The sequence below is a fragment of the Oncorhynchus masou genome, chromosome 6, assembly GCF_036934945.1.
Source record: "Oncorhynchus masou masou isolate Uvic2021 chromosome 6, UVic_Omas_1.1, whole genome shotgun sequence".
NCBI classification, from domain to species: domain Eukaryota; kingdom Metazoa; phylum Chordata; class Actinopteri; order Salmoniformes; family Salmonidae; genus Oncorhynchus; species Oncorhynchus masou.
Genome location: NC_088217.1, coordinates 47872835 through 47934178, shown reverse-complemented (window position 1 = coordinate 47934178; position 61344 = coordinate 47872835). Strand labels below are relative to the sequence as shown.

At 44.8% G+C, this 61344-nt stretch overlaps 1 protein-coding gene across 1 annotated transcript; it reads left to right on the top strand.

The window, feature by feature from the left end:
- The first annotated feature begins 4287 nt into the window (after positions 1-4287).
- shq1 (SHQ1, H/ACA ribonucleoprotein assembly factor) lies at positions 4288-47090 on the top strand. Its single transcript, XM_064968890.1, has 12 exons — positions 4288-4374; positions 7322-7501; positions 7814-7878; positions 9531-9653; positions 10651-10814; positions 11050-11162; positions 11286-11383; positions 19391-19548; positions 20695-20748; positions 31368-31491; positions 34834-34954; positions 46093-47090. The coding sequence occupies exons 2-12, from the start codon at positions 7359-7361 to the stop codon at positions 46760-46762; spliced, it is 1833 nt and encodes a 610-aa protein (XP_064824962.1). The 5' UTR covers positions 4288-4374; positions 7322-7358; the 3' UTR covers positions 46763-47090.
- The last annotated feature ends 14254 nt before the right edge of the window (positions 47091-61344 follow it).

Genomic DNA, 61344 nt, shown 5'->3' with positions numbered 1-61344 from the left:
CCCAAAGACACTGCGGTTGAAACCAAAAATGTCAAATTTGGACCCATCAGACCAAAGGACAGATTTCCACCGGTCTAATGTCCATTGCTCGTGTTTCTTGGCCCAAGCAAATCTCTTCTTCTAATTGGTGTCCTTTAGTAGTGGTTTCTTTGCATCAATCCGACCATAAAGGCCTGATTCACACAGTCTCCTCTGAACAGTTGATGTTGAGATGTGTCTGTTACTTGAACTCCGTGAAGCATTTATATGGGCTGCAATATCTGTGGTTGGTAACTCCAATTAACATATCCTCTGCAGTAAAGGTAACTCTGAGTCTTCCTTTCCTGTGGCGGTCCTCATGAGAGCCTGTTTCATCATATCGCTTGTTGGTTTTTGCGACTGCACCTGAAGAAACGATCAAAGTTCTTGAAATGTTCCAGATTGACTGACCTTCATGTCTAAAAGTAATGGACTGTCGTTTCTCTTTGCTTATTTGAGCTGTTCTTGCCATAGTTCTGGGACACTGTAAAGTCCATGGAGAACAAGAGCACCTCCTCCCAGCTGCCCACTGCACTGAGGCTAGGTAACACGGTCACCACCGATAAATCCATGATTATCAAAAACTTCACATGCAGAGATCCTCCGTTCACCTACTCTGTGTCTCACAAAGACAAGGCGGTTGGAACCAAAAATCTCAAATTTGGACCCATCAGACCAAAGGACAGATTTCCACCGGTCTAATGTCCATTGCTTGTGTTTCTTGGCCCAAGAAAGTATCTTCTTCTAATTGGTGTCCTTTAGTAGTGGTTTCTTTGCAGCAATTCGACCATGAAGGCCTGATTCACGCAGTCTCCTCTGAACAGTTGATGTTGAGATGTGTCTGTTACTTGAACTCTGTGAAGCATTTATTTGTGCTGCAAGAAATTCCACAAATTATCTTTTAACAAGGCACACCTGTTAATTGAAATGCATTCCAGGTGACAACCTCATGAAGCTTGTTGAGAGAATGCCAAGAGGTTGCAAAGCTGTCATCAAGGCAAAGAGTGGCTATTTCGAAGAATCTCAAATATAAAATATATGTTGATTTGTTTAACACTTTTTTGGTTACTACATGATTCCATGTGTTATTTCATAGTTTTCATGTCTTCACTATTATTCTACAAAATATAGTACAAATAAAGAAAACCATTGAATGAGTAGGTGTGTCAACTTTTGACTGGTACTGTATATGTATATGAATAAATTACAAATGGCATTACACTTACAACATGTCTATAAGCACAGCATCAATGTAAACTTAAACATTCACCTCTTGGAGAGTGATAAACTAATTACTTGTATTGACAAAGGGTCAAGATTTATGGCACCCTCTCGCCCCAGCCTTGTGTGAGAGAGAATCTGCCAGGCTAAGACCTTATCAGATCTGCCCTGGCGCCACAGGGTCGTAAGTTACTCTGCGCATGATCAAGCTCCAAGAGCTGTCTGGGAGGACTCCAGAAACTCGCCCATAAAGGCCACTATGGAAACGCTGTGTTAGCATGTGCATGCAAAATACCATGTTAATCAATACAACAATTAAACCACTTCTGTAAAAAGTACTTGTGCAACCAATGCAATAATAGCACTTATGGCAGTATGGAATAAAATGACATATGATAAACAATATGCAAAGCAGTATTGGAAACTCTAACATTAAAGAATACTAACAGCGATACAGTAGAACATATGGCTGAAACTTATCAAAGTAAGATGAAGTAATTAGTGGTAATTACCTATTATTTTACAGCATGTAAAATCCCAAATAAATCCCCCCTGCAATTTACATTTTGATCCGCGCACAACATTCAGACATTCGCGTTTCTGTCGACAATAAAAAGTCCTCCGGAAAATGCGTCTTCTCCCCTCGGATGACGATAATACTCTGACCCGAGTCGGCTGGTGCAATGTCCAGATGCGCATTTCCAAGCTTTCTGATTAGTTGTGAATGGCAAGGCTATGATGGTTGAGGGTTAATTTATGTAGCCTGAGCAGCCAATCTAATGAGATTTAAGGGAAACTACAGGACAGGGACTTTGATGGGAAATTTGGTAAGGAGGAGAGGAGCAGGATGGCCTTTTTCTTGCAGGGGTACCTGGATACTACATGGTACAATTATAGCACTGTACAGGAAAAACGATTCTAGGTGCAGATGTAAAAGTAGAGTAAGGAATACTAAGTTAGGTCTGTAGAATCTAAATGTGGTGTCATTTCAAAGGGCTCTGAATAATATAGGATGTTGCTGGCCTTTTACTCTGCCCATTCCATTGGCCACAATGCGACTCAATATATATGGAATACATATTGGCTTATAGAGAAAAAACTATTCTGGGTGTCGCAGTAAAGGTATTGTAGGAAATACTCAGTAGGCTCTGTAAATTATATAAGGTGTCATTTCATGGGCCTCTGACTAATACTGAGTGTTGCTGGCAAACAGCTTAAAATGGGGTGCCTGGACACTATACAAAAAAATATAGCACTGTACAGGGAAAAGTATTATTTGTGCCAATGTAAAAGTGGAGTTAGGAATACGTAGTAGGGTCTGTAGAATGTAGACATGGTGTTATTTCATCAGTGGCTGAGGTCTATATGCCCAGCAGCACTTTCTACTCCACCCACTCCATTGGACCCAATGCAATACACTATAGGCCTATAAATTACGTATTGGCTAACTTCAAATGACCAGGTGATATCCATGGTAATGAAGACAATGACTGTATACACACTAAACTATCAACACTCAAAAAACAAACATAGAAGGCAAACCTTCTAGTCAAAACAAAAATCATATTTATTTACAATTTAAACGTAAATAATATCAACCAGGCAAAAGTCAACACAGTCACCAATTTTTTGAAAAATGTATCAGTTAAAATGCATGGGCAAACACCCTAGAATACATTCATTTATTACAGTACCTCATTTCATAAAATGTTTCTTAAAAAAAAAAAGAATGGTCGAACACACTTTATGATACATTAATTTGATGCAATCCCTTATCTAATAAATCCAGAGGGTGGCAGGTAGCCTGGCTGGTAGGAGCATTGGACCAGTAACCGGAAGGTTGCTGGATCGAATCTTGGAGTCAACAAGGACGACAGGTAAATCTCTGTCGTTCTGCTCTTGAGCACGACAGTTAACCCCCAACCACAACTGCTCCCTGGGCATTGATGATGTGATGTTGATTAAGGCAGCCCCCCGCACCTCTCTGATTCATTGGGGTATGTTAAATGAGAAAGACAAATTTCTGTTCAATGTGTTCAGTTGTGCAGCTGTCTAACCCCCCCCCCACACACACACACATTAAATTAGTGATCGATATCAGTTGCATTCTTTTATTTGATTTTACTGTATATCTGTTCATAGAAAATACATTGCAATTGTGTGAATGATCAATTTTCTGTGAAGTCCAGACATCTGCTTGCGGATTGCCCATTGGGACAGGTGTTTTTCGGTAGGTACAGTATAAACCTACCTAAACCGTTTTAATACAATTGAAGCCAATTGATGGCCCTTCACAATTGATGGCCCTTCAGCAGGCACCTTAGTTTGCTAAAAAGCCTGTTTTTGTTTTTTACCTGTAAGAAGGTCTGTGAGAGGGCTTTGTTTATGCAGGGATAGTGACACAGGCTTTTTAACAGAATAGTATAGGTTAACAGGAGGAATAAACCAATATCATTATATGCCTTGCTCATATCGATATCAAACGGTATTGATATCATATCAAATGATCGATAATGGCCCCCATAACTATGTGAAATAAATAACACATTTATAATTAAATATATTTCATTATTAAGCATATAACTTAATTTCATCAGTCTGCTCTATCATTCAAGCTTCAAGTCTAAACTTCTTTCAAGTGATTTCCTTACCAATAACTTGTGTAAAACATAGTCTTGCATGCCATTGTGGTGGCAGGTAGCCTGGTGGTTAGAGCATTAGGTCAGTATCTGAAAGATTGCTGGATCGAATCTCTGTGCTAACAAAGTAAAAATATGTCATTCTACAGACCCTACTCAGTATTCCCTACAATACTTTTACTAAAGCATCCAGAATATTTTTTGCTCTATAAGCCAATATGTGATTCACATTGTGGTCGTCAATGGAATATGAACAAATATTAATAATTGTTAATGTTTAGACAACTACCTTTCATCTATCAGGAATAAATACAGGTTATTGAAACGTTTCGACAATTACGTGGGGGACTTTAATTTTAAACGTTTTCGAAATTCCTTGACCCGGAAGTCCATTTTTTAGTGTTGCTGACGAGCCGCTGATGATGATGCCACGCTAAAGTGCTGTTCACATCACACAAGTTTGCCATGGTGATTTCTAATGAGACGAGTTCATAAGGTAATTTCGTGTTCTTTTAAATATTTGAGTTCACTGACTGTAAATTGTTAATGCATGTTAACTGCCTATATTGCTATCGTGTCAGTACTGTAGAAAGCTACAGGCTAACATCTTATCTGGCCAGACATTAAATTAGCCTGCCGTTAGCTTGCTAGCTAATTTATAACAGTATATTGGATAAATGTAGCTAGATAACTAGCTAAGCTACTCGGTTTTAAACACACTTACCTATATACTATTCAAAGTCGTATTTGACCATTCATTTGAAATGTTTAAGTGGGTGCTACTTAAACAGTTCAACGTGATCTTTTTAATACGTTAGGCTACTGACCGTGTGTCAGTGGCACGTGGAGGGTAAACAACACAGTACACTTTGCTACAAAACCAACCACAAGGTGGAGGAGTTTGCCACTTTTCCAACGTGGTCTTGTGGACTCAGGCGTTTTTGGCGCAGGTTTTTGTTCCAGCCCAGTACTGACTGTTAAAGAGGACCCTGCAGCTTATTTAGGAGGTTCTGGAGAAGCAGTTGAGACAAGTCAGTAGATCAGGTCCAAACTGGTCTGCCTGTGTAACCAGAGTGCTCCCTCTTTTACGCTGCTGCTTCTCTCTGGTTACAATCTATGCATAGGTGCTATAACTATACCTACATATTACCTCAATTAGCCGACTAACCGGTGACCCGCACATTGACTCTGTACCGGTACCACCTGTATATAGACTCGCTACTGTCATTCTACCTTTTAAAAATGTTTTTTTTTTCTACGTATCTATTGTTTACCTAATACCTATTTTTTTTTTCTTAAAATTGCACTGTTGGTTAGGGCTTGTAAGTAAGCATTTCATTGTATTCGGAGCACATGACAGACAAACGTTACTCTCAGAGCTATAAACTCTGTTACTTTGACAAGATGCTTTTTCTCCTGGACCTAGGACCATGGGCATCCTAAAACTACCTGCCCGGCCTAACCTGGCATAAACCACTAAATAAATTATTAATAAGCACTAATGCACATTTCGTATGTAAGACGTAATTTACATGAACGTTTCCAATAAACAATGAAAACACTGCCTAAAATGCAGAAATCTAGTACTTCTAGGCGCACAACCCGTGACTAAAGCTGTGAACTTAATGGAGCAGTGGTGAGTGCAGACAGATTGGCATTATGATGCGTACATAACATGTTGGAAACTGAAAGTCCTTCTTGTAAACTGGGAGCAATGAGTTGTGTACATTCACATGCTTTGAATTTGTTGAGAATGCTGATTGGCAATTTTTTTTATTTTACCTTTATTTTACCTTTATTTAACTAAGCAAGTCAGTTAAGAACAAATTCTTATTTTCAATGACGACCTAGGAACAGTGGGTTAACTGCCTGTTCAGGGGCAGAACGACAGATTTGTACCTTGTCATCTTGGGGGTTTGAACTTTCAACCTTCCGGTTACTAGCTGTGTCAACCATCTAACAGTAGAGCTTTCATGCTGGTAAACAAATAGTAGGGTTCTTAAACCAAATTAAGAGGTTAAAAAAACTTTTTTAACTGCAGAAATTGCTAATATTGAGGTAATTTCCTTAGTATGTGACATTAGAGTTCAGCATGTGGGAGAACTTGTATCTCAGAGATGATAGCTTAGTGACTGTAGATGAGCTTCACACTAGTAATTACCAGTGGATTTTTCCCTGTCATATTCTGGTACTAGATGTTATGAATGCAGCATTCAATTTTTTTCATTTAATTTTATTATAATGATAACAAGACTCTGGTGTGTTTCTTTTACATGTAGTGAATCACAATTTTGGATGGGACTAGCGATAGCATAGTTAGGTCAGCAAACATATTAGCAACAAACTTTGTAGAAACAGAGTTCATGTGGGGAGAAATGGGGGGAAATGTCTGTCGGTTACATGACAATAGTTCTCAGGTACTTCACACACCTGGTGTGCGTTCAGTTCGCCTCAACATTTGCTACGTTGTGTGAATGTTTGCACTGAATGACACTTTTCCTCACAACGGGGCACACTGTTCTTCAACAGTCTGATGTACATTTGCTCTCGTTTTGTGGTGTTGAGATGTGTGGTCCTGATCAATATGGGTGTGACCAAACTCGTGCAACACACCATACGGTAATAATTAGAGGTCGACCGACTGATTTTTCAACATCAATACCGATTATTGGAGGACCAAAAAAAGCCGATACCGATTAATCAGATGGGTTTTTTTTGTATTTATTTATTTGTAATAATGACAATTACAACAATACTGAATGAACACTTTATTTTAACTTAGTACATCAATAAAATCAATTTATGATTGAGAAATTAATAGGCACTGCATTGATTATATGCAACGCAGGACAAGCTAGATAAACTAGTAATATCATCAACCACGTGTAGTTTGATTGTTTTTTATGAGACACGTTTAATGCTAGCTAGCAACTTACCATGGCTTCTTGCTGCACTTGCGTAGTCAGTCTGTCACGCATGCTCCTCGTGGAGTGCAATGTAATCGGCCACAATCGGTGTCCAAAAATGCCGATTACCGATTGTTATGAACTTGAAATCGGCCCTAATTAATTGGCCATTCCGATGAATCGGTTCACCTCTAGTAATAATCACACTCTGAGCCGCCAAAATCTTTTTTTTCAACTGGTCGTTCAGTACAGTACAGTTTCCGTTGGATTCAACGTTGAACACCGTTCTGTCATACTGAACGCATCCCTGATTTAATCAGGTTCATGGTAGTTGATTAGTTGGATGATCAGATCTGTTAGTGGCTGCTGGTACAGAAGTATCAACACCGTAACTTCCCAATTCTAGGAGTAAAGAAGAAATAAGTGGGCTCAGGAGAAGATCAGTTTGTCAAGCAGTGCTACTGCTAAATATTATAAAATGTGTATGATACCTTGTGGGCTAATCAAACTCCCCCACTCTTTCCACACCTCTCACAGACCCCTGTAGATCCTCACCTGCGGTGTTCTGTTCATCATGATTACTCCAGCGTTTGAGTTGAGCCAGGACCCAACTTTCCTAATCCTGACCATCCGTGTGCCCTACACGAGAACATCAGAGTTTGATCTCTACATCGATGGAGATGATTTCAAATTCTATGCCAAGCCTTACTTCCTCAGGTTAATTTGTGCTGCCATTATTGAAGTCACTTCATTCATGTTTTTTTTAAATTTATATATATGTATATGTGTGTGTGTGTGTGTGTGTGTGTATATATATATATATATGTATGTGTATATATATGTGTATATGTGTGTGTAATGAAATGTAAAAAAAAAAAACATGAATGAAGTGACTTCAATATATTTTAAAATATATATACATATGTAGTAATTAAATGCACACAGTTGCACCATGATATGCTGTAATTGGGTCAACAGGCTGATAGGCTACCTTCTTGTTTAGTTCTAACACTTGTATCTCTTATCAAGACTGACCTTACCTGGAAAGATAGTGGAGGATGGGAGGGAAAAGGCCACTTTCGACATTGATAAAGGTAATGTTTGGTATTTAAACTTTGTTCATGTTTTTATTGATAAGGAGTCATTCATTTGTCGTTTTGCCGTTGGCTCTTTGCATTTTAGAATGGATGCGTGTGGTTGAAAGATAATGCAGGCTTTCATATTCTGATGAAAACAGACCCCCTAATGCATTGTTGATAGTGCTTTATTGACCCGTTCATTGAAACGAAATGTGACCCTATCTTTGTCAGTGCTTGTGTCCTCTTGACCTCCCAGTAATCAAATCAGCATTACTGGTTGTTAGGCGGATCCTCTCACTAGACTCCACAGTGTGTGGTTAGTACTTCAGCTAGCCAGAGAGTAGCAGGACCCTGAGTGATGGGGCTGATGGCAGAGTCAGTGGGATTGATCCCTGGTGCCTCTTTAGCACTCACTACAGAGACGTCGACACAGACTTAATTACTGGTTATGCTGTTAGATATGGAGGGCCATTTGACCCGTCCGTGATGTAATGAGTGCCTCCTGCAGCCCTACTTTTATTTCTGCTCATTTCTAGTGACTTTTTTTGTTTTATTCATGTATTTATTCTATTTACCAACTCATTCTCATGCGGCTACGTTGATTCAAAGCAATTTATTTTCAGTTAGGAGTGGAATACTCGGATCATTCTTTTTAATGAATTTAATTTCCAATTATCCCTCTTGATTATGTTGGGTTGGTGAAGCGTTCGCTTTATGCACGCTGACACATCTTTGGCCCTCGGATCAGCGACGCCTGTTTGACATACTGTGTCTAAATAAGCCGCTAACTGCTGCTAATTTAGCTTCTCTAATGGGAGTCCCGGTTTATACTCTCAATTAGAAATTATTACGATGCATCTTTTTTTGGGCTGGGCAATATAGCCAAAATATCATATCACCATATTTGTCTCATGTACGGCGGTATTTGACACTATTTAATGCTTCTGAATAATACAAGTTAGAAATTTTGTTTTATTAGTAGTGCATCACCCTTGAATGGCAACATACATTTTATGGGCTTTCTCCATTCTGATTTGTTTTATACACATTCAAGTAGTACCATTTGGATAAATTTGTATGTTTATCCAGCACTGTGTCAACATATCATTATTGACGGTATTGTAAAAATCCATATACCAGTTTTTGCGTTATATCAGCCAGCCCTACTGCCTTTGGACTCTCCAAGGCAGCCAGCCTCCTCTTAAGGGGCTCAGAGCCAAGGCAATTAGCCAACTAGCATAAAGCGTTTTTAAGTTAAATACTCCAACAAAGCGTTGAAAGTTTTATGAGGTCTTTAAAAGGGATTAAGACTAGGAAATTATCTCCTTGGCTAGAGGTGGAATGGTCATATATTTTATAGGTTTTGTCGTCTTTCTCTTTTAATTGCTGTTTTGAGAGAAGTAAACCTCTGCTTTTGACTGAATACGTGTCTGCAGAGACAGTCATGCATTCATTGTTCTACATGTGACGAGCCATGTCATCTTGATGAAAAATGTCCAGGACTGTTTAAAGGCAGACAATGCTATCCGATTTGCTTCCACATTGTCTACGCCTCTACTCTTTGTACAGCTACACATTCAGTTGTTGCGTTTCTCAAACCGCAGATCTCTGCCGCAGCGCTGCCAATTGTTTCACCTGCTCCCTGATGTTCTCTCTGTGTGTCCCAGGTCTTTTTACCCTGCACGTCCCCAAGGAGACAGCAGGGGAACACTTTGAAGGGCTCCAGATGCTGACCAGTCTCCTGGCTCCCAAAGGCTCCCGCTCAGCCAAGCCTCTGGTGGAAGACATGGGTATATACTGAAGTGCCATAACATTTACATTGTAGTCATTTAGCAGATGCTCTTATCCAAAGCAACTTGCAATTAGTGCATTCATCTTAAGATGCCTAGGTGAGACAACCACATATCACAGTCGTAGCGAGTACATTTTCCCTTAAAGTAGATGCCATCAAAGTCGTTGCTCGTAGGAAAATATGTGTGTGTGTGTGTGTGTGGACACTTGCTTGTCTTACATCTCATTCCAAAATCATTATATGGAGTTGGTGTCCCTTTTGCTGCTATAACAGCCTCCAATCTTCTGGGAATGCTAGATGTTGGAACATGGCTGCGGGGACTTGCTTCCATTTAGCCACAAGCATTCGTGAGGTTGGGCACTGTTGATGGGCGATTAGGCCTGGCTCGCAGTCAGCGTTCCAATTCATCCCAAATGTAATCGTTTGTGCTCTACGCAGGCCAGTGAAGTTCTTCCACACCGTTTTCGACAAACCATTTCTGTATGGACCTCGCTTTGTGCATGGGGGCATTGTCAAGCTGAAACAGGAAAGGGCCTTCCCCAAACTGTTGGCACAAAGTTGGAAGCAAAGAATCATCTAGAATGTCATTGTATGCTGTAGCGTTAATATTTCCAGGTCCAAGCCCAAACCATGAAAAACAGCAAGAGAACATTATTCCTCCACCACCAAACTTTTTAGTTGGCACTATGCGTTGGGGCAGGTAGCGTTCTCCTGGTACCTGCCAAATCCAGATTAGTCCGTTGGACTGCCAGATGTGAAGCTTGATTCATCACTCCAGAGAAGGCGTTTCCACTGCTCCAGAGTCTAGTATATTGCTGGAAGACATATTGATGTTCATGTTAAGCTCAAATATATGTCTCGTAAACGAAACCACTGAAGTAAGGTCTGAGAACAGAAAAACCCCCACTGGATTTAGTCATCGATGATGTTGTAATACGATTTGGCTGAATGGTTTTGTTTCTCATTAAGACATTGATGCTTGCTTTACATTACAGGAGCGTGCAGTGGTATTATGGACGGTGAGGAAGAGGATGACGAAGAGGAGTTTGACTGGCAGGTTGAGCAGGAGGTGTACATGGACACCTCAGAGGAGCAGCTGAAGGAACTGCAGAAGTATGGCTTTGGGAGTCAGAGGTCCGGAGTGTTCACTCGACTGCAGGTAAGGTCATTCATTGGCTTTGGCAGTACTGCACAGAGTCACACTGCTTCTTGAAGACGGTTCCTAGAAATTAGTAGTGGAATGGTATCCTTTGAAAGCATTGCTAGGTTTTATAATGCGATTGGTATCGTTCCCGTAAGTAGGGCCAGGAGTTCTTCCTGACCATATGACCTGACCAGGAAAACATAACATCAAGTAGAGCATGTGAAGATCTAATGGAGTATTGTCCAATCAGGAGGAGCTGAGTGATGTCATCGACATCCAAAACCCAGATAGAACCACAGTGTCAGAGAGGAGAAGGAAACGACTGGACGCTGAGACGTCCATATTCTGCCCTGACCATTACCTGTGAGTTATCCAAAGAATAGTACCCACTAATTAAATCATTGTTCAATATTAACAAATGTACAGATGTCACAGATGTATTGTGTGCTATCACTTTCATTGTTATGACACTGTTTGTGTCTGTAGTGCTGACTTGTTTGAGGACGAGGAGATCCAGGGTCTGCTGAAGTTCCGCCCTTGGTGGTCTGATCTGTGCCCAGACTCCATCCGGCAGGGAGAGGCAGGTGAGCTGGAGTCCTCCCTATCTATCCCATCACTACCACACATGAAGGGATTGTTCATCTTCAAATCATGTACTAAAATTTGATATTAAGTTGCTCTTATGTCTGTTGAATGATGCTGTATTTCATGTAGTAGCATTGTATTACAGAATAATGATAACCTGTAGTTTTAAGCTCAGATCACACAAAGAGCAGTAAGAGATTTCCACCAGCAGGTGGTGTATAAATACTGACAACAAAAAATGAACTTAACTTTGGTGTCAAACAAGTGACCCCCCCCCCCCCCCAGAAAACCCCATTTGTGTTAATATATAAATAATTACTGTTTTAATGTGTGTGTATATATATCCAGTATTGTTGAATTGTTTTGTGGAGTGCTGTCAGTTGTGCGTTTGTGGCGTGGAGTTAGTTTAACATTTCACTGGATTGAGTTTGACATTAAGCCTACAGTGTTAGTTTTGTAATGGTCATTAAAGAACATATTCAGTCTAGATGATTTCTTCGGGCTTTCCTTAAAATGCAGAATTGAACCCAATTTCCCTTTTCTCCAAGCCACCCCCCCATCCAGACTTGTATCGCCATTACCTCACTCTCCCTCAAATCCTATTTCTTTTCTTTATCTCTCATCAATCCATGACATAAGAGATCAACGAGTCATTTAAAAGGTGTGATCCACGGCTGGCTGGGCTCTACAGGTTTGTTTTCCTCTCTTTCTCAGATGAGAGCGATAAGGGCTTATGGAACAATTCAATTGTGCCATCCAGCTCTCCTAACAGCCTGCTAATTCCTCTGCTCCCACCGCATCAACGAACACATGGCTCGTAGCCACAGCTTATGTTAGTACAGGATGTCGTACTGTACGCTCAGGAAAGGATTTAGATGAAACATTATCACAGGAGGATATGCTGGGTTGACAGTGCCAGGAACGCCATCTCTGTCCTAGCACAGGAGAGATCGCACACTGCCGAACAGCCATCAGTCAATACTGCGCGGCACTCATACACGGCCCATTAGCCGTAGGCAGGAGGAATCCAGCATGAAGTTTTCCTGCAACTCTGTGAACTCCCTTTTCTCATTCGGTATTCTGAGTATTTGGCCAGAGCCCCGGCGCAGATAAAGGGGACAAATTTAAACTAATGACTTAACTGACAGCTGGATGCACGTTAGCCTTCCCCTGCCCGCCGGAAGAGTATTGGTCAGCAAATGTAGCCGTTAGTAGTAAAATCTTGATAGCATGCTTATGATTTTAACACATTTTATATATGTACCATCAAAAGTTTGGACACAACCATTGAAAGAGTAGGTTTAATTTACTGTTACTGTTTTCTACATTGTAGAATAATAGTGAAGACATCAACTATGAAATAACACATATGGAATCATGCAGTAACCAAAAAAGTGTTTTAAAAATCGATTAAAAAAAATGTATATTTGAGATTTGTCGAAGTAGCCACCCCTTGCCTTGATGACCGTTTTGCACACTCTTGGCATTCTCTCAACCAGCTTCATGAGGTAGTCACCTGGAATGCATTTGAATTAACAGGTGTGCCTTGTTAAAAGTTAATTTGTGGAATTTCTTTCCTTAATGCATTTGAGCCAATCAGTTATGTTGTGACAAGGTCGGGCTGGTATACAGAAGATAGCCCTATTTGGTAAAAGACCATTTCCATATTATTATTATTATTATTATTATTTTTTCACCTTTATTTAACCAGGTAGGCTAGTTGAGAACAAGTTCTCATTTGCAACTGCGACCTGGCCAAGATAAAGCATAGCAGTGTGAACAGACAACACAGAGTTACACATGGAGTAAACAATTAACAAGTCAATAACACAGTAGAAAGAAAAGAGAGTCTATATACATTGTGTGCAAAAGGCATGAGGAGGTAGGCGAATAATTACAATTTTGCAGATTAACACTGGAGTGATAAATGATCAGATGGTCATGTACAGGTAGAGATATTGGTGTGCAAAAGAGCAGAAAAGTAAATAAATAAAAACAGTATGGGGATGAGGTAGGTAAAATTGGGTGGGCTATGTACCGATAGACTATGTACAGCTGCAGCGATCGGTTAGCTGCTCAGATAGCACATGTTTGAAGTTGGTGAGGGAGATAAAAGTCTCCAACTTCAGCGATTTTTGCAATTCGTTCCAGTCACAGGCAGCAGAGAACTGGAACGAAAGGCGGCCAAATGAGGTGTTGGCTTTGGGGATGATCCGTGAGATACACCTGCTGGAGCGCATGCTTCGGGTGGGTGTTGCCATCGTGGCCAGTGAACTGAGATAAGGCGGAGCTTTACCGAGCATGGACTTGTAGATGACCTGGAGCCAGTGGGACTGGCGACGAATATGTAGCGAGGGCCGACTAGAGCATACAGGTCGCAGTGGTGGGTGGTATAGGGTGCTTTAGTAACAAAACGGATGGCACTGTGATAAACTGCATCCAGTTTGATGAGTAGAGTTATGGAAGCTATTATGTAGTTGACTTTGCTGATGTCGAGGATCGGTAGGATAGTCAGTTTTCCTAGGGTAAGTTTGGCGGCATGAGTGGAGGCTTTTTGCGGAATAGAAAGCCGACTCTAGATTTGATTTTAGATTGGAGATGTTTGATATGAGTCTGGAAGGAGAGTTTACAGTCTAGCCAGACACCTAGGTACTTATAGATGTCCACATATTCTAGGTCGGAACCATCCAGGGTGGTGATGCTAGTCGGGCGTGCGGGTGCAGGCAGCGAATGGTTGAAAAGCATGCATTTGGTTTTACTAGCGTTTTAAGAGCAGTTGGAGGCCACGGAAGGAGTGTTGTATGGCATTGAAGCTCGTTTGGAGGTTAGATAGCACAGTGTCCAAGGATGGGCCGGAAGTATACAGAATGGTGTCGTCTGCATAGAGGTGGATCAGGGAATCGCCCGCAGCAAGAGCAACCTCATTGATATATACAGAGAAAAGTGTCGGCCCGAGAATTGAACCCTGTGGCGCCCCCATAGAGACTGCCAGAGGACCGGACAACATGCCCTCTGATTTGACACACTGCTCTGTCTGCAAAGTAGTTGGTGAACCAGGCAAGGCAGTCATTAGAAAAACCGAGGCTACTGAGTCTGCCGATAAGAATATGGTGATTGACAGTCGAAAGCCTTGGCCAGGTCGATGAAGACGGCTGCACAGTACTGTCTTTTCCTGATGGCGGTTATGATATCGTTTAGTACCTTGAGTGTGGCTGAGGTGCACCGGTGACCGGCTCGGAAACCAGATTGCACAGCGGAGAAGGTACGGTGGGATTCGAGATGGTCAGTGACCTGTTTGTTGACTTGGCTTTCGAAGACCTTAGATAGGCAGGGCAGGATGGATTCTGTAACAGTTTGGGTCCAGGGTGCCTCCCCCTTTGAAGAGGGGGACGACTGCGGCAGCTTTCCAATCCTTGGGGATCTCAGACGATATGAGAGGTTGAACAGGCTGGTAATAGGGGTTGCGACAATGCAACGGATAGTTTCAGAAATAGAGGGTCCAGATTGTCACGCCCAGCTGATTTGTACGGGTCCAGGTTTTGCAGCTCTTTCAGAACATCTGCTATCTGGATTTGGGTAAAGGAGAACCTGGAGAGGCTTGGGCGAGTAGCTGCGAGGGAGGGGGGGCTGTTGGCCGAGGTTGGAGTAACCAGGAGGAAGGCATGGCCAGCCGTTGAGAAATGGTTGTTGAAGTTTTCGATAATCATGGATTTATCGGTGGTGACCGTGTTACCGAGCCTCAGTGCAGTGGGCAGCTGGGAGGAGGTGCCCTTGTTCTCCATGGACTTTACAGTGTCCCAGAACTATGGCAAGAACGGCTCATATAAGCAAAGAGAAACGACAGTCCATTATTTTTAGACATGTAGGTCAGTCAATCTGGAACATTTCAAGAACTTTGATCGTTTCTTCAGGTGCAGTCGCAAAATCCAACAAGCGATATGATGAAACAGGCTCTCATGAGGACCGCCACGGGAAAGGAAGACTCAGAGTTACCTTTACTGCAGAGGATATGTTAATTGGAGTTACCAGCCTCAGATATTGCAGCCCATATAAATGCTTCACGGAGTTCAAGTAACAGACACATCTCAACATCAACTGTTCAGAGGAGACTGTGTGAATCAGGCCTTTATGGTCGGATTGCTGCAAAGAAACCACTACTAAAGGACACCAATTAGAAGAAGAGACTTGCTTGGGCCAAGAAACACGAGCAATGGACATTAGACCGGTGGAAATCTGTCCTTTGGTCTGATGGGTCCAAATTTGACATTTTTGGTTTCAACCGCAGTGTCTTTGGGAGACGCAGAGTAGGTGAACGGATGATCTCTGCGTGTGTAGTTCCCACTGTGAAGCCTGGAGGAGGAGGTGTGATGGTGCGGGGGTGCTTTGCTGGTGACACTGTCAGTGATTTATTTAGAATTCAAGGCACACTTAACCAGCATGGCTACCACAGAATTCTGCAGCGATACACCATCCCATCTGGTTTGCACTTAGGGGGGGGAGTTATCATTTGTTTTTCATCAGGACAATGACCCAAAACACACCTCCAGCTGTGTAAGGGCTATTTGACCAAGAAGGAGAGGGATGGAGTGCTGCATCAGATGACCTGGTCTCCACAATCACACGACCTCAATCCAAATTGAGATGGTTTGGGATGAGTTGGAACGCAGAGTAAAGGAAAAGCAGTCAAGTGCTCAGCATATGTGGTAACTCCTTCAAGACTGTTGGAAAAGCACTCCTCATGAAGCTGGTTGAGAGAATGCTACGAGTGTGTAAAGCTGTCATCAAGGCAAGCGGTGGCTACTTTGAAGAATCTGAAATATAACATTTTTATTTAATACTTTTGGTTACTACATGATTCCATACGTGTTATTTAATAGTTTTGTACAATGTGGAAAACAGTCCAAATTAAGAACCTTTTTGAATGAGTCGGTGTGTCCAAACGTTTGACTAGTACTGTATATAATGTGTGGGAGCAAATTTCTTAAGCTTCCCTATTTTGGCCTCTTTCTGTTTTTTTTCTCCTTCCCTTGCCTCCCATAAGACAGAGATATACAGTATATGTCAGCTGACAGATGGGTGTAGACACTAGTGGTAATTAAGTCGAAACCTCACCCTGGACCTTTGTGCCCCCTCTGTGTTCCCCGGGTCGAGGCCAGAGCACTGACAAGGCCACAAGCTGTCCACTGGGTCCACATGAACTGAGTGGGCGGTGTTAATCCAACATGACAGCCCGTTCTCTGCCTGCGGCTCTTCTTATGGCTGGTTTGACCTGCCAGCGGCAGTCTGATTCATCACTACATTCATTGCATTGACTCGCAGGTTCTTTAACGTCAGAAAATGTCAATCTTAAACAGTTGCGCTTTAGTATTGAGTGTTGACGACCTTGTTCTGTACTACCAAGGTTATACGTCAGAAGCCTCTGAGTGAAGTAGAGTTGTAGGTAATTTCCAGCCTCGTGCACGTTGAGCAGAGGTATATTTGCTCCATGTCACTGGTGCCATCTGTACCTGGGGTAGGGCCATACAATGGGGGCAGACTGCTCAGAAGACTGGAGGAACTAAGTGACAAATGAATCTCCATTCATCTGACCCCCCCCCCCCACACACACACACACACTCGATTGGCTAGGATCAAAGCTGAGATCAGTGAGTGCCTTTCAGATTGTCCCATTAGATCTTCTAATCTCATCCAGATGTCTCTTGGATGAATGGAGTGCTGCGGCTGCATTATGCAGGCCCAGTTAGCTTGTTATTGGCAGTAATCCCATGTTCATCCTGTTTTAAAATGTATTTTTAGATCCATTACGTGTGGACAAAAACAGGAGTTACAGCAACTGATGCTCTCGCTAGATGTCACTGAATGGCAGCGCTTGTATACACTTTTTGGAACATCTTGATGAGTGCTGGACTGCTGTTCTAATAAATAAACAAAGGAACCTGTTTGCCAGCAGCCCTATCACTTTTCCCTGATCCCCAATGCAAATAGTCTGGGTAGTCATTTGATTAGCTGTTCAGGAGTCTTATGGCTTTGGGGGTAGAAGCTGTTAAGAAACCTTTTGGACTTAGACTAGACCTGGCGCTCCGGAACTGCTTGCCGTGAGACGATGGTGGCTGGAGTCTTTGACAATGTTTAGGGCCTTCCTCTGACACCATCTGGTATAGAGGTCCAGGATCGCAGGAAGCTTGACCCCAGTGATGTACTGGACCTACAAGATTTCGGAATATTGCTGCAGGGAATTGCTTCCATTCAGCCACGAGCATTAGTGAGGTCGGGCACTGATTTTGAGTGATTAGGCCTGGCTCTCAGTCGACGTTCCAATTCATCCCAAAAGGTGTTCCCAAAGATGTTCGACGGGATTGAGGTCAAGGCTCTGTGCAGGCCAGTCAAGTTCTTCCACACCGACCTCGACAAACCATTTCTGTATGAACCTCTCTTTGCACGGGGGCATTGTCATGTTGAAAAAGGACAGGGCCTTCCCCAAACTGTTGCTGCCAAGTTGGAAGCACAGACTCGTCTAGAATGTCACTGTATGCTGTAGCATTAATATTTCCCTTCACTGGAACTAATGGTCCAACCCCGAACCATGAAAAACAGCCCCAGACCATTATTCCTCCACCACCAAACTTTACAGTTGGCACTACTGTATGCCTTATGTGTGTTCTCCTGGCATCCGCCAAACCCAGATTCATCCGTCGGCTTGTCAGATGGTGAAGCGTGATTCATCACTGCTCCAGACTCCAATGGCGGCGAGCTTTCTACCACTCCAGCCGGCGCTTGGCATCGCGCATGGTGATCTGAGGCTTGTGTGCAACTGCTCAACCATGGTAGTTTTAACTGAGGACAGATGATTTTTACGCGCTTCAGCATGAACTGACTTGTTGGAAAGGTGGCATGCTATGAGGGTGCCACGTAAGGGCATTCTACTGCCAATGTTTGTTTATGGAGATTGCATGGCTGTGTGCTCAATTTTATACATGTTGAAATAGGTGAATCCACTAATTTGAAGGGGTGTCCACACACCTTTTCATATATAGTGTATGTCTGCTGCAGAGGGACAAAGGGGAGCCATGAGAACACGTTTTGATCTGTTTCTGGAGAACAAATTGGTTCCCTATTTACAAAGATGGAGAACAAGCTATAATGGGAGAACAAGCTATAATGGAAAAATACTGGAGTTTTTGTGCAAGTATAGCCAACTAGCACAAAAAGATTCTTGCGACATTTTCAAAACAATACGATATCTTTAAAAATAATATCCCGCTATGTAACAAACTCCCCCCTTCTCAATAGTCTGTGTGTGTTTCCTACACTCGGCAGACTGCTGGATGTAGGCCAGTGGGGCGCTGAGTTTCTCCCCAGCGTCCTGGCTGATCTCCTGGGGAGGTGCGGTAAGGGGGAGGTGTGCGTGTGTGCTCCGCTTGGCCAGGCTGGGCTGCTGCAGCTGCACTGGCAAGGGAATCGGGGTACCGTCTGCAGGGATCTAAGCCCTGATGTAATGGAGCAGGAATCCAGTTCCCAGCAGAGCCAAGAGGATCATTTGAAACTGCTGCTGTAGTGTGTGCACGCACAGTCAAGCCCACACACTCAGGGGCTCAGTATAGGGGCTGTCCTCGATAGGCAAAGGGAAGGATTGCTTTCAGCTGTTCCATTTGCTGCAGAGAAAGTGCTGACTTGGAGTCTGTTCTTGCAGACCTTTTAGCTTTGTTTTCAGCACTGTGCAATGTTCATGAAACTTTACCAATTGAGTTTGGGTGGAGGGTATCTTGATCAGTAACTGAGGAAGAAACTCAGGGACTTTTGATTCTTTCCAAAAGAACTGATAACCTAGTGTTTTCCTCACACAATTCAAGCCGTGGGCCATCTCTGCAACATAATAGAAATGATGGATCCCTCTTTTGCTTCATAGTAGAATATGTGCATGAACTGTTAGAAATGAATGTGTTTACAGGCATGATTAGGCCCATGTAGAAACCCAGTGAGTCTAAGGGTGGATTGTTGTTTTTCAGCGGTGTCCTTCACTGATGATGAGAAGGAGCAGCTAAGAAAGTTTACCAACCGTTCCTACATCCTGGACAAGAAGTCCCGTTTCCAGGTGTGGCTCAGCCTGGTGGACATCATCCTGGCATACTGCTACGAATTGCGCACTACAGAGGGAGAGCACAACGTGAGTTAGCGACCGTCAGTTAGCCTCTACATCTCCCTCCAGGTCAAAGCTTTAACATGGACTTCCACTAAGTTCCTACAGGGATCTTGAGGTTTTTTTTTATGTTGTCTTACTGTCACTAAACCGTAATACATGGAACTCAGTCTGTTGTTGCACTGCTGGAATAGATGTTGAAGTGATAATGCCCAAGAAGCTGGTGTTTTGGAGGATGCATTGGCATGAGTGTTGTTCCCAAACCGTGCCAGTATATCCTCCAAACAATTCCTTTGAGGACATAATCACTTTTACACAACCGTTTACCAACATATTCAAATAATGACAGACATGCTTTTATATAAAAAAAATGTTTTTTTTAAATGAATTAATTCATACTATTTCATCCTTCCGCGAGATGTAGTCCCGGCACAAATCTATGGTGCTACCCATGCTGCCTATCGGTTAGGTTGCCAGAGACGCGACCCAGTCTTAGTCTTTTTGTTCTATATCTATGGGCTCGACCCAGTTACTCGTTCTAAAATAGATTATAGACTGGGTCGTTTGAACCCTGAATATCAGATTGTAAACCACAGCTATGACAAAAAAAATTACATTTTTACTGCTCTAATTACGTTGGTAACCAGTTAATAATAGCATTCAAACACCTCGGGTTTGTGGTGTGTGTAGCCAATATACCACGGCTAAGGGCTGTATCCAGGCACTCCACGTCACGCCGTGGTATATTGGCCATATACTACACCTCCTTGTGCCCTATTGCTTAAATTAAGGTCTACAATGGGAGATGGTGAGGTTAGACATGGTCACACATTCATGTGTTTATATACATCATTGGGTCAGATCCGGAGCTGGAGTTCTTAGTACTGCCGTAAACACATACTTTAGACAGCAACCTGTGAAGTCATCTGTGAACGTTCTATGAACATCTGGGGTGTTACGGCCTTATACACCTTAGAGCCAGGAGCAGGCTGCTTTTCCAGAGAACGTGTTGTAAGGTATCTGTAATGGACGCTAGGGATGGAATGTTAAAGAGAGTGTGGCCTGAGTTTGCCTGTTATTGGTATCATTGCTTTCTCATGTGTTGTAGGCCCACCTTGATTCTCTAAAGCGCGTGTAGAAGTTGACCTCTGTCCTCTCGTTATATGACTGCAGGTTGAATCACCGTGGACCATCAGAAAACTAAGTGGGACTCTCTGCTGGCTTGAGGTAAGTAATGGGAAGGCAGTCCCTTATTTAAGTCAATTAAGTCAAATTATCATGGAATAATAAATCCCTTAGTATGACCTTGGGCACGGCTTCCCTATTCTGGCTGTTTTCAGCTTCTGGCCCCATCTTGAGCTAAAGGCTTTTATTGATCTAAATGTGTCTGCTCCAGCCGCTGACGGAGGAAAGCTCTCAACCAGCCCTAGGAAATTACCATTTGATTGAGTTTGCTGCAGCTGGGTGGAGAGCTTGTATAAAAAAAATATATATATTAACACAACATGTAAAATGTTGGTCCATGAGCTGAAATAGGAAAATCCCAGAAACTGTTAGTAAGAATTTCTCCTTTGCCAAGATAATTCATCCACCCGACAGGTGAACAGCATGATCATTACACAGGCGCACCTTGTGCTGGGGACAATAAAAGGCCACTTTAAAATGTGCCTATTTGTCTCACGACACAATGCCACAGATGTCTCAAGTTTTGAGGAAGCGTGCAATTGGTATACATTTACATTACATTTAAGTCATTTAGCAGACGCTCTTATCCAGAGCGACTTACAAATTGGTGAATTCACCTTCTGACATCCAGTGGAACAGCCACTTTACAATAGTGCATCTAAATCATTTAAGGGGGGGTGAGAAGGATTACTTTATCCTATCCTAGGTATTCCTTGAAGAGGTGGGGTTTCAGGTGTCTCCGGAAGGTGGTGATTGACTCCGCTGTCCTGGCGTCGTGAGGGAGTTTGTTCCACCATTGGGGGGCCAGAGCAGCGAACAGTTTTGACTGGGCTGAGCGGGAACTGTACTTCCTCAGTGGTAGGGAGGCGAGCAGGCCAGAGGTGGATGAACGCAGTGCCCTTGTTTGGGTGTAGGGCCTGATCAGAGCCTGGAGGTACTGCGGTGCCGTTCCCCTCACAGCTCCGTAGGCAAGCACCATGGTCTTGTAGCGGATGCGAGCTTCAACTGGAAGCCAGTGGAGAGAGCGGAGGAGCGGGGTGACGTGAGAGAACTTGGGAAGGTTGAACACCAGACGGGCTGCGGCGTTCTGGATGAGTTGTAGGGGTTTAATGGCACAGGCAGGGAGCCCAGCCAACAGCGAGTTGCAGTAATCCAGACGGGAGATGACAAGTGCCTGGATTAGGACCTGCGCCGCTTCCTGTGTGAGGCAGGGTCGTACTCTGCGGATGTTGTAGAGCATGAACCTACAGGAACGGGCCACCGCCTTGATGTTAGTTGAGAACGACAGGGTGTTGTCCAGGATCACGCCAAGGTTCTTAGCGCTCTGGGAGGAGGACACAATGGAGTTGTCAACCGTGATGGCGAGATCATGGAACGGGCAGTCCTTCCCCGGGAGGAAGAGCAGCTCCGTCTTGCCGAGGTTCAGCTTGAGGTGGTGATCCGTCATCCACACTGATATGTCTGCCAGACATGCAGAGATGCGATTCGCCACCTGGTCATCAGAAGGGGGAAAGGAGAAGATTAATTGTGTGTCGTCTGCATAGCAATGATAGGAGAGACCATGTGTGGTTATGACAGAGCCAAGTGACTTGGTGTATAGCGAGAATAGGAGAGGGCCTAGAACAGAGCCCTGGGGGACACCAGTGGTGAGAGCGCGTGGCGAGCGCGTGGCGAGGAGACAGATTCTCGCCACGCCACCTGATATGCTGACTGCAGGAATGTCCACCAGAGCTGTTGCCAGATCATTTAATGTTCATTTCTCTACCATAATCTGCCTCAAGTCATTTTAGAGAATTTGACAGTACGTCCAACCAGCCTCACAACTGCAGACCACATCTGGCTTCTTCACCTGCGGTATTGTCTGAGGTGGGGTAGGGGGAGTGCTGAGGAGTAGTTCTGTCAGTAATAAAGCCCTTTTGGAGATAACCAAATTATGATTGGCTGGGCCTGGTTCCCCAGTGGGGGTGGGTGGCTGGCAGCCAAGTGGGTGGTTCAATACCCACCCATGGCTGCACCCCTGCCCAGTCATGTGAAATCTGTAGATTAGGGCCTAATTTATTTACATTGACTGCTTTCCTTACATGAACTGTAACTCATTAACATCTTTGGAATTGTTGCATTTTGTGTGTTTTATATTTTCAGTGTGTTATATATATATATATATCACACACACAGTACCAGTCAAAGGTTCGGACACACCTACTCATTCAAGGGTTTTTCTTTATTTGTACTGTTTTCTTCATTGTAGAATAATAGTGAAGACATCAAAACTATGAAATAATACTATGGCAAGAACAGCTCAAATAAGCAAAGAGAAACTACTATAAGACATGAACGTCAGTAAATCCGGTTCAAGAACTTTGAAAGTTTCTTCAGGTGCAGTCGCAAAAACCATCAAGTGTAATGATGAAACAGGAAAGGAAGAACCAAAATTCAAATCAAATTTTATTTGTCACATACACATGGTTAGCAGATATTAATGCGAGTTTAGCCAAATGCTTGTGCTTCTAGTTCCGACAATGCAGTAATAACCAACAAGTAATCTAGCTAACAATTCCAAAACTACTACCTTATAGACACAAGTGTAAGGGGATAAAGAATACATACATAAAGATATATGAATGAGTGATGGTACAGAGCGGCATAGGCAAGATACAGTAGATGGTATTGAGTACAGTATATACATATGAGATGAGTATGTAAATAAAGTGGCATAGTTAAAGTGGCTAGTGATACATGTATTACATAAAGATGCATTAGATGATATAGAGTACAGTATATACGTATACATATGAGATGAATAATGTTGGGTATGTAAACATTTATATTAGGTAGCATTGTTTAAAGTGGCTAGTGATATATTTTACATCATTTCCCATCAATTCCCATTATTAAAGTGGCTGGAGTTGAGTCAGTGTGTTGGCAGCAGCCACTCAATGTTAGTGATGGCTGTTTAACAGTCTGATGGCCTTGAGATAGAAGCTGTTTTTCAGTCTCTCGGTCCCAGCTTTGATGCACCTGTACTGACCTCGCCTTCTGGATGATAGCGGGGTGAACAGGCAGTGGCTCGGGTGGTTGTTGTCCTTAATGATCTTTATGGCCTTCCTGTGACATCGGGTGGTGTTGGTGTCCTGGAGGGCGGGTAGTTTGCCCCCGGTGATGCGTTGTGCAGACCTCACTACCCTCTGGAGAGCCTTACGGTTGTGGGCGGAGCAGTTGCCGTACCAGGCGGCGATACAGCCCGACAGGATGCTCTCGATTGTGCATCTGTAGAAGTTTGTGAGTGCTTTTGGTGACAAGCCGAATTTCTTCAGCCTCCTGAGGTTGAAGAGGCGCTGCTGAGCCGCCTTCACGATGCTGTCTGTGTGGGTGGACCAATTCAGTTTGTCTGTGATGTGTGCGCCGAGGAACTTAAAACTTACTACCCTCTCCACTACTGTTCCATCGATGTGGATAGGGGGGTGTTCCCTCATCTCCTTAGTTTTGTTGACGTTGAGTGTGAGTGTGATTTTCCTGACACCACACTACGAGGGCCCTCACCTCCTCCCTGTAGGCCGTCTCGTCGTTGTTGGTAATCAAGCAGTCGTGGGTGAACAGGGAGTACAGGAGAGGGCTCAGAACGCACCCTTGTGGGGCCCCAGTGTTGAGGATCAGCGGGGTGGAGATGTTGTTGCCTACCCTCACCACCTGGGGGCAGCCCGTCAGGAAGTCCAGTACCCAGTTGCACAGGGCGGGGTCGAGACCCAGGGTCTCGAGCTTGATGACGAGCTTGGAGGGCACTATGGTGTTAAATGCCGAGCTGTAGTCGATGTACAGCATTCTCACATAGGTATTCCTCTTGTCCAGATGGGTTAGGGCAGTGTGCAGTGTGGTTGAGATTGCATCGTCTGTGGACCTATTTGGGCGGTAAGCAAATTGGAGTGGGTCTAGGGTGTCAGGTAGGGTGGAGGTGATATGGTCCTTGACTAGTCTCTCAAAGCACTTCATGATGACGGAAGTGAGTGCTACGGGGCGGTAGTCGTTTAGCTCAGTTACCTTAGCTTTCTTGGGAACAGGAACAATGGTGGCCCTCTTGAAGCATGTGGGAACAACAGACTGGGATAGGGATTGATTGAATATGTCCGTAAACACACCAGCCAGCTGGTCTGCGCATGTTCTGAGTGCGCGGCTGGGGATGCCGTCTGGGCCTGCAGCCTTGCGAGGGTTGACACGTTTAAATGTTTTCCTCACGTCGGCTGCAGTGAAGGAGAGTCCGCATGTTTTGGTTGCGGACCGTGTCAGTGGCACTGTATTGTCCTCAAAGCGGGCAAAAAAGTTATTTAGTCTGCCTGGGAGCAAGACATCCTGGTCTGTGACGGGGCTGGTTTTCTTTTTGTAATCCGTGATTGACTGTAGACCCTGCCACATACCCCTTGTGTCTGAGTCGTTGAATTGAGATTATACTTTGTCTCTACACTGACGCTGAGCTTGTTTGATTGCCTTGCGGAGGGAATAGCTACACTGTTTGTATTCGGTCATGTTTCTGGTCACCTTGCCCTGATTAAAAGCAGTGGTTTGCGCTTTCAGTTTCACACGAATGCTGCCATCAATCCACGGTTTCTGGTTTGGAAATGTTTTAATCGTTGCTATGGGAACGACATCTTCAACTCACATTCTAATGAACTCGCTCACCGAATCAGCATATTCGTCAATGTTGTTGTTTGATGCAATATGAAACATATCCCAGTCCACGTGATGGAAGCAGTCTTGGAGTGTGGAATCAGATTGGTCGGACCAGCGTTGAACAGACCTCAGCGCGGGAGCTTCTTGTTTTAGTTTCTGTCTGTAGACAGGGTTCAACAAAATGGAGTCGTGGTCAGCTTTTCCGAAAGAAGAGCGGGGCAGGGCCTTATATGCGTCGCGGAAGTTAGAATAGCAATGATCCACGGTTTTTCCAGCCCTGGTTGCGCAATCGATATGCTGATACAATTTAGGGAGTCTTGTTTTCAGATTAGCCTTGTTAAAATCCCCAGCTACAATGAATGCAGCCTTAGGATATATGGATTCCAGTTTGCAAAGAGTCAAATAAAGTTTGTTCAGAGCCATCGATGTGTCTGCTTGGGGGGGAATATATACGGCTGTGATTTATAATCAAAGAGAATTCCCTTGGTAGATAATGCGGTTGACATTTGATTGTGAGGAATTCTAAATCGGGTGAAAAGAAGGACTTGAGTTCCTGTATGTTGTTGTCGCCACACCACGTCTCGTTAACCATGAAGCATACGCCCCCGCCCCTCTTCTTACCAGAAAGATGTTTGTTTCTGTCGGCGCGATGCGTGGAGAAACCAGCTGGCTGCACCGACTCCGATAGCGTCTCTCTAGTGAGCCATGTTTCCGTGAAGCAAAGAACGTTACAGTCTCTGATGTCCCTCTGGAATGCTACCCTTGCTCTTGACAACCTTGTTGTCAAGAGACTGGACATTGGCGAGAAGAATGCTAGGGAGTGGTGCACGATGTGCCCGTCTCCGGAGTCTGACCAAAAGACCGCTTCGTTTCCCCCTTTTACGAAGTCGTTTTTTTGGGTCGCCGGCTGGGATCCATTCCGTTGTCCTGGGTGAAATGCAGAACACCGGATCCGCTTCGCGAAAGGCATATTCTTGGTTGTACTGATGAGTGAGTTGTGAGTTGACGCTGCTCTTATATTCAGTAGTTCTTCTCGACTGTATGTAATGAAACCTAAGATGACCTGGGGTACCAATGTAAGAAATAACACGTAAAAAAAATCAAAAAGGAACGCGAAGCGAGGCGGCCATCTCTGTCGGCGCCGGAAGTACTATCTACTGAATTACCTCTACTGATAAGTTCATTGGCGTTACCAGCCTCAGAAATTACAGTCCAAATAAAGTAGAGTTCAAGTAACAGACGCATCTCAACATCAACTGTTCAGAGGAGACTACGTGAATCAGGCCTTCATGGTCGATTTGCTGCAAAGAAACCACTACTAAAGGAAACCAATTAGAAGAAGAGACTTGCTTGGGCCAAGAAATACATGCAATGGACATTAGACTGGTGGAAATCTGTCCTTTGATCTGATGGGTCCAAATTTGAGATTTTTGTTTCCAACCTCTGTGTCTTTGTGAGATGCAGATTAGGTGAACGGAGGATCTCTGCTTGTGTAGTTTCCAAAGTGAAGCATGGAGGAGGATATGTGATGGTGTGGGGGAGGTTTGTTGGTGATACTGTCAGTGATTTATTTAGAATTCAAGGCACACTTAACCAGCATGGCTACCACAGCATTCTGCAGCGATACGCCATCCCATCTGGTTTGCGCTTAGTGGGGCAATGATTTGTTTTTCAACACGACAATTACCCAACACACCTCCAGGCTGTGTAAGTGCTATTTGTCCAAGAAGGAGAGTGGTGGAGTGCTCCATCAGATGACCTGGCCTCCACAATCACCTGACCTCAACCCAATTGAGATGGTTTGGGATGAGTTGGACCGCAGAGTGAAGGAGAAGCAGCCATCAGGTGCTCAGATTATGTGGGAACTCTTTCAAAACTGTTGGAAAAGCATTCCATATGAAGCTGGTTGAGAAATGCCAAGAGTGTGCAAAGCAGTCATCAAGGTAAAGGGTGGCTACTTTGTAGAATCTAAAATATATTTTGATTTAATACTTTTTGGGGGGTTACTAAATGTGTTATTTAATAGTTTTGATATCTTCATTATTCTACAATGTAGAAAATAGTAAAAGTAAAGAAAAACCCTGGAAGGAGTAGGTGGAAACTTTTGACTGGTACTGTATATACAGCGCATTCGCAAAGTATTCAGACCCCTTGAACTTTTCCAAATTTTGTTACGTTACATCCTTATTCTAAAATGGATTAAATAAAACATTTTCCTCATCAAAGTGAAAATAGCTTAAATTTTTTTCACATTTACTTAAGTATTCAAACCCTTTGCTATGAGGCTCGAAATTGAGCTCGGGTGCATCCTGTTTCCATTGATCATCCTTGAGATGTTTCTAAACTTGATTGGAGTCCACATCAAATAAAAGTTTTTGTCACATGCGCTGAATACAACAGGTGTAGACCTTACAGTGAAATGTTTACTTACAGGCTCTAACCAATAGTGTGAAAAAAAGGTTGTGTGTGGCAAGGGAGGTAAGTGGGTAGGTAAGTGAAGAAATAAAACAACAGTAAAAAGACATTTGAAAATAACAGTAGCAAGGCTATATACAGACACCAGTTTGTCAGGCTTATTGAGGTAGTATGTACATGTTGGTATGGTTAAAGTGACTATGCATATATGATGAACAGAGAGTAGCAGTCGCATAAAAATAGGTGGTGGTGGGATACAATGCCGATGACCCGGTTAGCCAATGTGCGGGAGCAATGGTTGGTCGAGCCAATTGAGGTAGTATGTACATGTTGGTATGGTAAAAGAGGGGTTGGGGGGAGGCAGACGATGCACATAGTCCCGGTAACCATTTGGTTACCTGTTCAGGAGTCTTATTGCTTGGGGGTAAAAACTGTTGAGAAGCCTTTTTGTCCTAGATTTGGCACTCCAAGTTTGTTGTTGATGTGGATACCAAGGAACTTGAAGCTCTCAAGCTGCTCCACTACAGCCCCGTCGATGAGAATGGGGGCGTGCTCGGTGCTCCTTTTCCTGTAGTCCACAATCATCTCCTTAGCTTAGGGATAGGTTGTTATTCTGGCACCACCCGGCCAGGTCTCTGACCACCTCCCTATAGGCTGTCTCATCGTTGTCTGTGATCAGGCCTACCACTGTTGTGTCGTCTGCAAACTTAATGATGGTGTTGGAGTCGTGCCTGGCCATGCAGTCGTGGGTGAACAGGGAGCAGGAGGGAACTGAGCATGCACCCCTGGGGGCTCCAGTGTTGAGGATCTGTGTGGCAGATTTTGCTACCTACCCTCACCACCTGGGGGTGGCCCGTCAGGAAGTCCAGGATCCAGTTTCAGGGGGAGGTGTTTAGTCCCAGGTTCCTTAGCTTAGTGATGAGCTTTGAGGGTACTATGGTGTTGCATGCTGAGCTGTAGTCAATGAATAGAATTCTCACATAGGCGTTCCTTTTGTCCAGGTGGGAAAGGGCAGTGTGGAATGCAATAGAGATTGCATCATCTGTGGATCTGTTTGGGCAGTATGCAAATTGGAGTGTGTCTAGGGTTTCTGGGATGATGGTGTTGATGTGAGCCATTGCCAGCCTTTCAAAGCACTTCATGGCTACGGACGTGAGTGCTACGGGTCTGTATACCTGTGGTATATTTAATTAATTGGGCATGATTTGGTAAGGCACACAACTACCTATGTAAGGTTCCACAGTTGGCAGTGCATGTCAGAGCAAAAACCAAGTCATGAGGTAGAAGGAATTTCCCCTAGAGCTCTGAGGGAAAAGTACAAAAAGATACGTTTGGAACCACCAAGACTTTTCCTAGAGCTGGCCGCCCTTCCAAACTGAGCAGAGAGAGAAGGGCCTTTGTCAGGGAGGTGACCAAGAACCCGATGGTCACTCTGACAGGTTCCAGAGTTCCTCTGTGGCAATGGGTGAGCCTTCCAGAAGGACAACCATCTCTGCAGCACTCTGCCAATCAGGCCTTTATGGTAGAGTGTCCAGACGGAAGCCACTCCTCAGTAAAAGGCACATGACCGCCCGCTTGGAGTTTGCCAAAAGGCACCTAAAGGACTCAGACCATGAGAAACAAGATTCTCTGGTCTGATTGAACTATTTGGCCTCAATGACAAGCATCAAGTCTGGAGGAAACCTGGGACAATCCCTATGGTGAAGCATGGTAATGGCAGCATCATGCTTTGAGGATGTTTTTCCGCGGCAGGGACTGGGAGTCTTGTCAAGATCGTTGGAAAGATGAACGGAGCAAAGAACACAGCCAAGACAACGCAGGAGTGCCTTCGGGACAAGTCTCTGAATGTCCTTAAGTGGCCCAGCCAGAGCCTGGACTTGAACCCGATCGAAGATCACTGGAGAAACCTGAAAATGGCTGTGCAATGATGCTCCCCATCCAACCTGACAGCGCTTGAGAGGATCTGCAGAGAAGAATGGGAGAAACTCCACAGATGCAGATGTGGCGTCATACCCAAGAAGACTAGAGACTGTAATCGCTGCCAAAGGTGCTTCAACAAAGTACTGAGTATAGGGTCTGAATACTTATGTAAATGTAATATTTCAGTGTAAACTTTAAAAAAATATATATTTGTAACATTTTCTAAACACTTTTTGCTTTGTCATTATGGGGTGTTGTGGGTAGATTGATGGAAAAATCAATTTAATCCATTGTAGAATAAGTCTGTAACAAAATGTGGAAAAAGTCAACGGGTATGAATTCTTTCTGAATGCACTGTATATAAACAAACTCATTGTCATCTCCATCTGGTGCACTGGTAGTGCATTGTTTTGTAGAAGAAGAGATGGCCAGGTTATATCTATGACAATTGGTTCCTCTTAGGTTTGTGTGTGTGAGTTTGTGTGTCAGAGGTAGGAGTATTAAGGTGTGCCCCAAGGCTGTGAACAGGCCCAGGTGTGTGTGTGTGCTCCCAACTGACAGACAGGCGGAGAGGGAGTGAGATGGCCATCTGCTCGCCGATCGATAGTGTGTGTGTGTGCACTAGAAGACCGTGCAGCAGGGCGTGTGTGCCGCTCGTCTTATACCTTGGGATGTGCGAGCCCCTTAATCAGTAGCATTTTCCCTCTGAACCTGACAATAAGGGCTGGTAATCGGATGCCGCAGTCTGAGCGGTAGCAGTTTGGCCATGATGGTGATAATGGAGGAGGTAGTAATGACATCCTGCAGCTGCCTGAAAGCCCTCGTCAGTAGAGCTATCTGTCTGGGAGAGACTGACGGGACGCGCCCTCTCAGTCGCTCTCTCGCTCTCATCCGCCCACCCACTCACTTTCTCTCGTCTGCTCTGTCTCACTCGCTCTCATCCACTCTTTTGCTCATTATCGCTTTTGCTCTCATTCTCTCTCTAACCCTCTCCCTTACTAGGTATCTTTTCCCCCATCTCTCTCTTTCCATGTTTTTTTTCTCTCCTGTTTTTGTCTTTCTCTTTTCTTCCTCTCCCTCGTCTCACTCTCACCCTTATCTCCCTCTTTTCCCCTCCCCCTCCATCTGCTCGCTGTTAACCAGCCTCCTAACCAGACAGACCAGGTTGGTGGTTGTTCTGCGGCTGAGTGTTATTTACAGGCAGGCTGCTAAACAGCCCCGGGGGAGAGGGGATGAGCCCTGATGACATGCAACGAGTCACACTGAGCGCACTTTTAACAAGCTAGGGTGAATTAATAAAAAGAGAAAGCAGAGGGCTCTCTCTCAGCTCTTTTGTCCACTGGTGCGGAGAAAAGCCTTGAGTTTACACAGTGATTAAGGACCAGCAACAATTAAAAGGCGGCGACTGCAGAAGGTGTTTAAGAGTTCCTCGCCAGTTTCCCCCTCTATGAAAGGGAAGTCGTTAGGAGTAATTAGTTTACCAATGACTGCAATTAGGAGTGGGCTAGCCTAGCCTGCTTCGTGCTGGAGGGAAGGAGAAAAACAAGAGGCTGCCAAACATTTTAAGAGGAAGTGAAGTCCCTTTTCTTTTTTGTAAGATTAGTCTTTTTATAGTGAATGGCCATGAGGAAAATGCAGCATGTCTTTTTGTTGTTGCCTTTCAGACATACAGCTCGCTGCAGGAGGTCTTGGTGTCCTTTGGGAGGAGGGTGTTGTGTTACCCGCTCTACAGGCACTTTTCTCTGGTCTCTGCAGCCGTGCAGGATGCGGCTCGGGTCTTCCAGTCAGGTGAGTCTAGACGATGCTCTCTGTGACCTCTCGCCCTGACCTGAGGCAGCTCCACACCTCAATGGCCACTTTGTGAATGCTGGTTAGAGCAGTATTGGCAGCCTCCGTGTCATGCCCAGATTATAAAGCCCTCAGTATGGCCTAGTTTCCCTTCCAATTAATGTGTCTCTGGACTCTGGCCAATGTTTTCTGAGACTCCTGAGGGACCGTATGTGGTTTGATGCATTTCGGTTGAAGGCAAAGCTTGCATGGTAGCTGTGGGCTGCAGCTTGCCTGTTCAGTGCTTTGGAGACTGACAGAAAGACTGCTTTACAGCCAGCATGCATCCACAGTCATACATCACTATACCACCACAAGCAGAGCAACCTCTCCAAGCAGGAAGTGTGGATTTGTTCTTTATGGACTGTTGACTTTATCTCCTAGCAAAGAGTCATCTTTAAATCAAAGCCCCGCGGGTAGCTAGATGAAGGCTCTGCCATGTAAACACATTTAGGATGTGTGTGGGGTGCGATTAGCTGGTTTGTGGGGATTTGAATGCTTGTAAATGACAGCAAATTAAGTATTTTTAAACTCCAGATTACATCAGACTGGCTGAGGGAATCTGAGAATCCCAGGTTGTCACTGTGAAGGGGGCTTCCCTGTAATACACTACACCATCTACCTGCATCCTCTAGAAACAACTTCACCTGTTGTAGCCTAATGACACTTTTCATTCTCTCTCCTGACGCTGGACATTTGTGTTCAACAGTCACATACCCATTTTGTTTCTGTGCTGGAAAATGCCAACTAACCTAATTGGTGATAGTTTGCCTGGTTAGACTAACGATAGCAAGTGCCTCTTCATTTCAATGAGTTTGCCTCTGCAAATGTCTTTATTTACGTGAGTGAGAGTGAGTAATGGGGCTCTCGTTAATGAACTGTAAAGCTACAGTAATGCAGTCTGGCTGGCGTACGTCTTGAGAGGGCACGACACGTTTCCTCCCAGCTTTACTCCACACAGCTAATTCATTTGTCAGGATAAGGCTAATGGAATGTGTGCTCTAATTTGAAGGCACTTGACTTAAATGGCTGTGAAAGCAAACATTGGCAGGTATTAGGAAAACAAACCCATTTAATGCCTTGCGGGAGCCACATGTTAAGGCCTTAAAGGGAATGTTATCCGGGGTAAATATTTGAACAGCCCTCTGGCATCACGGACGGTCCTTCTCAAGGCGCTCATCCAGCTGCCTGCTAAGTGGCTGGAACCAATTGGCCGCCAGGCAGGGAGAGCAGAGCAGGGCCTCCTAGGTAGGGAGGCTTTAGCATGGCCGCTGTCGTGTAGCTGACCGAAGGACCCACTGGAGTTCGGTAGCCTATACCGAGCCGGAAATGTTCCGGAATTGCGGTTCCTCAGTGTAGCTTAACTCGCATTTCCCTGTGTCCATGTTTTTACATGTCCCTTGGCTTTGTAACATTTTAGCTGGCTATAATTGAGCAGTTACTCTACTTAAATATGACACTGGAACGGGTTTGGGTCTCCACTGTAATGAGCTAGTACTGTTGGGGTGCACATGGCCCTCCCAGTAGTTGAAACACTTGAAGTGTTTTGTTTCCAAGTCCAGTGTGGTAGTGATGCCAATGGAATGTTTTCTGCGCAGCATTAGGAATGCACATGGAGTGTTTGGAACGTGTGTGTAAATGTGTTGCTTATGCTGTCTTGTCACCTTGCCATGATGGATGTTAGTGGCCAGTGCCCGTGTGGCAGCTGTGTCGCTGTGCCCCTCCCCCCATCCGGGCCAGACTCTGCCTGCCTGTCTCCAGGGATCAGCCACGGCTCGCCACCAACGTGTTTAACTGGCTCAACTTGTCATCGGTGGGGAAAAACAGACGAGTGCAGGATTCATAACGTGGCACGGTTGGAGGTGAAACAACTGCACTATCCCCAATCGCTCCCAGGGAGGGAGAGGGAGAAATGTAAAACCTCCAGGGATGTGGTGGGGTTGAGTTTGGAAGCAGGGAGGGCTTAGTGTCTGCAGTGAGTTTGGAAGCAGGGAGGGCTTAGTGTCTGCAGTGAGTTTGGAAGCAGGGAGGGCTTAGTGTCTGCAGTGAGTTTGGAAGCAGGGAGGGCTTAGTGTCTGCAGTGAGTTTGGAAGCAGGGAGGGCTTAGTGTCTGCAGTGAGTTTGGAAGCAGGGAGGGCTTAGTGTCTGCAGTGAGTTTGGAAGCAGGGAGGGCTTAGTGTCTGCAGTGAGTTTGGAAGCAGGGGGGCTTAGTGTCTGCAGTGAGTTTGGAAGCAGGGGGGCTTAGTGTCTGCAGTGGGTTTGGAAGCAGGGGGGCTTAGTGTCTGCAGTGAGTTTGGAAGCAGGGGGGGCTTAGTGTCTGCAGTGAGTTTGGAAGCAGGGAGGACTTAGTGTCTGCAGTGAGTTTGGAAGCAGGGAGAGTTTTGTGTCTGCAGTGAGTTTGGAAGCAGGGAGGACTTAGTGTCTGCAGTGAGTTTGGAAGCAGGGAGGACTTAGTGTCTGCAGTGAGTTTGGAAGCAGGGAGGGCTTAGTGTCTGCAGTGAGTTTGGAAGCAGGGAGGGCTTAGTGTCTGCAGTGAGTTTGGAAGCAGGGAGGGCTTAGTGTCTGCAGTGAGTTTGGAAGCAGGGAGGACTTAGTGTCTGCAGTGAGTTTGGAAGCAGGGAGAGTTGAGGGTCCTGGTCCTCTCTGAGCGCTCATGCTCTAAATGAGAACCAAATGTTTGTGCAAGGTTTTCCTCTGAGCGAGTGTGCTGTTTGTTTTGAATGGACTGGAATGTCTGTCTGCTGCCAGCCAATCCTGAAGTTGCATACCGGACAAAAGGATTGTCTGTAGACCTCCGTGCTCTGCAATGGGCCGGCTCTGTCCCATAAAGGGGCTATTTATACGACCTGGGGTTTGTGACAGCAAATGTGATGGATCAAACGTGGCTCCCTCCAGGTGTGTCCCATTTTGTAATGGTAATCTTTGGCTTTACTTTCGAGGAAAATCAGGCCCAATTTCTTTTCACATAAACCGGTATGAAATGAACCCTTTGCATTATCTTGGCCCACTTGAGTTAAAATTCTGGACTATATAAACTAGATAAAGGAGGCCTGAAAGTTGATAAATTGCTCTCTCTGTCATGAGTGTAAATGACTGTCAGTAGTCTGCAATAGGATAGTCTTGCAATGCTCACATGATCTTCCATAGCCTGTTCAGCCTATAATTTGAAGGAAGGCTGTATGGAACAATGAGATTTTTGGAACCTCAGTCCCTGCAAGCAACACTGCTATATTTACCATTCTTCACATTGCCATAAAATAACAACATTTTTCAATTTCTACTCCTTCTGTTTTTCCTGTCCAGGGAAAGCCTGCGTCCTGAAGTGCTTGTTGGATATTCACAAAGTCTTCCGGGAGAATGAACCGGCCTACATATTGAACGACCTCTACATCACAGACTACTGCGTCTGGCTCCAGAGGGTCAAGTAAGTTCACTACCCCCCCATCCTCTCTCTCCCTCTGCATGGACCTTCAGCCCTAGAGCATAATTACCTCCCATGTCCAGGGGCCAAGCAAAGTGGCTTTCATGCTGCTTCAGTGCGCTGCACTGGAGGAGAGGATTAGATGAGTCATTTGTCACAGCACGGCCACTTGACTGACAGAGACGCTGTGAGACGTATCCTTTCTCCCATGTCAAAGGTGCCGTTGGAGAGCGTGTGGACTGTACTGTCTCCCTCAGTGCTGCAGTGGAGTCCCAGTGACTGAGACTGAAGCATCTGTGACAGTACACACAGATTAGAAGAAGCAGATGGACAGTGCACTGTGCAGTACAAGATGCGTGTCAACTCGCGAGAGATCTGTGTATTTTCTTCCCTAATTGATATAGCATGCATGGCTCTTTCCTCACCCGTGTACATATTTTACAATTACTTACACGTTGTAAGCCTGCAAGGGCATTATTCGGTAATGAGCTCTGTTTTATTCTTGGCAGGGGTTCAGCCGAGTGGTGTGCTAGTCTGGAAAAAGCTTGAATTTTGAAAAATGTGCGCCGGTGATGATGTAGGCCCAGTGCCCAGATGCAGACATGATAAAAGCTCTGCCGGTGTTTGATGGAGCTTTTCTCTCTGGAAAAGAAAATGCCTCGATGGCCAATTAATAATAGATGTATAAAAATCAATGGTGGAGATCGGAGCTGCAGTCCCGGTCGGTCTGTCTGTTTCGCTGCAGCAGACGAAGAGAACAGAGAGTCTTGGACTTGAGTGCTCTCTCAGCTCAGCGTACGCTTTGAGCAGAAGCAGCATCACTGTCAAGCCACTGGAAAACTCAATCAGTCTCATTTCAGTCAGTCAAGGAGATGAAACGGCAGGAAGGCATCTGCGGTTGAGTGCTTTCCAATCCGCCTCCCTCTCTTCCCTTCCACCGCTGTACATTGGAGCCAAATGTCAACTTGACCTATCAACAAGCTGGCTTCCACTGGCTGCAACCCTGCATCGATCATTAAATGGATTAGACCTTGTGCTCGCCACCTTTACCTATGATTGAATTGTTACATTTCCCTTTTCTGTTTACGTTTTTCAGTCGATAAGCAAAGCTTGTTTTCTTTCTGCCCTGAGACCTGGCTCATATCAGCTGTGGTGTCAGCAGAGGCAGAGAGATGGAGAGAGAGAGACAGAGGCTGTCCAGCATCCAGGAAGTTACTAACCCTCTCCTGTTGAAGATGCTGCCTCAGGGCACCTGGCTGGGAAAACCTCTAGAGCCCAGGCATTCCATTCCATTGTTTTGCTGTGAATCAATTCCCAGATTGACATTTCATACCTATCCTATATTGTTGTGCTGCACAGACTACATTTCTTTCCCTTCTGAATGTGGAATAAAAGCGAGCAGTCCACTTAACATTCAAAGCAGCAGAGAGGAGAGCTGTCTTTCTATGAGCTAGCAGGCATTTACATAAGTCATTTAGCACACACTTTTTTTTTCCAGAGCGACTTACATCAGTGCATTCACGATGAAACAACAACATATCCCAATCGTTGCAAGAGATAGGGTTCAGACGTCTTTGGAAGATGGGCAGGGACTCCTCTGTCTTGACATTAGAGGGAAGCTTGTTCCACAATTGGTGTGCCAGGACAAAGAAGAGTTTTGACTGGGCTGAGCGGGAACTGCCCTCCTGTAGGGGTGGCAGGGCCAAGAGACCAGAGGTGGCAGAACAGAGGGCTTGGGTTGGGTGTAGGGTTTGATCATAGTCTGAATGTAGGGATGGGCAGTTCCCTTCACTGCTCCGTAGGCAAGCACCAGGGTCTTGAAGATGATGTGAGCTTAGACTGGAAGCCAGTGGTGTGTGCGGAGGACCAGGGTGACATGGGAGAGCTTTGGAAGATTGAACACCAGGCGTGCTACGTCGTTCTGGATAAGTTGAAGGGGTTTGCTGTCACAAGCGGGGAGCCCAGCCAACAGAGTTGCAGTAGTCTAGATCGGAGATGACAAGGCTGGCAGGCAGCACTCAAGCAGCAGCCAGCTGTGGTTTGCATAGACAGTGCTCTTATCACTTGTGGTTTGTTGTGGCAGATGTTTGTGCATGTGACCGGTTTGATGACAGATTGTATAAGCATTGCTCTCCTCCCTGCTAGATATCCCCCATTTGTCATTCCTGCTAAGTGACTGTGCCGTCTCTTCCTGTGAGTCCTGTGGTAAGATAAGATGTAATCTATATCCTGTATCTTGTCAGTCGTCCCCACAGTCGACTCCCAGACACGATCAGTTGCTCATGATGGACACGCCGATTTAATGAATGCGTTGCTCAGTGGGTTGATTTATACTGTCTGGCTCTCTCTGGGCTGTCCCACATGTGTTCATGCTCTTAAAGTCCCTCTGACTGCTGAGACCAGAGTCAAATTTACAGCATCATAAAGACTTCACAGTGATTTAAACTCCAGCGAACCCCTCTCCCTCCACAGACTCCTGCACACAGACAAACAAGTGGACAGTCCACTCTCCGGTCAACAGGAGGAGTATGAGGGTGGAGAAAATCCTTCTGACACCATTTTGTATTTGTCCTGATAAAGGGTGTTGACCAAAGAGGATTATTAACGCGCTTACAACCGTTTCCACATCACCCAGGGAATTTTGTGCAATTTGCAGATATCTTTGTACCATCAGATGCATTGCCACTATCAAATAAAAAAAACTTCTCTACCATTCGTTTCGATGGGTGGTTTTGATGATCATCCGATGCCGAACCCCTGCAGTGGTGCTAGACTGAAATGAAAACCCACTCCTCGTTTTCTTTCTCAGTCTTTCCTCTTCTCTCATCAAAAGGCTTGGAAGGAGACCAATGTAGATTGACTGTGACCAGTCCAAAAAATCCCACCAGATCTGTGTTACTTTATCTCAGCGAAATCAGCAGGCCTCTAACTTCCCCTTCCTCTTTCAGCTCTCACACATTCCTCCCCCTCTACCCGTTGTCTGCCGCACAATCAATTAATTGGGTCGATTAAATTCCAGAGCAAAAAACCATGGCAACCTGTGAGTGTCGAGCTCAAGGGTTCGCTAGTCTTGGAGGAGGAAACAAGGATCTTTTTCTCTCTCGCTCACACCAATCCATTCAGCCTCTACACACATTGTGTGCATGATAATGCCCAGAGGAGAGTTCTCTTCTCCACAGTCCCAGGAGGCCCCCAGGGGACACGGGCTCCCTACAGGCTGACCCCCCCCCACCCCCCCGGCAAGGTCAGTGGTCAGATAAGTGAGTCGGTTAAGCCTCGTGGGGGCTTGCTGGTGGTTTTAATGCTCCAGGGAGTGGCAACTCTGTGTCTAGTGCGTGTGCAGGAATGGTAAGTTGATCGTCGTACAGTTTTCTCTCTTTTATTCTTAGAAAGGGTGGAATGCAGGTGAAAAAGCTTCGGATACATTTTCTCTGGTATTAATCCTTTTCATGTACCTGCTAGTGTATTTCTACCCACACTCATCTGTCTGGAGCCGGTCCTGTCCTGGGTCCTGTGATGTAGTAGATGGTGTATACTAAACATTAGGAATACCTTCCTAATATGGCATTTCTTTTGCCCTCACAGCAGCCTCAACTCATTGGGGAATGGGCTCTTCAAGGTGTCAACAGCGTTCCACATTGATGCTGGCCCATGTTGACTCTAATGCTTTCCATATTTGTGTCACATTGGCTGAATTTCCTTTGGGTGGTAGACCATTCTTGATACACACAGGAAACTGTTGAGCATGACAAATCCAGCAGCGTTGCAGTTCTTGACACAAGCTGGTGATCCTGGGACCTACTACCACACCCTGTTCAAAGGCGCTTAAATATTTTGTCTCACCCATTCATCCTCTGAATGGCACACACACACAATCCATGTCTCAACTGTCTCGAGGTTTAAACAGTATTCTTTAACCTGTCTCCTCCTCTTTATCTACACTGATTTGAAGTGGATTTAACAAGTGACCTCAATTAGGGATCACAGTTTTCACCTGGTCCTGTCACCAGTGACTGTTACCTTGCACCTTAGAGGCTGCTGCCCTATGTACATAGACATGGAATCACTGGCCATGTGTACTCCGTGTATATGGTCTGTGTGTTTTGAGCCTTCCCCACCACAGAGACAGTAGATAGTCTTTGTGTCCCGCTGGGCTCGACAAAGCCAAGACGGTCTCACAGCTAATGGGGAGAAGTACTACAGATTTCCTCTCTGCATGACGTCCAGATTTTGTGTACTTACACAGGCAGCTCACCACACGCGCAGAGAGAGAGAGAAATACTGACAGTGTTGCATTCGTGCTACACTAATAATGAGTGATGCAGCTTTGCTTTGTGTGAGGTAACTTCCTCTCCTTGCGTCCTTGTTTTGATTAGGAGGGTCGGTAAACAACAAGCTCTGCAGGCAGTTCTACCAGCTCTCTTCATGTTGCACATTAACTAATGGCCTCTCTATACAGCAAGAAAGCACTTCCTTAGATTACAGTCCCTACTCTGTTATATAGCCTAATGCAGCGGTGTCAAACATACAGCCTGCGGGTGGGGTGAAATATTTTTTTGGGGGAGGGGGAAATCAAACTCAATATATTTTAAAATAACTAAAACCAAAACTAAAACCAGAAATGTACTGTGTCCAGCTCGTTAATAATCATCTAAATGGAAGCTAGACAGTCGGGGAGCATTGAAAAATCCCAAAACGATGGATGGAGAGCTAATCTTTTCCAGAACCTTGTTGAAGACCGATTGCAACACCCCTGGCCTAATGCCTCGGACACAGGTCTTCAGTGTTACTCACACACACTCCATAACACATTTCATCACACACTCCCTCAAACCATCAAACTCAGGAAGACAGGAAATCCAAGCATCCATTTATAAGTCTTTCAGCCTTATAAAACAAGCCAACTTTGTCACAAACAACTACCGCCTACGTTTTGTTCCCTGAATGAGATGTTGGACAATTCAAATGGCATACAGTTAGCAAACAGTGTCTGTCTGTCCGTCCACTATATCCATTGAATAATGTACATACACTCCCTTGACAAATCTTGTGAAATTAATTTGTACATTTAAGATTAACTAAGAAGTATGAGTAGGAACATGTGTCGAATGTCTTCTGGCATCATTGAACATGAGGCTGCTGGTAGAAATGGAAGGCTGTAATTGACTGTCTAGTTGTCCTTCTCCCCCACCACCCTCCTGCTCCCTGTCCTCATCCAAGGACTCTTGTTTGTTGTCTGAAAGATGGTAAGCGTCTTTGTGGCGACAGAAGTTTTCCAACCCTGAAAAGCTGCCCCTCAGTTAATGAAGAGAGCCCACGACATTAGTAATGACTGAACTGTGTACAATGTTATTTATTCCCTCCAAAAGCAGCCTTTGTGCTCACCGCAAGCTGAGCTTCTCGCACTGCAGCGCAGGGAGAGGGGGAGCGAGGGGAGAGAACAAGCACGTAGCCTCTCCAATGCTAACTCAATAATGACTTCCCACGGGGGAAAGAGAATGCGGGAGGTGGGGGATGGAGGAGGGTCTCTGCTTTGAAGTTGCAGTGCTACAGGAGGCTCTCCAGCCAGAGCTAGTCAGCCAGCCTGCTCAACTCCAGCAAGGGCTTAAGCCCTGTCAAAGCAGGGGGAGGGGTTCTACTAAGCTATATGGAATTGTTTTAAGAAGGTCCTCCCAAGGATCATTTATCTATTTGATTTTGAATTTTAAGACCCCCTGAAGTATAAAAAATCTAAAACAATTATTTGATTTAATAAGAAATGTTTGGCATTACTGCTATTAGCCCTTACAAATGCATTGTATAACAGATTTTCTACATGGAACAACAGATCGTCGCCCCCAAAAAACATCAATGGGAAGTTTGTTCTGAAGTGTCTGTTCTATATCTGAGAGAGAAAAGAAGGATCAGGCACTAAACACTCAGTAAATACTTCTGTTCATATTTTCAACTGGTACTGTGGGGAAATTCTTGTGACCAACATGTTCGTGAGAGTCCCACCTTTACACAGAGGGGTCACATTAGTGTGGAGCCCAAACTGTTTGTACACCAGAGACAGAAGTTGTCTTGAAGTCGGTACGGCCAATCTGCTGAGTCCCAAAAACACCATCGAACTAAAAAAAAAAACAGACCATTTATTCTATCTCTCGCTATATATATATATATTAGTACACATGCTAATGATTATCAATTCAATATGTAGGTTGAAACAATCATGAACTGGGGCGGCAGGGTAGCCTAGTGGTTAAACCCCCGAGCTGACAAAGTACAAATCTGTCGTTCTGCCCCTGAACAGACAGTTAACCCACTGTTCCTAGGCCGTCATTGAAAATAAGAATTTGTTCTGACTTGCCTAGTTAAAAAAATAAACTGAAACAGAAACAGCTGTGTAGGAGGAATAAAACCGATTGAGGAACAACCAAACTCGGCTAACAAGGTGAGGTTGATGAAGACAGTTTACTGTCAAAAGTCATACACCATGGCAAGACTGAGCATAGCAACAAGACACAAGGAAGTTATACTGCATCAACAAGGTCTGTCTGCCTGGGAGAGACATGTCAAGGCAGACATGGGGTTTCCAGATGTGCTGCTCTTTTGAAGAAGCACAAAGAAACGGGCAACGTTGAGGTCCGTAGATGCAGTAGTCGGCCAAGGAAACTTACTGCAGCAGATAAGACATCGCAATCGGAGATGTCCAGCAGTGCCATCAGCTCAGAATTGGCAGAAAACAGTGGGGCCCTGATACACCCACCTACTGTCAGAAGTGGCCTTCATGGAAGACTTGCGAACAAAAAGTCATAACTCCGACGTGGAAACTATGCATGAAAACAGGAACTGGGGTGCAGAAAAAAGTCAGCAGGTGCTCTGGACTAATGCGTCAACAGACGCCTCACAAGTCCTCAACTGGCAGCTTCATTAAATAGTACCCTCAAACACCTCTCTCAAAGTCAACAGTGAAACGGTGACTCCGGGATGCTGGCCTTCTAGGCAGAGTTCCTCTGTCCAGTGTCCTTTTGCCCATCTTAATCGTTTATTTTTATTGGCCAGTCTGAGATGTGGCTTTTTATTTGCAACTCTGCCTCGAAGGCCAGCATCCCGGAGTCAGACTACACTTTGCGCGGTTCTGTGAAGGGAGTAGTACACAGCATTGTACGAGATCTTCAGTTTCTCGGCCATTTCCATCATGGAATAGCCTTTAATTTCTCAGAACAAGAACAGCCTGACGAGTTTCAGAAGAAAGGTCTTTGTTTTTGGCCATTTTGAGCCTGTAATCGAACCCGCAAATGCTGATGCTCCAGATACTCAACTAGTCTAAAGAAGGCCAGTTTTATTGCTTCTTTAATCAGAACAACAGTTTAAGAAATCAATGTTTCCAGCTACAATAGTCATTTACAACATTAACAACGTCTACACTGTCTTTCTGATCAATTTGATGTTATTTTAATGGACAAAACAACCTGCTTTTCTTTCAAAAACAAGGACATTTCTAAGTGACCCAAACTTTTGAACAGAAGTGTGTGTATTTATTTATACAACCAATATTCCAGTCAAGTTTGGACACCTACTCATTCATGAGTTTTCTTTCTTTCTTTTTACTTTTTTTCTACGTTGTAGAATAATAGTGAAGACATCAACACTATGAAGTAACACATATGTTAAACAAATCAGACTATATTTTATATTTGAGATTCTTCAAAGTAGCCACCCTTTGCCTTGTCAGCTTTGCACACTTTTGGCATTCTCTCAAATAGCTTCATGAGGTAGTCACCTGGAATGCATTTCAATTAACAGTTGTGCCTTGTTAAGAGTGAATTTGTGGATTTTCTTACCTTAATGCGTTTGAGCCTATCAGTTGTGTTGTGACAAGGTAGGGGTGGTATACAGAAGATAGCCCTATTTGGTAAAAGACCCAAGTCCATATTATGGCAAGAATAGCTCAAATAGTCAAAGAGAAATGACAGTCCCATCATTACTTTAAGACCTGGTCAGTCTAGAAAATTTCAAGCACTTTGAACATTTCTTCAAGAGCAGTCACAAACCATCAAGCACTATAATGAAACTGTCTCTCATGAGGACCGCCACAGGAAAGGAAGATCCAGAGTTACCTCTGCTGTACAGGATCAATTCATTTGTTAACGGCCTCAGAAATTGCAGCCCAAAAAATGCTTCATGAGTTCAAGTAACAGACACATCTCAACATCTGCTGTTCTGAGGAGACTGCGTGAATCAGGTCTTCATGGTCGAATTGCTCCCACAGTTGACAGTTTTTGTCCGAGCAAAAACCAAGCCATATGGTTGAAGGAATTGTCTAGAGAGTTCCAAGACAGAATTGTGTCAAGGAACAGATCTGGGGAAGGGTACCAAGAAAATGTTTTCAGCATTGAAGGTCCCCAAGAACACAGTGGCCTTCATCATTCTTAAGTGGAAGATGTTTGTAACCACCAAGACTCTTCCTTGAGCTGGCCGCACAGCCACACTGAGCAATCAGGGGAGAAGGGCCTTGGAAACCAGATGGTCACTCTGACAGAGCTCCAGAGTTCCTCTGTGGAGATGAGAGAACCTTCCAGAAGGACAACCATCTCTGCAGCACTCCACCAATTAACTGCACCTCAAATTGCAGCCCAAATAATAAGTTTAAGTTAGACACACCTCAACATCAACTGCTCAGAGTAGACTGTGTGAATCAGGCCTTCATGGTTGAATTGCTGCAAAGAAACCACTACTAAAGGACACCAATTATAAGAGACTTGCTTGGGCCAAGAAACACAAGCAATTGGCATTAGACTGGTGGATATCTGTCCTTTTGGTCTGATGAGTCCAAATTTGACATTTTTGGTTCTAACTGCCATGTCTGTGAGATGCGGGGAAGGTGAACAGATCTCCGTCTTCTGTGGTTCCCACCATGAAGCATGGAGGAGGTGGCGTGATGTGGTGGGGGTGCTTTTCTGGTGACACTGTCAGTGATTTTATTTAGAATTCAAGGGACACTTAACCAGCATGGCTACCACAGCATTCTGCAGCGATATGCCATCCCATCTGGTTTGTGCTTAGTGGGACACTTTTTTTTTCTTCTTTTTTTTTTTTTCAACAGGACGATTACCCAAAACACACCTCCAGGCTATGTAAGGGCTATTTGACCAAGAAGGAGAGTGATGGAGTGCTGCATCAGATGACCTGGCCTCCACAATCACCCGACCTCAATCCAATTGAGATGGTTTGGGATGAGTTGGCCTACAGAGTGAAGAAAAAGCAGCCAACAAGTGCTCCATGTTTGTGGGAACCCCTTCAAAACTGTTGGGAAAGCATTTCTCATGAAGCTGGTTGAGAGAATGCCAAGAGTGCAAAACTGTCATCAAGGTTGAAGAGTAGACTTCTTTGAAGAATCTAAAATGTAAAATATATTTTGATTTGTTTAACATTGTTTTTGTTTTCTACATGATTCCATATGTGGTATTTCATCGTTTTGTCTTGATAAAATGATAAAAATAAATAAATCCTTGAATGCGTAGGTGTGTCTGGTACTGTGAAAATGAATACACACAGGCTCTCCATTTGCTGTTGCAATTTAGAGCACAAATTTGGTTGCGCATCAGCAGTTTTTCTCTTGTCTCTGAAAATCACTCAATTAGCCCATGTCAGCTAAAATGTTTTAGATTGGTCAATTAGTCTAGCCAGCTATCTAATCTTGGAGTAATCGTAGTCTAATTACCGACCGGGCGACCCCGATTTTGATTTTGTTAGCCACACTCAGATATCATACTAAAAATGGCAAACATTTCTTGCCATCCTATGGCAGCGTGTGGGAAATTGCAGTGAACTTGCTTTAAAATGGCAATCATTTCTCCACGTCCCTTGGCAGAATGTGGACAATAGGAGGAAATTCAATCCTAAACAAAAAAAGTATTTCTGCTCGCCGTCAGGAGGGTGGCTGCTAAAATGTTTTGGTTGCAAGATGTGGAAGGGGGGGAAAATGGGCCCCAAAAATAACTGCATGTGTGGATATGGGTACGCACACCTGTGAGCCACTGTGGCCACTCTTGATGAGTTCAGATTTTCGACGGTTTCCTTGTGGGGTCTGACTCTCTGCACACGCGGTGGTGGGGGTGTTGTGGGTTGTATTTATGCTTAGCCATCCCTTACTCATTGTCAGTAATTGATCTCCTTTAATTGTTTGGTCTTTGATAAGGCCTGGGCCATGAGTCGGTCATATTTTTGTTTTTCCTCCTCTCTTTCCACATACTGTTACTCCCCTTATTTCCTGAATGGACATTTGATATTCATGTAGGCCTTAGATGTCTTCTTTGATAGAGTACGGCGACTAGCTATACGGTCTGTTTACACAGTCTCCCGAGGTCCTAAATGAGTACATCCCTCTGTTGGCTGTGTAAACGGTTTCCTCCCCATGGTGGGAGTAAATTAAGGCTTTGCCGTAATAAGGAGCCATCTTGGCTCTCAGCGGTCGGTTAATTGGGCCAGGGAGGGCAGCAGGGGCCACAGTGTGGCTGAGTGTGAGGAGCTGAATGGCTGTGGACGACCGCAGGCTCATGTGCTTTATCCCTCCCTGAATGGACCCGTCCTGAGCCGCGCAGAGGTCAGCTGGTAATCATCATGGCATTGAAGGCCGATCGGCTGCACCGTGGAAGAATAGCAGCCACTTGAGTTTTGGCAACATCCTGCGCTGGTTTAGCTTCATGAATAATGTATAAGGCGTGTATCACTCTGTCATCCGCCTCGCTCTTATCTCCTACAGGGAGAGCTTCAGTGGGAGACTCGAGGGGCAGAACCTGCATATCAGACACACTCATCTTCCTACATTATTAAACATGATTTACATATTTCATTGAGCTCATGCCTCTGTGAATCGCTGTCTACTTAGCATTCAGATGAGGCTGGGATTTGGGTAATGGATATTAGATTTGTAGATTGAGATCTCGTTGCTAGATTTTTTTGTAGGAAGTGCAGTTGTACATATAGCATAGTCGTAATGCCTACTACTCATCAGTGTTGGACCAAGTAGCTCTTGAAATAGGTTTTTTGGGGGGGGTTTGTAAATATTTGCTTCCAAATTTAAAAAGAGAAACTGATCCAGCTTTGCTGTACTTTCCTGACTGTCTCATCACGTTCTCTTTTTCTCTCTTTGTCAGGTCCAGGAAGGTGACAGCTTTGGCCGATCCCTTACGGAATGTATCCCTACGGAAAAGAGACCTGGATTTGGAGTTGGAGGTGCTGGAGACGGCAGCAACGCTGGTAGAGGAAGAAGAGAAGGTGGAGGACAGGGGGAAAAGCCCCATTAGAACTCCTCTGTCACACATCAGAGAGGAGTCTGACAGCAACGACAGTAGCAGCGACTCGTCTGAGGAGAGTGAGGACTCTGAAGCTGAAGGGAAGGACTGTGCTGACAGAACAGAGGGAGGAGGAGAGAGAGCCAAGGCCATCCCCATACATCCCCAGCCTGCTGCCCCTCCCATCCACCAGGAGTCCGGTGCTGTTCTCACATCATCCGAGAGGAAGCCCAGCACCCCCCCATCTGCTGTGTCCTGCCCCAGACAGCTGATCCAGGAGCTGGGAGAGATGGTGGAGGAGGGGCTCTGGATTTCAGCACAGCCTCAGGGCAGCAGGCATTCCAGGAGCAGTGCACAGGGAGAGGCAGAGAGAGACTGTTCACAGCCTGCGACTGCCACAGCCACTGCAACAGATACTGCCCGCACAGGGGCTTTCCTAGAGCTGAATCCTCGCAGAAACCCTCTTCTGATTGTCAAAACAGATACTGGTGATGATCTTGATGAGGATGATATCGATGAGGATGACTATTAGCAGATGTCACAGAAAACATGTCGTTAAGGAACTATGCATGCATGACAGCTGATGTCGCAGATGCTTATTTACCCACAATCAATAATAACTTCTGTATTGTTATTTTTGTATTGTCTTACTTGAGGAGTTTCAAAAGCTTCCATACTTTGTGTCTATGTGCAAAGCTTTTCATACCAAGCTAAGCATTTTGTTAATAAAACTGATTATATGAATTATGCAGATTACTCAGATCTATTCAAGGGGATGCAGCCATTGCATTGCACTTTCTTTGTAGGCTCTTAGATTAGCATATGCATTTCATGCACAACCATTTCCTTCCAAGAAACGAGAAGGGGTGGTTGTTGGGAGATAAGAAATGGGACAAACCCCAACAGGAAATGTCAGCTGCTGCTTCAGAATTTCTCTTGAGACATTGACTTCTCATGTAGAATGCAGTGACTTTACCGCCAACACTGGTACACTTCATGGTACCCTGCCAACTCTAAAAACTTTAGTTTAAAACGTGTTCACACATTGTTACTGTCTGAACTTAAATTACTAAATTGTTGGCACTATTCATTGAGGTCCATAGCATTCTCCTGGCATCCGCCAAACCCAGATTGGTCCGTGCAGAATCTGATGGTAGCGAGCTTTACACCACTCCAGCCGACGCTTGGCCATGTGCATGATGATCTTAGGGTTCTGTGTGGCTGCACGGGCCATGGAAACCCATTTCATGAAGCTCCTGACAAACCGTTATTGTGCTGACGTTGCTTCCAGAAGCAGTTTGGAACTCGGTTGTGAGTGTTGCAACCGAGGACAGACTATTTTTACGCGCTTCATCGTTCAGCTGTCCCGTTCTGTTAGCTTGTATGGCCTACCACTTCGCAGCTAAGCCGTTGTTGCTCCTATACGTTTCCACTTCACAATAACAGCACTTACAGTTGACCGGGGAAGCTCGAGCAGGGCGGAAATTTGACTAATCAACTTGTTAGAAAGGTGGCATCCTATAACCATGCCACGTTGAAAGTCGCTGAGCTCTTCAGTAAGGCCATTCTACTGCCAATGTTTGTCTTTGGAGATTGCATGGAGGTGTGCTCGATTTTATACACCTGTACGCAACTGGTGTGGCTGAAATAGCCGAATTCACTAATTTGAGGGGATATCCACATACTTTTGTATGTCTATATATGTGTACCTTCCAGCTGCCAACTGGACCCTATTCCAACTAAACTACTGAAAGAGCTACTTCCTGTGCTTGGCCCTCCTATGTTGAACACAATAAATTGCTCCCTATTCTCCAAATGTGTACCAAACTCACTAAAAGTTCCAGTAATCAAGCCTCCTGAAAAAGTTCAACCTTGACCCGGAAATATTTTAACTATTGGTAAAAATAAATTATTTAAAGAATGATAGTAAAAAGCTTTGGAGCACCTTAAATTAAATTTTGGGGAAAGGGGTAAACTCGGCTCCATCATTCATTGATTCAGATTCATCACAAAACCCACTGATTTTGCAAACTACTTTTAATGACTTTTTCATTGCTTATCTTGCCAAACTTAGGCATGTCATGCCAGCAACAAATGCTGACACTACATATCCAGGTATATCTGACCAAATTATGAAAGATTAGCATTGTACTTTTGAATTCCGTAGAGTGAGTGTGGAAGAGGTGAAAAAATGGTCAACAATGACAAGCCACCGTGGTCTGACAATCTGGATGAAAACTTACTGAGGATAATAGTGGACAATATTGCCACTACTATTTGCCATATCTTCAATTTAAGCCTACTAGAAAGTATGTGCCCTCAGGCTTGGAGGGAAACAAAAGTCATTCCGCTACCCTAGTAAAGCCCCCATTACTGGCTCAAATAGCCAACCAATCATCCTGATACCAACTCTTGGTAAACTATGGAAAACATTTTGACCAGATGCAATGCTATTTTACAGTAAACAGATGATGATGACAACAGACTTTCAGCGCTCTTATAGGGAACGACATTCAACAAGCACAGCACTTACACAAATGACTGATGTTTGGCTGAGAGAAATTGATGATATTAAGGTTGTACAAATGACTGACTGGCTGACAGAAATTCATAAAAATGTGGCTTTTGACATTATCGATCATAGTCTGCTGCTGGAAAAACATATGTGTTATGGCTTTACACCCCCTGCTATATTGTTGATAGAGTTATTTGTCTAACAGAACACAGAGGTTTTTTTTAATGGAAGCCTCCAACATAATCCAGGTAAAATCAGGAATTCCCCAGGGTAGCTGTTTAGGCCCCTTTTTTCAATCTTTACTAACGACATGGTAGCCAATGTGTTTATGTATGCGGACGACTCAACACTACACGTCAGCTACTACAGCAACTAAAATGACCGCAACACTTAATAAAGAGCTGTAGTTTGTTTCAGAATGGGTGGCAAGGAATAAGTTAGTCATAAATATTTCTAAAACTAAATACATCGTATTTGGGACAAATCATTCACTAAATCCTAAACCTTAGCTACATCTCGTAATGAATCATGTGGAAATTTAGCAAGTTGAGGTGACTAAACTGCTTGGAGTAACACTGGATTGTAAACTGTCATGGTCAAAACATATTGATACAACAGTAGCTAAAACGTCCGTTCATAATAAAGCGTTACTCTGCCTTAACAACACTATCATCAAGGTAGGCCCTAGTTTTGTCACACCTAGGCTTTTGTTCAGTAGTGTGGTCAAGTGCCACAAAGAGGGAATTAGGGAAATTGCAGTTGGCTCAGAACAGGGCAGCACAGCTGGCCCTTAAAAGTACACAGAGAGCTAACGTTTAATGATGTGCATGTCAATCTCTCATGGCTCAAAGTGGAAGGGAGATTGACGTCATCACTACTCGTTTTTGTAAGAAGTGTTGACAAGCGGAATGTACCGAGCTGTCTGTTTTAAACTACTAGCACACAGCTCGGACTCCCATGCATGCCCCACAAGACATGCCACCAGAAGTCTCTTCACAATTCCTAAGTCCAGAACAGACTATGGGAGGCGCACATTGCTACATAGAGCCATGACTACATGGAACTCTATTCCACATCAGGTAACTGATGCAAACAGTAGAATCAGATAGAAAAGAAAACAAATACCTTATGGAACATCGGAGACTGTGAAGAGACACATGTACAGACACCCATACGCATACATTATTATACATTTTGTATTGTAGATGTGTAGTGGTGTACTAATGTTATGATGCAGTGTTTTAATTTAATTTGTTTTATATGTAATGTAAGTTCTTTAATGTTTGGACCCCAGGAAGAGTAGCTCCTGCCTTGTCATATTTCACTGCTTTTGTCCCAAAATTATGCAGAAAAACTAATCCATGCTTTTGTCACTTCAAGATTAGACTACTGCAACGCTCTACTCCGGCTACCCAGATAAAGCACTAAATAAACTTCAATTAGTGCTAAATACAGCTGCTAGATTCTTGACTAGAACCCCAAAATTGTATCATATTACTCCAGTGCTAGCGCCACTACACTGGCTTCCTGTTTAGGCTAGGACTGATTTCAAGGTTTTACTGCTAGCCTACAAAGCATTGCATGGACTTGCTCCTACCTGACTCTGCCACTTTGTCCTGCCGTACATACCTACACGTATGCTACAGTCACAATACGCAGTCCTCCTTAGTGTCCCGAGAATTTCTAAGCAAACAGCTGGCTGCAGAGCTTTCTCCTATAGAGCTCCATTTCTATGGAATGGTCTGCCTATCCATGTGAGAGACGCAGACTTGATCTCAGCCTTTAAGTCTTTACTGAAGACTAATCTCTTCAGTAGGTCCTATTATATTGCAAGATTGCGCTGACAGACATGGAAGCTCTGCTTCTATCTCCTAAGCAACTTTGCAGTATTTTGTTTTTTGGGTTGTTATTTCTTACATTATTAGCCCAGAACATTTTTTATGTTATTACATACAGATGGAAGTTACTTTTGGATATCAGAGTGGCTGTAACTCAACAGCATTATGCTTCCTGTGTGGCGCAGCAGTCTAAGGCATTGCATCGCAGTGCTAGAGGCATCAGTACAGATCCAGGTTCGATCCCGGGCTGTGTCGCAGCCGTCCGTGACCAGGAGACTCATGGGGCGGCACACCTGAGTGGGGCGTCGTCCTGGTTAGGGGAGGTTTTGGCTGGCCGGGATGTCCTTGTCCCATCGCGCTCTAGCTACTCCTGTGGGGGCCAGGAGCATGCACGCTGACATGGTCGCCAGTTGTACGGTGTTTCCTCCGACACGTTGGTGCGGCTGCCTTCCGGGTTAAGCGTGTAGTGTGGCTTGGCAAGGTCGTGTTTCGGAGGACGCATGGTTCTCAACCTTCACCTCTCCCGGAATTCGTGCAGGATTTGCAGCGATGGGACAAGACCGTAACTACCAATTGGATATGATGAAATTGGGGAGGAAAAGGGGTAAAAACTACAACAAAAAAACTCAGCATTACGACCAGATTCGACTTTCCCAAATTGGATCCTATATTCATACCCCCCAGGGCAATTTAACTTACCCCAGAGGCTGCTCCAAGATGCTGCCGGCAGAGAAGAGGTATTTGGAGTGGACTTCTAGTCCGACTCAGGAGGCGTGCACACCATCCACCGCTTCTGAGTATTTTACTCACTAATGTTCAGTCCTTGGACAATAAAGTAGATGAGCTCAGGCCGAGGATCTCCTTCCAGAGAGACATCAGGGACTGTAACATACACTGTTTCAAGGAATGGCTCTCTCTGGATATACTGTCCCGTCCATACAGCCAGATGGGTTCTCAGTACATCGCGCAGACAGGAATAAAGAACTCTCCGGGATGAAGAAAGGCGGTGATGTATGTTTCACAATTAACTTCTCATGATGTGATTGTGATAACGTATAGGAACTCAGGTCCTTTTGTTCACCTGGCCGTATTACCTCCCAAGAGTATTCTCTTCGGTTATAGTCACAGCCTTGTATATTCCCCCTCAAGCCAATACCTCGACGGCCCTCAAGAAACTACACTGGACTTTGTGCAAACTGGAAACCACATATCCTGAGGCCGCATTTATTGTTGCTGAGGATTTTAACAAAGCACATTTGAGGAAAGCGCAACCGAAGTTCTATCAACACATTGCCTGTAGTACTCGTGCTACAAAACATCTCAACCATTGTTACTCTCCCTTCCGGGATGGCTGCAAGAACCTTCCCACCTTCCCTTCGGCAAATCAGATCACGACTCCATTTTGCTCCTCCCTTCCTATAGGCAGAAACTCAAACAGGAAGTACCCGTGCTAAGGTCTATTCAATGCTGGTCTGACCAATCAGAATCTATGCTTCAAGATTGTTTTGATCATGTAGACTGGGCTATGTTCCGGGTTGCCTTTGAGAATAACATTGACATATACAAGGACAGAGTGACTGAGTTCATCAGGAAGTGTATAGGTGATGTTGTTCCCGCTGTGACTATTAAAACCTACCCAAACCAAAAACTGTGGATAGATGGCAGCATTCGTGCAAAACTGAAAGTGCGAACCACTGCATTTAACCACGGCAAGGTGAATGGGAATATGGTTGAATACAAAGAGTGTAATTATTCACTCCGTAAGGCAATCAAAGGGCGACATGTCACTACAGAGACAACGTGGAGTCGGAATTCAACAGCTCAGTCACGAGACGTATGTGGGAAGGTCTACAGACATTTACGGATTACAAAGGGAAAACCAGCCACGTCGCGGACACAGACGTCTTGCTCCCTGAAAAGCTAAACACCTTCTTCGCCCTCTTTGAGGATAACACAGTGCCACCAACGCAATCTGCTCCCAAGGACTGTGGGCTCTCATTCTCCGTGGCCGACGGAGTAAGTAAGACATTTAAGCGTGTTAACCTTTGCAAGGCTGCCGGTTCTGACGATATCCCTAGCCGACTCCTCAGAGCATGCGCAGACCAGCTGGCTGGAATGTTTATGGACATATTCAATCTCTCCCTATCACAGTCTGCTGTCCCCACTTGCTTCAAGAACTCCACTATTGTTCCTGTACCCAAGAAAACAAAGGTAACTGAACTAAATGACTATTGCCCTGTAGCACTCACTTCTGTCATCATGAAGTGCTTTGAGAGGCTAATTAAGGATCATATCACCTCCACATTACCTGACATCCTAGATCCACTTCAACTTGCATAACGCCCCAATAGATCCACAGATGATGCAATCGCCATTGCGCTGCACCCTGCCCTATCCCATCTGGACAAGAGAAATACCTATGTAAGAATTCTGTTCACTGACTATAGCTCAGCCTTCAACACCGTAGTATCCAAGCTCATCATTAAACTTGGGTGTGAAACCCGCCCTGTGCAACTGGGTCCTGGACTTCCTGACGGGGCCGCCCCCAGGTGGTGAAGGTAGGAAACAATACCTCCAATAAACTGATCCTCAACATAGGGACCCCACAAGGGTGCGTGCTCAGCCCCTTCCTGCACCCCCTGTTCACCCATGAGGGTCTTAGGGGCCAAGCACGCATCCAACCCGATCAAGTTTGCAGACAACAGTAGTAGGCCTGATTTACTAACAAACGACGAGACCGCTTACAGGGAGGTGAGGGCCCTGGCAGAGTGGTTCCAGGAAAATAACCTCTCCCTCAACATCAACAAAATGAAGGAGCTGATCGTGAACTTCAGGAGAAAACGGAAAGAGCACGCCCCTATTCACATCAACGGGACCACAGTGGAGAAGGTAAAAAGCTTCAAGTTCCGCCGCACACACATCGCTGACAATCTGAAATGGTCCACCCACACAGACAATATGGTGAAGAAGGTGCAACAGCGCCTCTTCAACCTCAAGAGGCTGTTGAAATTTGGCTTGGCCCCTAAGACCCTCACAAACTTTTACAGACGTACAATTGAGAACATCCTGTCAGTCTGTAGCACCACTTGGTACGGCAACTGCACCGCCCGCAACCGCAGGGCTCTCCAGAGGGGGAGCTGTCTGCCCAAGCATTACTGTCTGCTCTTCAGGACATCTACAGCACCCGATGTCCCAGGAAGGCCAAGAAGAACAGTAAGGACATCAACCACCCGAGCCAGGGCCTGTTCACCCCGCTATCATCCAGAAGGCGAGGCCAGTACAGGTACATCAAAGCTGGGACCGAGAGACCCAAGCTGTTTTTTAGTCTCAAAGCCATCACACTGTTAAATAGCCATTACTAGCTGGCTTCCGCCCAGTTACTCAACCCTGTACCTTAGAGGCTGCTGCCCTATGGGGCGGCAGGTAGCCTAGTGGTTAGAGCATTGCACTTGTCAACGAAAGGTTGCAAGATCAAATCCCCAAGCTGACATGATGAAAATCTGTCGTTCTGCCCCTGAATAAGAACATCCACTGTTCCTCGGCCGTCATCGAAAATAAGAATTTGGTATGAACTGACTTGCCTCGTGAAATAAAGGTAAGATAAATAAAATGTACATACAGATGGAATCACTGGTCACTTTAATACTATTTACATTCTGTTTTACTCATTTCATATATATATATATATATATATATATACTGTACTCTACTGTATTTTAGTCAATGCCACTCAGACATTGCTCATCCTAATATTTATATATTTCTTAATTCCTTTCTTTTACTTTTAGATTTATGTGTATTGTTGTGAATCGTTAGATACTACTGGACTGTTGGAGCTAGGAACACAAACATCTGATAAATATGTGTATGTGAGCAATAAAATTTGATTTGATTGAGAGTGGTCGGCCCAGGGGTGCGAAGGCAAACGGCAAGGCACTGGAGTGACGAACCGCCCTTGCTGTCTCTGCCTGGCCGGCTCCCTTCTCTACTGGGATTCTCTGCCTATTACGGGGTTTGTCAATAGCTTCCGAGTGCTCTATCATGCCGTCCCTAGGAAGGGTACATCATGTCGTGCCAGGCTTTTTTCGTTATACCCTACTTGAGTGGATTGAATCACTGACATGATCTTCCTGTCTGTTTTTACACCTCTTCTGACTTGTGTTGGAGGAGATTTTCATGGGCTATACTCAGCCTCAGTCTTTCCTCAACCCTTAGCTAAGAGAGACTGGCATGCATAGTATTTATTTTAGCCCTCTGATTGCAATGAAGAGCAAGATGTGCTGCTCTGTTCTGGGCCAGCTGCAGCTTAACTATGTCTTTCTTTGCAGCACTTCACCTCATGACTGGACAATAATCAAGATAAGACAAAACTAGAGCCTGCAGGACTTGGTTTCTGGAGCGTGGTGTCAATCGTGGCATCTCTTTTTTTTATGGACACACATCTCCCTATCCCTATCTACTAACAATTTAATCTATATGTTTTGACCATGACAGTTTACATGGTAAGGTAACACCAAGTCATTTAGTTTCCTCCACTTGTTCAAAAGCCACACCATTCATTACCAGATTCAGCTGCAGTCTAGAGCTTTCCTTTGTTTGCTGAAGCACTAAGGCTCACCTGAACTCTTATCTACCAAATCTATTAATTTTGAAATGTAAATTACTTCTCCTTGACATGATCATTGACCTGATGATAGACAACATTTTTTGCTAATGTTTGATGGGGGTCCCTGGGTGACCGGTTTGCCTGGGAGGTGGTCCCTGGGTGGCCGGTTTGCCTGGGAGGTGGTCCCTGGGTGGCCGGTTTGCCTCGAAGGGGGTCCCTTAGCAACAAAAGTTTGAAGACCCCTCTGTTCTATCAGTCAGCTGCTGGGGTGCCTTGCCGGGAAGCGATTTGCTATTTTCGCACTGAGAGGCAGCAGTACAGTAAGCCCCTACAGAAGCTCCAGATTGATCGGAGCGGAGTAGAGGAGATTGGTGTCTAAACGGGGACACAGCAGCATGCAGGAGGGGTGATTGATTTATTTGGCGTGAGTGGAGGAGTGTCGTCGACACAGCTCAATATCATCAGCTGCTTGCATCTCATGGGTGAGGATAGAAAACAAACAAGGAAGCACATGTCACGTCAGGCAGACAGATGAGGGCTCTGTGTGGAGCTGAGAACAGGAGCTGTTTGTTTGAGCGATCATAGCGCCTCAAGCAGCGCATAGATGGAGGGCCAGAGAGCAGGCAGAGACAAACCGCCACACTCCATACATACCGATACACATACCAGAACTGATGTGGAGGAGCCCTCATACACATGCGTACGAGTTCTGCAGTGACCTACCACATACTGTACTAGCACTAGGGCATGCTCAGAACAGCGTCAATCAGAAGTATAGCTCTCCAGGAGGAGTGTTGGCCACCACTGCTATGATAGGAGAGGGTCTTTGATGTCAGCAACACAGGAGGCTTCTGAGAAGAGGACGGCTGGAATGGAGTGAATGGAATGGTATCAAACACATGGAAACCATGTGTTTGAGTTAGATTACCATTCCATTCCAGCCGTTACTATGAGTCCGTCCTCCCCAATTAAGGTGCCACCAACCTCCTGTGGTCTTCAATATAACTGAAGTGCTTTGTGGGTGAGCGAGGGAGTGATCGTGCATCATTGTATCACGTGGTTGGCAGACCAGAATATTTCCTGAAGGATATTGCAGAAGTAAGGCTCAGGAGTCAGTGGTCATGATGGTTTCTTAGGTAGGTGGTCTCTATAGTATTTGGGTTAGGGAGATGGATGGTGTCGTTAAGCGAGTCCCAAGAAGGGGCAACCTCCCTACCAGCCCCTAGGTGGCTAATCATCAGTGTGACTGGGATGAGGTGCCATATTGAGACTGTGGCCCATTTAAAACCTCCTCCATTCTGGGGACTGTGTGGCCCTGCGGGATGTGGCTACCTCTCCCTACTGGGGTTTCACATTGATTAAGTGACACTAGGCTCCATAGCCGTTTTTCATCTTAAAGTGGCCTCAGTATGTCCCATTACTGCAGCCTTCTCAGAGCTCGACAAGAGGACCACAGCCAAGCTCTGCATTTCATGCTTCTGCAATTAATACTGGTCACCAAGGAACAATTTTTCAATGGACTACAGTTTAAGTAATGTGCCTTTTATAAATTATACAAGGCATTAATTAATGGAATGCGTATGCTGTGTTTGACTGAGATTTGATAAATAGGCCCACCTTTTTTGGCAGTGTGCTTGACCTTTGACCCCAGAGGTCAACACACCGCAGTAATTACTCTTTGGTCTGGGCTAATGTGAGAGATTGTCCTCTGTAGCTGCCTGCCACCAATCTATCCATCACTGCTGAAGATAAGAAGAGAGGGTCAGACCAGAGTGTAGTTGGGACTGGTGGTGACATCTGCTTTGTGTGAGTAGATGGTCAATTGGGTTTGAACCTTTGGAAGATCAACAGTATAAAGAATGTCTTGGGCCAAATGTCTTTGAAGACGCATGTTCTGCAGAGGAGGACCAATAGTGGATTCTTACAGAGGAAGTTGTTTACTGTCACTGCTAATGCTTACTGTATTTGCTGAGACCTTGTTGCTCCTCAGTACTAAGCACACTGTAAAGATGGAAAATCCTACATAAAAATGTACCTTTACTGCATTATTCCAGACGAGAAAACACATTTCCTCTCCTGATTTCAATGGGAGGGTGGGGGGGCAAGGACAGCGCAGTCGCAGTCCTTTCACACACACACAGAGCAGCGGCTTTTGGTTCATACTAATAGAAAACTCAATCTCATCTCCCCTTTCTGAGAGGCATAGTGATTCTTGTGCTTGAAAATATGAATAGCCCTCAAGAAGAAATGTATCAGGTGGTCTCCAGGGCTTGACTCCTCCAATAGGTGTGCAAATGGAATTTATTTTGTGCTCCCTCTTTCTAACATGCTATGTGGCGCAGGCGGCTCCGTTCTCCCTTTGTGGCCCTGGTCTACAGTATCATCTTTCCCTAGGCTGCATGGCGCTGAAACCAAGAGCAGCTCCAGCTTCAGAGGACAGGAAGGGAACCAGGAGTCCCGGCCACTACCTCATTTTGTCATGCTTTGTATACTCTCATCATGACATGGCTGACGTGACCTCAGTATTGTATGAAAAGTGGTGTGTTGGTTTACTCTGGACTGTCTGTCTCTCTCTGTCTCTCTCAGCCATTCTGTAGCCTCTTCACATGGTTGATATATACAGTGTCTTGCGAAAGTATTCACCCCTCTTGACATTTTTCCTATTTTGTTGCCTTACAACCTAGAATTAAAATTGATTTTTTTTTTGGGGGGGGGGGTTGTATCATTTGATTTACACAACATGCCTACCACTTTGAAGATGCAAAATATTTTATCTTGTGAAACAAACAAGACAAACTGAAAACAATACTTTGTAGAGCCACCTTTTGCAGCAATTGCAGCTGCAAGTCTCTTGGGAAATGTCGCTATAAGCTTGGCACATCTAGCCACTAGGATTTTTGCCCATTCTTCAAGGCAAAATTGCTTCAGCTCCTTCAAGTTGGATGAGTTCCGCTGGTGTACAGCAATCTTTAAGTCATACCACAGATTCTCAATTGGATCGAGGTCTGGGCTTTGACTAGGCCATTCCAAGATATGTAAATGTTTCCCCTTAAACCACTTGTGTTGCTTTAACAGTATGTTTAGGGTCATTGTCATGCTGGAAGGTGAACCTCTGTTCCACTCTCAAATCTCTGGAAGACTCTAACAGGTTTTCCTCAAGAATTTCCCTGTATTTAGCGCCATCCATCATTCCTTCAATTCTGACCAGTTTCCCAATCTCTGTCGATGAAAAACATCCCCACAGCAAGATGCTGCCACCACCATGCTTCGCTGTGGGGATGGTGTTCTCGGGGCGATGAGAGGTGTTGGGTTTGCGCCAGATATAGCGTTATCCTTGATGGGCAAAAAGCTCAATTTTAGTCTCATCTGACCAGAGTAACTTCTTCCATATGTTTGGGGAGTCTCCCACATGCCTTTTGGTGAACACTAAACGTGTTTGCTTATTTTCTTCTTTAAGCAATGGCTTTTTTCTGGACACTCTTCCGTAAAGCCCAGCTCTGCGGAGTGAATGGCTAAAAGTGGTCCTATGGACAGATACTCCCATCTCCACTGTGGAGCTTTGCAGCTCCTTCAGGTTTATCTTTGGTCTCTTTGTTGCCTCTCTGACTAATGCCCTCATTGCCTGGTCTGTGAGTTTTGGTGGGCGGCTCTCTCTTGGCAGGTTTGTTGTGGTGCCATATTCTTTCCATTTTTTTCGTAACGGATTTAATGGTGCAACGTCGGATGTTCAAAGCTTCGGATATTTTTTTATAACCCAACCCTGATCTGTTTGGAGAGCTCCTTGGTCTTCATAGTGCCGCTTGCTTGGTGGTTCCCCTTGCTTAGTGGTGTTGAAGGCTCTGGGGCCTTTCAGAACAGGTGTGTGTATATATACACTGATATTGTGACCGATCATGTGACACTTAGATTGCACACAGGTTAACTTTATTTAACTAATTATGTGACTTCTGAAGGTAATTGGTTGCATCAGATCTTATTTAGGGGATTCATAGCAAAGGGGGTGAATACATATGCACACCTCTTTTCCATTTTAATTAAAAAAGTTATTTTTTTCATTTCACTTCACCAATTTGGACTATTTTGTGTACGTCCATTCCATGAAATCCAAATAAAAATAATTTAAATTACAGGTTGTGATGCAACAAAATAGGAAAAACGCCAAGTGGGGTGAATACTTTCGCAAGGCACTGTAGGCCATGTTATAGCACTGAACTGTTGGCCTTCTAGGAGTAATGTTTATTGCACTATGGAATGTTGGAGGCTGTTTCAGGCGGAACAGGATACCTCCATGCATTGTGTGTGTGTTTGTGTGTTGACAGGGCCTGTATCCACTTGTCTGCCGCAGCGCTGCCTCACTGATTCACCCTAATTGGTGTGAGCAATGTCCGTTAAATCACTCCCCATTCTTAGTGGACGTGTGCTATCAGGCTGCTAAATGCAGCAAATGACTTCTGCCTTGCTCGGGCTGTGTGATTGTCCGCATGTATGTGTCAGCATGTGTGCACGTGCATATCATCGCACACCTCTCTCGTGATTATACCCCATTTATCTCATTAAACACTGTCCGTCTACATTGACACTGCTTCTCCCGGCTGTTCCAGAGAAAGAGTCATGAGATGGAGATGCCAGCAGGGTTCTTTTACACCAGTACAGGTCATAGGGTCATATTAACATTCTACTCGGAATGTTTTGAATGTTGCCACACGGAATATAATAAAACCTCTTGTCTCTGACTTTTTAGCTATTTCCAGTCCTCATCTGGCATTTTTTTTGCTTTCCCAGCCACAATCCTTTATTTGTTTTTATAGTTTAAACAGCTGTCAAACATGATTAATATTTTAGCATGAGATACTGCTGGAGGGAGCCAGTAAGTGCTGTGGGAGTATTTAAACAACAAGCCAAAGCTGCTCCGATGTTCACTCTCGCTTCCTCCCTCTGTCTTCTCCTCTCCTCTGTTTTTTCAATGTGCTTCAAAGTGCTTATTTTATGAGTCCTGAAATGAACTAGTGCCGGATGAAGAAGAAAAAGTAAACCAGGGACAGGTCTCATAACGTCAATGAGCTCTTGATGGATCACTTCATTTTAAGCCGAGCGCCGGATTTAGAATCATCATAAAGGTGCTTACACGTTTCAACACATATTTCTTCTTCAAAGCAAAAGAGTCGCTGCGCTGTAGCACTGAGCAAAGCGGGAGGCTCACATGTCAGCCTCAGAGGCAGGCAGCATAGCAGGGGCTGTGTTTTGTTCTGTGGTTGGTGTGTCCAGGGGACACTGACCTCTGGACTCTCTCTGAAGAGCCTGTGTCTGTTCTCCCCTTTTTATTCTGCACTGGGCACAGACCAGTCTGCACTCTAATGATGCCTCACGGACGTTAGCATGTAGCTAACAGGCCTGGAACAAAGGCTCTCCCTTGACGCTCTAAACACAGGCTTCTGGGAGGATTCTACACACATACACCCTCTGTGAATCGGCTCTACAGTCTAAAGGGCTCCTGCTCAAGTCATTAGCTCTGAGAAAACAACTGTATGGGCTTTCCACTGCAATAATAATCCACTCTCGATGTTCAAGTTTTATTTGTCACATGCACAAGTACAGTGAAACTCTTAACTTGCAAGCCCTACCCAACAGTGCAGTCTTCAAAATAGTATAACTAATAAACAAAATGATACAAATAAAAACATGAGAAATAATGTACAGGGTCAGAGCCTGTACCAAATGTACAATGTGCATGGATACTGGAGTATGTGACATGGGCACTGAGTGCTGTCTCTAGTACCTCACTCTCTAAGCTCAGGGGGGTTCTCTTTCCCAGTCCCTCTCCCTTTATCAGATACTTTGTCATTCAGTCTTTCTCTCTTCAAAAGGCTCCCTTAATCTCAGTCTCTCAAGTTCTCATTTTCTCAATGTCTCTCACTCTGTCTCTCAGTCCTTGTCTCACCAGGCCTCTCTCACTCCTCTTCTCAATGTCTCTCACTCCATTCCTCTGTCTCTGCCATGAGCCTGGCTGTCACACGCCTCCAGTGTTCCACCGCCTCTCAGTTTCACCCCTGTATGCATCACAAAGGTCGCTCTCGCTCCGGCCCCCTGGGACGACATGTATGAAAGCAGATCCCCTTACATGTCGCTACGCCAAACCTGTCAGCCCTTCACCGAGG

What these genes read in the sequence shown, in the direction of transcription:
- shq1 (XM_064968890.1), top strand. Translation starts at nt 7,359, where the DNA reads ATGATTACTCCAGCGTTTGAGTTGAGCCAGGACCCAACTTTCCTAATC. An exon ending in CACTTTCGACATTGATAAAG is followed by an intron (nt 7,879 to 9,530) that starts GTAATGTTTGGT and finishes TGTGTGTCCCAG; the next exon opens with GTCTTTTTACCCTGCACGTC. An exon ending in CATCCGGCAGGGAGAGGCAG is followed by an intron (nt 11,384 to 19,390) that starts GTGAGCTGGAGT and finishes GTTGTTTTTCAG; the next exon opens with CGGTGTCCTTCACTGATGAT.